The sequence below is a fragment of the Rhyacophila brunnea genome, unplaced genomic scaffold, assembly GCF_057557595.1.
Source record: "Rhyacophila brunnea isolate RB1 unplaced genomic scaffold, BYU_Rbru_1.0 scaffold_90, whole genome shotgun sequence".
Classification (NCBI taxonomy): Eukaryota; Metazoa; Arthropoda; class Insecta; order Trichoptera; family Rhyacophilidae; genus Rhyacophila; species Rhyacophila brunnea.
In genome coordinates, this window is record NW_028233362.1 from 739,902 (window position 1) to 811,990 (window position 72,089).

A 72,089-nucleotide genomic window follows, 5' to 3' on the forward strand; every position below is an offset into this window, starting at 1 on the left:
ATTATAGCTATTCAAATTGACAGAATAAATTATTTTTTTACATTTAGCAACATAATTAAAAAAAAATCTTAAAATAAAATTGAATCCATACTTTTCTGATAATGAAATCAGTTGCAACCTTAATATTTTCTGTATAAATTAAACTTTGTTATTATAAAAAAAGTATTCGTTAAAACCAGCTTAAAGACCGTATTTTTATTCAATAAAAATTTTTTGTGTATTTTATAAATTATATATTATATATCAAATTTTCCAACAACATATATTCATTTATTTTTAATTGTGACTTTTGTTTTGAAATTAAATAATTGGAAATTTATTGGATAATTATAGTCAGATTAATGATAAAAAGTAAGTTTGAAAGAAGCAAAGAGTAAAAAAGATGTATCAGTAATTTTTTTTTAAAAAAATTCAAGATTAAATTATAAATTTATTTAAAGATTCGGGAAAATGATGAACATGTTCTGACAATTTTTTGCATCGCCTTAGTCGTATAAAAAAACTTAAAATTACCTTTCAATTATCAGCATGATGCAAGACCACATTTTATCCATCAAAGCTTCTCATCTATTTTATCAATTCGCTTGGTGATAGGTCTTAAATCTCTGGCCAATCCATCTTGCAGCAGCAGGATATTATTTCACGAATTAGTTTCCTATTTATTAACCTCGACTGGATTTTATATTGTTTTTACGCTAATAAATCTTTTTACAATCTTGTCGTTCATTCTTGAAGGATCGGATTTCAAAAAATACAAATGTTTGTGATAAAGATTTCTAAGAAGCAAACAGCCCCTAATTTAAAATTGCAAACTAATGAAGTAGATAATCATTTTAAGTAATATATTTAAAACATAATGGATAAAATATTTGATGAAATACATGTAATTTTCTGATCGTAGTAAGATTATAAACATATTCAATTACACAAGAAAAATCCAATTGAAAAGGGTGGTCTAGAATTAAATTTAAATATAATGAAATTGGACTTTGAAAATGATTGTATAAAATGTTATGAAAATTACCTAAAACAAAAAATCGAACTGTCTTTTGTTATGATAAAAAAATTAAAGGAGATAGTTTAAATTCAAAGATCTTAAATCTATTCAGAGGATAAAAGAACAAAAAATATATAAAATAAATTTGACTACCAAAAAAGTTTAGATGTAATATATTATTGCATTATCCCTAAATAAAAAAAAACAAATTCTGCAGCCTTTTATGGAAAAATCAAGAGGTACTAAGCTAAAAGAATAATAAAAGACAAATAATGAGCACTTTAAATATTTCAATCGAACTAATAGTAACTTTCATGCCATATCAATATATTCCAAGTCCTAAAAAGGGTATTTATTTTCATTATAATTACTTTATTATTCATTAAAACAATACTATAAAATATATAATAGACATTCTTTAGCAATTTTATATAATTATATATAAAAAAACATTACCCTTATCTATGCACAGAAAGAACCTAGATGATATTAGGTTGACACATAAACTTAGTATATTATAATTTTAATGATAATTTTTTTTAATTATTTTTAAGAATTTAGGTTCACTACACTTTACTGGCTATACAAACGCAATTTCATTTGGGTGTTATATATTCAACAAATAAAATGATCACTTTCAGACCAAATCATGATAATACGTAATTAACGCTTCAGAAAAACATCTAATATCAATCCGTTTTCACATTTATACAAAGAGGAATGACAGATAATATTTAAACGGCCACAATAATCTAATAATCGATTAGAAGAAACTTACCCGGTTACTCGAATTAAATATATAAAAAATGTAGATATTCCAACATAACTATATTACAAAAAACCAAAAAAAAAAATTATCGCAGAATTTTTTTATTCCTGTATAATGTATGTCATCATTGATGATACGAAATATCGCAAGATTTTACATTCGTTGTATGTTTTATAAGAACAATATACCTCTTTTTTATAAGGAAATAAAAAATTTGACGAATATTCTAGATTTTTTTAATCTAAGGATGATATTTATTTTATAAAATTTAACAATTAAAATCATCAAATATTAATATGTTTTTAATGGGCTAAGACTTTAAATATAACAAAAATCACGGAAAAAAGATATTGAATTAAGTATATTAATTATAAAAATTTGCAATAGTATATTAAAAAAGAAATAAATATGGATCTGCAATATTCATCAAGTAACTTATGCATAATAGAATCATTATATCAGACCTTTGTGGATATTTACAATTTTTTTTACGTAGTATCCAAATAGACTGATTGTACTATTGAATTAAAATGCTTCTAATTTTGTGCATATTCAGAAAACATGATTTGATTGTCTTTTTCAGCAATAAATAAGCATTGAGATGTCTCCAATAAGCCTTATAAAATATAAAAATACATTGTGAAAAAATATGCAATCTACCTACTAAAAAACTCTTTGCATGTTTTTTTATGATATAAAGTTGCATTCTTCTCTTTTAAACTTTTATTAGCTAGTATTTCCACAAACCTTTACTTAATAGCTGAAATTGATTATATAATTCATAGAAAAGGATCTATAGAATGTATAACATACTTGTGATACAACTTCTTGCATTTTAGAATAGACGTTACTTCACTAAGTATCTTTATCCCATCAACTCATTTATTTTCCGTCTAAAACAAATTATTCTTTTATCAATAGTATATGTAAATCTCAATGACTTGCTATAGATCTTTTCAAATGTATAACTGTCTGTTTTAAATATTATAAAAATTTTGTATCTGAACTGATACGAGTTTACCATTCATGATCATATTATTCTCGCATATTATTTTCAATTTTACTCTTAAAAAGGTATATCTTCGTATATAAAATTGTATATATGAAAATACGAGATAAATTATTTTTTTATTTATGAATGTATATTATCATAGTTATTGTAGGAGTTAAAAATTCCGGATGAAAAAGCATATATGCAAGCTCTCACACACCGCAAGACACTTGAACATATCTCATTTGAGAAAGTATGAGCAGTTGAAGAAGAAAGATAAAGGGAAGGTGTCAAAAGATGCATCAAGGAGTTGTGAAATATTCTCAACACGCTGACCACGTCTAAATAGATAAAATCGATAAACAGAAAATTAACCCATAAATAAATACCTGTAATCATAGTTATAACAGGTTTAATAAATTTATAATAGAAAAACCAGGAAAAAGAACTAAAGTAGCAAAATCATACAAATTGATTTTATAAGGAACGAAGAGTTCAATAAATGAAGAAATTACTTTATAAAATAAATTTTGATATAAGAACTTGCTCTTTTAGTATATTATCTGTATATTCTCTTTTTAAAATATTTTCTTTTTCTGGATTCTTATAAATCAATCCGATCATGTTTGAGAATATGCCACGCCTTTGTCGCAGAAAATGTGAATTACTATAATAAAAAATTTACAACGCTCTTATATTATAAACAAGTACTGAAGCTAGACAATGAAAATATAATAGACACCAATAATCGTAAGACCCGAACGGAAATTTGATTGCGAACTTCAAAAAAAATAAAAAGCGATTTTATTTTAAACCAAAACAAAATTTTGTCATAGAAAATTTATTTAAAACGTAAATCAATTTAAAATATAAAATGTACTCTGAAGTTAGATATCATTAGATGTGTATCTTTACAAGAACAAAGAAAGTAATATCTCACAAGTAAAAGAGTAAGTGTTGAAATTCTGTATATTTTCGTATAGAGAATTACCAGTGGCAAACTTCCATTATATATAATTAAAGTCTAAGATATTACAGAGCATTCAGTTTACCTCCGATAAACTCACCAAAAAAGAGAATTTTCAGTATAAAAGGAATTTCTATACATGCAAGAATATATAATAAAAACACTGCCATTAAATGAACGTTATTGAGATTTTAATGTCTAAGAATCAACCGCACAAAAAAAAATTATCTACAGCGTTAGATTAAGCGACTTTATTACAAAATCTTGGACCGAAAATTTAATTACTATAAGTTAATAATAGAAAAACTGCATGCAAAATACGTATAAAAAATATAAAAAAGACCGATAAATGTTAAGATGATAATAACAGCAGGCATAAATTAATATGAATATCAAGAAAATAATTTATCCCAAATTTTTATATAAGGAAAAAAAACAATAAACGCAGATAAGAATAATTGAGGGATTTTGCCCGAATAAGTATGAATAAAATAATATAAAAAATATGTTTAATAAGTATCTATTTGAATAAAGAAATTATGTGTTTTTAAGTTGACTTTCAAAATAATTTATAAAATTTTATTATTTTTCGGCCTAATATGAAAAATGCATCGCCTGAGGGGATCTATAAATTTTATATAAAGAAATGACATATTTGTAATATTAAATCTACGATAATATTGTTGAGACGATTTGCAAGAAAATAAGGAAAAGAATAATTATAAAATAAATAATATTTATAGTAACCTGATACAATTGGTTATAAAATTTGAGCCCATAACATACATGAAAATATAATATAACTTAGAAAAATAAATTATGAGGATATTCTAGTACTTTTAAGTGTAAAGGCGTAACCATTTGTCTGAAAATCAACTAGTACTCCATGACTTGTAAAGGATCTGTAGACAAAGCTACTGAACAAGGTAATAAAAACGGAATATAGCGTAAAACAGCTTCTAGCTATTCATTTCTATTTAATTACGCTGATGGCAAAACTCGATCATAAAGAGTGTTTATACAGCTTTACAAGTGTATTAACGAGTATATGGGTATTTTATTATACATCAAGGAAAAAAATAATTCTAAAGAGTAGAAGATTTATTTAATGCTTAGAGCTAGTATATTGCAACTTCTATTTGCCGTGTGTATGGATCCATTGTTTTATGTAATCGACGTTTAAATCACTCGAAAAAAAACCAATAGATGAATTATTCATAACAAATTATTTCGTATTATTATTGTTCTGAAGCTTGCGACCAAATACTAGTAAAACAAAAAAATGACGAAAAAACAGTAAATTTCAGTGATTGCATAGGACTAGAAAAAAATAAAATGAATCTGAAACAAATAATATTAGTTGTGTTCAATATTTGGATTTAATATTTGGTTAGTCAGATATTCATACCTCTTAGTACATGAAAATTGTATATCAGAAGAAAAAGATATAACATTTGCTATATTTTAGAGAAATTATAACATGAATTCCAAATCTAGTTAAAACAAACATTGACAGCAAAAAGTAAATAAAAAATAAATCTAGCACGCAAAATACTAATAAAAAATATATTTAAGCGTTTTTAAATATGAAACAAAAGACTTTGCTACAAGAGTTAATCAAAATTTTTTTTAAACGAGAATGAAAGTATTAACTTACAGTCAGCAAAGGAATGAGATAATATTTTTTAAAAAAGTTAAATTTAAATAGAACAAATTTATTTAGAATCTTCTATACAGAAAATTGCCGTTAATCTTGATAAGACACTTGTCAGCAATCAAAAAATACCATCAATCATAGAACTCATGTACATTATGGAAGCAAGACAAAACATCGATATTTTTTAAACATATTTTTCCATTGAAACTAACACAACAACAATCTATCCATAAAATATATTAAGTTGTAGCAAAAAAATGTTTAATGTTAAAATATATGATAAAAAACGGTACGCAAAATCTTTCAGTATCTACAAAAACTCAATAATCATAATAGCCAGATCTAAAAACTAGATGTTCATCGTGTAGATTAGTTCAAAAAGGAAGAAAGTTTATGTTATATTCAAGATATGAACTATTCAAAGGAGATTAGTCAAAATGTCAACACAATAGGATAAAATATAAAAAGAGTGATCAACTAGCATTTTAATGAGGAGGAATGCTTGGCCTAGACTCTACACGAACGAAAAAGGAAGTTTCTATTTTTATAAACTGTATGCTTTCAAAAAAACCAGTAAAAATCGAAGATAGAAATAAATATTTCAAGTTTAAGAGGTGTACCAAATTCACCGGCACCATCAAAAGGTCGATAGAAAAAAAATATGGATACAAAAAATCACAAAATTTAAGTGACATTTTTGTTGATGGTTAGAAAAAACCTTTGCACGTTAATAGAAATAAGGAAAAGGATTATTGATAAACATATGAATAAAATAAATGTGAAGCTAAAAAAAATTGAAAAGTTAGATAACTTAGTCTCCCTAATTTATAAATGAAGATCAGAATATTAACGAACGATTCACCTTGGGATAGCATGGATACAGAATATCATAACTCGTATATGAAGGAGTTTGGAAGCTAACTATAACGGAAGCAGCCACACAAACTATAAGATCAGAGAAGACACTAAAATAAAAAGCGCTTAGGATTATGTATAGATGAATATATTAAAGATGCAGATATGTGCAGAAGAGTGAGTCAAAAATATTATATAGAGTATTATAAAGTTCTTTTTGTTTAGCGATAAAAACATAGAATCACACCAAACTATAGATTGAAATCGCACATGTATCTAATTAGTTCTGTAAATTTTTTTAATACGAACAAATACTTTGTGAATTTAAGTTCTCAGAAAAGCCAATAAAGATCGAAATACGTGGGTAAAAAAATTCGTAAGAAATATCTCTGTCTTAAATTATGATGTTTACTTATGATTGTTAAAAGGTCTAAAATTACCAAAAAAAACACGACAACTTTTGCTAGTTATAAACATTTGTGATATACTTTTTAAAAACCTTATATAAACTGGCTGTATTTTGTATGTGTTATATTGATTTTTTTTGGTAAAATCCGTAAATTCAGAGAACGGTATCAAACCATTATTAAATACTGAATCCAAATTTATTTCTTACAAAGGTATTTACACTTCGCTAAATTCTACGAATAGATAATTTGTGTGTTCGTGAAATGTCGCAAATAGTATTTCTAATTCATTATTGGTAAAAGGTAGTTCTTAAGTATTTTTATTTACAATATAATAGACACATAGAAATATTTATAAGAGACAAACGGTAATAATTGTAGTTTGGTTTTTTATAATGCTAGAATTGAATTTATCTTATGTTTAATAATTTCAAAACAAAGAACACAACATTATGAATGTTCTATTTTCTTATCGCAATTAAAAATCATAATTAAGTGACTTTTATCTTATTACCGTACATAAGTACGCATCAAAATAAAATATAAAATATAAAAGAATGAAATAAGGAAGAAAAGATATCATTGAATTGGTTTAAATGAATAAAACCATTCTTATCAATATTTTTTATACAATATTGATCGTAGAAAAATTGAACTAATTTTTTTTGTATATCAATTTTCTATCGGTCTATAAAAATATCTGCTTTTTCACTGCAAATTATATTTTTTACGCAATTAAAACTACAACTTATTGTTTTTACATAGTCATAATGTATTTTTTGCATATTTCAGCAAATATAAATTAGGTAATTGTATTGTAGCATATCACCATATTAGAACATATTTGTATGAAAATAAATATAAATATTTCTTTAAGATGTCTAGAACTTAATGGATTTTTTTTTGACCTTACTTTAAATACAGTTACATATTACTACTTTCATACGTATCTAGATTTTAAGTTCGATTGCTTAAAGTAAACCAGGGAATGAATAATTTCGTAAAAAAAAGTGTATAATTATATCTATATTTTGTATTTGCGTAGATTTACATATTCTTTATCTCTTCTCTGTATTTAGAATGAAACGGTTTAAAAATATATTTTTGCAAGATATTCTAGATTAATGAAATCAATTTATACAAAATAAAAAACTTTATTTATTAGAAAATTTAATAAATATCATGTATAAAATTAAAGAATTGGGACGGGTTGGAGCATATTTAATTTTGAAAAAATGAGCCACAAATATTCTGTTAATAGTATCCGATCATATATCATAGAATCATTATTTTTCATGAATTCGATTCTAAAGTTATATATTGATAATATTATGAACCTCTATTCATCCACTCCATATTTTTGAGATACAAAATAAAGTAATTGTATCTAGTGATATGCTTATGGAAGACGCAATGAAATATGTGAAATAGAACCCTATTATATTTCAACACAATATGTATAGTATAGAAATTTATGCATGCAGTAATAACATTTAAAAATTATCATTATACTCGTTGAATATTTTATTACAAACCTGTATTGTTTTACTGCTAATATTATTCAATCCGCCAATCACAAAACACATTTTATAAAATAAATATGACACCTAAAATATATTTTCTGTGGAAACTTTAAAAAAAATCTTTTTTTGCATAGGTAAATTTCTTTAATAATAGCGGAATGCGATTAATGAAATTATTTTTATATAAAATTTTATTTCTGTGCAAAATGACACATATCCTAGTTTAAAGAGTTTTTACTGCATATATGCTATATAAATAGCAATAATAAATCTCATATTAGATCTGGAGATTTATTTTAAAATCATGCCATCTAAATCTTCTTCTTTTAGTATTTGCAACAAAGCAAAATCAATATAAATTTTAAAAAAATATTACATATAGACATCTTAAAGCAAGTTTTATTGATTTCTTTTCATTGAATGAATTTTACATTTTGTTTCGTTATAATTAAGTAATTTTATGATTGCCTAATCATCTATTTCTTTATTATAAATTTATTTTGTTAAAATATAAGTAAAAAATATATACAAACCACTTTATTAAATAATATAAGTGGTATTCAGTGTTAGAAAGTGTTTTTTTATATAGATTTATAAATGATAATGTAACAAATAAAAAATATGTCAATGAATATTCGTTTTTCATATCAAAAATGACTATAGCTGGAGCTTAAATGTTTTTGATTATGAGTTTTTTAAGGTGAAATATCCCCATAAATAGATAATATTTAATGACATGATTTTTTTAATATCTACTAATATAGTTGAGCATAATAAAAACTAGAAAATTTTTTCATCTGGGTTTAGCAGGGGTTTAAAATTCGTTGCTTACATACAGTATTTATAAATTTATTATCAAATATAGGCTTTTAAAGTAATCAATAATTGTTTTTTTACAAAAGCCATCGATATGAAATGTAGAAGCTAAAATATTTTAATTAGTACACGAACAGTTGTTATTCGTCAATGAATCCACGTTGCTTTCAATAGATTTTTCACATCTAATTTAATTAATTTAATTTTAAAGAGTGTATCTATTCTTAGATTCGGGATAATACAACTAATATATAAAAACAATTCTATACTTTCTAAAATACGCAATATAATGTTTTTCTGCAGTTCTGAAAGATATTATTAAGATTATCTTTATATTAGATTGTAAATATGCCAATAGCCATTAATTTATATAATATTTCCATCTAATTTTGCTCTGTAAAACGTATAACAAATTTGTAATTAAATGTAGAATAATTGTGCAAATGTTTATAAATATCAACCATTTATGTTTAAGTAAACATGATTTTATAATTTGTGTACTATCAATACATTTTATTATAAAAATATAATGGTGTAAGATGTATTAAATTGATTTATGGGCTTATATAAATTATGCCATAGAAAAGCGTATAGTAAAAAGTTTATACTGCATTAAAAAGGCTTGCTTACCACAAATTTCAATATCATCTGTTATATGGTATTTGTTAATTTACTAGTTCTTTCGATATACATTACATAAATTGATTAAAGATGATATTTTTTGTAGGTCCGGCTTCAGCTTCATATTTTTAATGCTGTAAATTTGTATCGTTTAATTTTTGATCGCTATGAATATCACCATTTAATCTTGTTGTTAGCTAATGTTATTTCTACTTCTTTTTATTTTATTATTTCATGCTCAAAGCACAAGTTAATAAGTTTTCTAGCATAAAATCTGTTTTTTATATGCAAAAGCGTAAATTTAATATTTATTATGCGTAACTAGCAACCATGAAAAATTTGAGTTATTAGAGAGGTTATTGTTTATCCCTTATCAAACAATAGTTTTTTTTAACACACATTTTCATATTTTGAATTTCTAACCGTAAAAGAACTATTGAAGTTTTACTTTCGCTAAATTAAATACATTTGACTTGCTGATTCCATTGCAAGTCTTATTTTTATAAAAATATCTTTATGCTATAGTTTATAAACAGAAACTTATATTTAAAATGATTACTATATACTTTTTTAAAAATCTTTATCTTAATTAAAATTACACATAAGAATATCGAATTCCTAAAACTATATCGACTTTTATCTAATCGATTATTATCTTGGGATGTTTATGCATTGAAATACACATCATTATATAAATGTTTTACTTTTTACATCCCTTCTGGTCCCATAGTTATACATGGCAACACATATTCGATATCTTATGCTACTGATCAGTTTTAAAGCTTGTTTCTACATCTTATATAGAGAATTTTCAAGGAATTCTCAGTGATTTAGAAATTAAAATAATATACAATAATTTACGCCATAATCTTAGTAGCTAGAATTACAGCACATTTATGGTTATATAAATCTTGGATTTCCTCTTTATTTAAACCTATAGGCATATATATATTTTATACATCTATTTTAAGATTTTCTATATGTTTTATTTTGTGCCAATATATTTTTTGGCTTACAATTACTCTATGCCACATAATGTATTTATGAAGATAAAATATTCATTGCAAACTTCACATTAAAAATTTATAATTCACGAATCCTTACATAATCATTTTTATTATCTGTTAACTATCAAGAAAAAATTGTAAAAACTTATTCTATTTTATATATTTTTTTATAAAATACTTGACATGAAATCATAACATTTGTGATATTTTTTTATAAAAATAAAATTTGAAATATGTATATACTACTAAATTAAATAGCATATAAATTTCAAATATTTTTTAACCATGATTGAAAGTAGTTACACTAATTTTATAATCAGATAGATTTTTAATAAGCTTGTAAATTTATCAAATAATAAACCTTTGTATTGCGCGCATTAGTTATAAAATACTTGCGATCTTGAATATATTTTCGTTACTAAAGACAATAAAAAAATTAAGAGCTTATGCTTCTATGCTGTGCATACAGAATGATAATAAGATGGTGATTATAGAAGTTTTAATTCATATGAGCGTTTTTTTTGTGTTTTATTTTTAGTTTATATCTCATCATATGTGACTGGTTTATAACGAATTCCAATTATAATTTCGTAAATAATAATCGAAAATATATCGTATATATAATTATACTAGATCAATATGATTAGAATATACCTAAACATACTAAGATTTTTTGTTAAATTTATCATGTGCAAAAAAAATATTTTAGAAAAAATTAGATATTTAAATATTCTTACTTGTATTCTTAAATTATAATATTTGAACAATTATCATTCAAAAAAACATTTATTAAATTTATTAAAAATTAGATTGTTTTAAACATATTTTTTATTCCAGTCACATAAGATACTTGACAATATTAAGAAGTGTTTATAGTATAAAAAATGCATTCATAAACATGAATACATGGTTTTACTTGAAATTATTCTTTTTTTCTAATTACAATATAAAAGAACATCTTTGATATAAATGTCTATTACATGTAATTCTTTTGACTATAATACATTACACAATTTATAAGTTTTTAATTTTGAAAAAATTTTTGTGCCATTATTAATAGATCTTTGTCACAGATTAAATTTAATTTTGAAATACGAAGATCTGTAATTATTTCGCTTTATTAGATTTATTTTATTTTAAAAACAGTTAATTTTTTAACGATGCATTTAAAAAACCAAGTATGTCGATTTAAATCCAATTTACAGTTTATAAATCAAATTTTTATGTGTTTTGGGACATTTTTTAGTTGTTTTACCATAAATTCTATGTCTATATAAATACTTTTAAACATATATGGATTAATTATTTTTTATCAATAATATCTATTAAGACGTGGTAAACCTATTGAGAATATTGCATAACTCCATGATGCATCTTTTGCACCTTACCATAACTTATCTTCTGCAACTGCTCTTCTTATCACAAATGAGATGGATTAAGTGTCTTGCGGAGTATTGGAGCTTGCATGTATGTTTCTACTTTGTCCGGGATTTTTAAATTTTATTATAAGTTACATTAATTTTTATAAACAATTTCTAACCTATAACAGAAAATATGAAAATAAATATAATTGGTATTTGTCATTCATAGAATCATAATATTAATTATTTTATTCAAATTAACGTATCATAGTATATAGATGATTCAAGTGTTCATAACATTAGAGAAGTATGAACTACAATGATGGTTTAAATAAAAAATAAATGAAATTCTAGCATATGCGATTTTATAAATTTGTAATTTTATTATACTATTATCTTGATTTCATGTCGTTTTATCTAGTTCTAAAGAATTTCATAATATTAGCTCTATTTTAATTAAAAGCTGTTTTTTACGAGAGCTTCTATTATCATTATTTCCGATTAATTATGAATACACAATCACATTTTTAATATGACTATTTGTTTTGTAACACTGCTTTTTTCTTTTATTATAGTTGGAAGCGGAAAGTTATTAAAAAAATTATAGCTTTTTACTTAAAAAAGATGTGATTAAAAAGCAAAAGAAAATTTTTATTATATAAATCATTGTGAAAACGTATTTTATAGCATTTAAAAAATATATACAAATAAATATTTTATAAACCAGATAGTTTTAGATCGACTAGATGTTTAATAAATGGGATGGTTGTTATTGATATTCTGTGTAAATTTTATATATGAATTGGAAACATGGTAAAAGTATATGTATAAATTGTCAACAAACAAAGAAATTCGAAATTTTAGATGGAAGCATAAAAAGAAGCCTTGAATAAATATTTTAGACATACTATAACATTTTATATCTAAATTCATCCCAGAAACTTAAATATGACGCAAAATTTATATTTTTTATAGGACAAATATTGGATTTTATATGGTAAAAAAAAATATTTTTTAAACCAGTAATACTAATATATAATTTATAGTATATTATAATATGAAACATAAAAAAAATTATTCATTGATATCTTAATTTTGTTCATATAATAATTTTTAGTGTATATGATATAAGATATCGAATTATTTATATCTTAGTAGATAGATTTAGTCAATAAAATGTTGATATGTAAATATTAGTGCGTATCATGATTAATTATCATTTATTGTGTGAAAATGCATTAGGAATATTTTTTTATTGCTGATAAAATCTTAAATTTGGAAAATAAGCTACTAATATTTCTACAAAAAGATATTCATCGAATTACTTTGCTAAAATAATTTATTTTTTTATGCATTGTGATGCGGTATAGTTGAAAATCTGGTATTATAGAAGAATCTCTAAATGTAATATGAATCATTGTACTGCCCCTATTCTTATATAATCGTCATATAATGTGGACATTAAATTTTTTTATTGTAATCTTTACCATTTTATAAAAAAAATGTATTGAGTTTTATGGTCATTGCTGTGTTTTATCTATAAAATTTATACAAAATTTGTGATTTGATGCGGTTTCCAGGTATTACATATTCTGAATTAGGAGCAATTTTGCTGTCAATCTTTACCTTAAAGACTTTTATAATTGAATCAATCAGATTATTCTTATTCATACTTGTTTGCTCAAGCGTGTTTTTTTTTGCATATTACTTAGATTTTTAAATATCGAGATCTGTCAGGATGTAATACACATAAACTTTTGACATTGTAAATGCATCCCGATTTTATTTTTCTATTCTTTATTATATCATTATTAATTCCATGTTATTGATTTGCGTGTGTAATCATTGTTATTACATTATACATTTATAATTTATACCTTTTAAAGTTCAGAATAGAAGATTTTTCTGTCTATAAATAATACAACGATAAAATATATTTTGCGCTATATATAACCCATGGTGTGTTGAACTTTCTTGGAATACTGTAAGTCTATAACAAAGAGTTTTTTGCAAACTTTTTCGTATATATTTAAAATTTTTAATTCAATGGACATTAGATTACAAATAATTTCGACGCATAAAGCCCTTTTTATTTAGCAATATATGACAATGTTCTGTTCAGGATATGTTTACTGTGACTATATATGTATCAAATCGTATATTAAGATATTTTTCAAAATTTCAATTTATTTTGCATAAAATCTCGGATCATCTTGAGAAATTTTAGTTTTTTCTGATCACAACAATTATATACCATCATTTTTTGAAAATCCCAAAAACCTGTATCTTGAAGAGTTTGTCTAAATCCTATATGCGCAGAATATCAACGGTATTGATTTTTATAATCATGTTAACGCTACATGAAACATACTTATAATATAAAACAGAATTCACAGATCCTCGTTCTGGGATTAAACCTGTATCGGCGATACGATCGCGTTGTTTTTTTGTGTAAATCGCTTTTACTGCGATTCTATCTAACACTGTTTGCTCTATAAATTGCTGATAGGCAGCATTTATTACTTGTTTAATAATTTTTCAACGCCTTTGAGTGAAAATTATTTGAACCTCGAACCATTTAAAATATAAATTCTAAGCCAAATATTTACACAACAACATCATTGCCACTGCTTGAATATAGTATATAAAACCTTTTTTAACCATTTCAAAAAAACAGATTTCTATTATTAATTTACGTCTACACAAATTGATTCGAGGATTAAAAGACGATATGGTTTTAGAGGATCTAATTTTTGCTATTTATTTCACCAATACCAAGGGATATTATATATTAATTTTCAATTAGCAAGACACACCTTTTCTTTCAATAGGACATTTCTACCTGGGTTTATTCAATAATATCATTTTTTAAATAAATGTAATTAAATATCGGGAAATTTTTCGAACGTTCAAATTTATAAATTAAGAATTCAATTTTACTGGTGATAGAAGAAAAAATGTTATCTTTGCATTAACTTATTTGATGTAATCATCAGATTTTATTGTGTATAAATCCTATTCTATATTTACGGGTTAAGTTTCTTCCTATTATGATTTTAAATACTGAGTTGTATACAGTCCATTAGGAATATTATACAGCTCCTTTATACATATTTTGACATATTCCCCCGATTTATTTTCGTCAACTGCTCTTAATGGTGAAATGATATTTGTTCAATTGTATTGCGAATTGTTAGGGCTTGCATATATCCTTCTACTTCAGTATTATTTTTAACAACTTTGTACATATATTTATTTAATTTTGTAACCATTCCCATCCCAAGTCATTTTATATGGTATAATATTTGTTATAAAAAGTCTAAACATAAAAGGTTATCGTAAAAATCATAATTATAGATAACATAAAGATAAAAATAAAGATTTTAATACTTGCAGATGCTTCAATGATGTATTACGATTGAAACAAATAAACATTCATTTTTATTTTTACGGTCAAATGAAATATATATTACCTACTATAAATTGATTCAAACTATGTTTCCTGATGAATAATTTTTTGCTAAAGTGCTTATACAAATTATGCTTAATGTTATTTGTAACAATGTTAACCAACAGCACGGCTTGAAATATAATTACTTATCTTTTCTGCAATAATTTGGTAATGATATTTTAGAATGGTCGTTAGTATAATTTTTAATGACCAAATAATAAATTATAAACGAAAAAACCATACAATAAGTCCTTTCTATTAAAATTAATATAAATATTTTTTTTGTATTCTCTAATTCACGTGGAAGTATTTTTCTCAAACCTTATGCTAAAAGTCTCAACCAAATCATATTTATTTTTTCCTTCTTTTGAAATATTCATCTAATATTTTAATTTTTCGATCACTTATAATTATTTATTTAGACACATCTATATATTTATTTAATACAAGAAGAGAGATTATTTTGCAATAATTAAATGTTTTTAAATTGTTTAGTATTTTAACCAAATCTATTCAAGAAAAGTATATTAATGCACAAGTATCAGTAACAGCATTTCAATGTTAAAAAACAACAATAGTTTAACTGAAAATTATTTCAATGTTTTTGTAACGTTCAAACGTTGATCCAATGTATCCGAACAAATTTTATTTCAACTACAGTTTATAATTAGAAAAAATATGTAATTATAAAAAAAGTAAAATAAAAATTCGTCAAAAACAATTTAATTTATAAATCACGATATTTTGGGTTTTTAAATAAGCACATGCTATGAAAAATAAGTAGATAAATTTAGTTGTTTTCTCTAGGATTATATATCTTTTTATCATTATGATTTTTTGGATAAAGATCTTGGATTTACAAAAGACAATAGAATATATGATTTCTCACGCTTTCTGCAATTATTAACTTGTAACTTTATATTCATAAAGCCATAAAAAATAACAGTAAACAATATGCAAGTCATTCTAGTTGAATTTATTTGCTTGATCTTTGATAAATTTCTAATAATTTAAATTCATTTTTTGAAGTATTGTTGTAGCGAAACATTAAAAAAATTTATTCGGAAATATTATTAAATCGTAACACCATGAGCTTACCTAAATTCATTTTCTATTTTAATTATCTTAAAACCTTTTACCCATAATTACCCAAGCAAATGCATACAAAATAGACTTTATATATACGTCATACATTCACATTATTTCACAGCATTCTAGCATACACGATATCCTTTAGGACTTATTGATTCAAGTGTTTTTGGCATCCCTATTGATTTTAGGGTATTTTCTCGCTTCGATTAGTATTCCTGTTTCACAAAGATATTTTTGGGGATAAATATATTTTAAAAACATAAAATGCGAATTTGACATATGAAAGAAAGAGTCTATATAGAGTACCGACAAACTTCGACGATTAGAAAAAATTTAGCTTAAAAGATTTTATTTTGCCAAAGTAAAAAGATATAAAATTTTTGTCAATGAAAATTCATGATATTTATAAGTGGAGACGTATAATAAAAAATGTTGCTAAAACTAAAGTGCGAGATATGTATCGATATAAAACTAGCTTTTAAAATAATTACATAATTTAGGCTGTAAAAATTCTAACGGCATAAAGTACAAACATAAAGCGAAAATGAGTTTGTAATATTGAATATTTAAAAAATACGAACATATACTAGGCTATATATAAATAAGAAAAATAACTATAACCTAATTTGAGAGAACAAAACAAAAATTTAAATCATATTTTTATAGCATTGAAATCTATTTGAAATACTTGACTTTCTATTGCATATAAAAAGTGAATTTGTTTAGAAATAGCATTTATATTATCTTTCGCGAGATAAATAAAATAAGGATTCAAGTTAATTTTGTATGATCCAATAAAAATAATCGATAGAAAATTTCGAGCAATAATTCTGCCTGATGACATACCTTAATTAAAACTTTATAAATAAAATTAAAAGATACAGAATAATTGATAAAGCTAATTTTAATATATTCTAACCGAACTTAGACCTACACACAATCGTCCTTTTTTTCTATAGATTCATTTAAATCAAATATTAAGCATTTAAGTTATTTAGTTATCACTGCTTGGATCCCCAATAAGAAAAAATTTAAAAACAATTAGAATTTTTAATATTTTTAAAAGTTTACGGCAACATTGTCAACCATATGCATTAAAATATCACTTTAAGTATCTATAATCATTGTCCTTCTTGAATTGACATTTGTTATGGGTTCTAATTTATTTATAATTATTTTTTATTTATGGGCCATATTTATAGTCGTAATTTTAGTTTTTGTTCTCAGGCACAGCTTGCTTGATTCCCTGTACGCACAGCGTATTTATTCTTTCGGCTATCTTCTCCTCTCCAAAGTCTTCTTCAATGCTTCTCCCCACTTTCGAGACCTATTAATTCAAGGGATTTCTCTATTCCAAAGTTTGAATATATGCCTCAACCTGGTTCGTGACATCTAGTTCCTTCAGGTACCTTCTATGATATCGTGTCACCACACTGTCACATGTTATAACATATGCGCTAATTACAAACACAAATGATAAGTACATACAAAACTATTATTTTAGAATATAATAAGAAGAAATTATACTATCCTGTTTAATAGGTAATTATAAATGCAAATAAAAGGTTCGGACAAGTTTTTTTCACCAGCAAAAATATTTAAAATTATAAGAACACATTAAAAATATTTAAAACTGTGTCATTAGGATGTATAGTATTAAGTTAATAATAATAAATCTTTATGGATATATATTACGCATAATAGATCTAAAATCATTTTTATAGGTTCATATGTTATAAATCATAAGGTTTTTATAAATTTTTTTAAGCCTAAATATAGAGAAAAGGTAACAAGTACGCTAAATTTAATGCAAGTTGTTGAGCGATTTTAGATTAAAACTTTAATATACAAAAAATGAATCGGTCAAATCTGATTATATTATCTCTTTTGAAATCAAACAAGTAGTTAGACAGAGAAAATTAAGAAAAAAACCACTTAATATAAAAATCAAACAATCTAAAATTTTATCTTTAACGTAATATTGCAAAAAAGACAGCCAAGAAAACACGATAGTTGAAGAAAAAGATATAAATAATTTAAAATTTAATTATTCTATTCCAATTCTATGATAATCAGACAATACGTAGTTTCCGTATAAGAAAAATTAAATTTTAGATTCCCTTTAGATGATGCCAAAAATAACATTGGAGCGATAAAAAAATATAGCTTATATGCTTTATGATTTCATGTATTGAATAAATAAATATTTAGATTGCATCTGGAGCTTTGTTATTCCAGATCACTTAAAATATAAAGGTATTGAAAAAAAATGTTTTTATTCTTGTTGTTTTAAAAATTATTATAAAATTTTATCATGATAGCCATAATAAGTTTTTTTTATCTTATCTTTTAAGAAAAATTAATAGCAAATATAATTCTTGTATTATAAAACATGCTGATATAGTATTTAATTAATATAAATGATCTATTTATGCAGGTTTGTGATTGATTAATTTTGATTTTTTTCAGTTTTTTATATATTTACACAAATAAATTAATCGATATATTTATCTATAGTAAATATGCAAGCCTTTGAAAGATTTACCAAGGTCGAGTGTCAAAAGATGCAATATGGAATTTTCAATTTTCCACACATACTGTCTACATTTTAGTAGATTTAAACATATAAAAAGAAAAACTCTAACCAATAAAAAAAACCATGTAAACTTCTAAAATAAACCTTTGGCCAAGATTTTGTGTATTTTTATTATCAAATATATCCATGTTTTTTTAAATAATTCATTTAACCATTTTGGTCTAAATTAGGAATTATTTAATTAGATGCATTCAATTATCTCTAAAGTCTCATCTATATGTATTTTATAAAATAGTTTAAGATTTGAGAATTTTTTTTCCGTATATACGTCAATGAATTACTGCAAATCATGACTTGACATTTATATTTTGTCTTATCATTTCTTTTTCACCTATAAGATTTCTATTTTATTCCCCAACTTTAAAAACTTATAGTGATTTTAAGAAAAAGATAATATATATCAAAATTGTATCTTTACTTTTTACCTGATTCTATATAGTGACAGTAATGTGTATATGGCTTAAATTTCTGAAGTTTACAAAGACAGCCAAGAAATTATGATATTTTTAGATTATTACTATCGAAAAATTAATATTTTAATAGTAGAAACTATTTTAGCAGTTAAAAGGTAAACTTTACATTTTAGATATAGAATATCGCCGGAAACATTTATAAGAGATCATGAATGCATCATATATTCCTTTGTCTTAGGTTCTATAGACATTTCATGTGAGAGAAGAAAATTAGTTTATTGGTGTTGATATGAGGCATGACATCTAATGAATTATTAAATTCTAAATGTTACCAATGCCTTAACTACGTCACAAATAACCAAATCAACATAAAAAGGTAGCTATAACATCGATAAAAATATAATCACTTGTAGCCTTAATAGAATTAACTCATATATTTTTTTATATATAAAAATGTGAATTATTTTTTAAATCCTTTAAAATAGCAAAGATTTGATTTTATATCTTATATATTGAAGAAAACCAATCGAATTATATTGTATCTTTATTTGTTATTCTCTGGCTTTTTATTATCTCTTCGTGGGGAAACATACTTAAAAACGGTTATTGAATTATATACACGCAATCTGTAAAAAAATATTCGATTTGAATTTTATTCGTTGATTTGATATTTATATAATAAGAAAAGACATATTATTACTCAAAACTACTTATCCATACACGTAAACATAAATTTTAGGTTTCTATTTCTTATTACTCACATGTAAAATTTTCTACATGCAATTTAAAAATATTTCACAGTTTGATTTCATATAATGGGATTAGATTTAAAGCCCGACATTTTTTTACTAATTTTACTCATAATTTATTAAAACACCAACCGTCTAATTAAACATGCTATGCAAGTAACGCCACCATTGATTTATGTGTATTTTCGTTCTTTATATAGACTACTTATATATGTTTAGTTGTTAAAATAAAGTTCCATTTATTTATTTAGATGTTTATGTAATTTTATGCAAATTCATTTGTTCAAGGCAAACATCAAGCTGCTCTATGATCAGAATTTTTTTGCATACATCCTTTATCAGCACATAAAAAATTAGCGTTTTCTTATACAATCTTTGGAGTAGTATATATCGTGTGTTTGTCGTCATTTTGCTACTTTAAGCCGCAACTGCTTCACTTGCGATCAAATCACACTAATTATTGAAATATCTTAAAAAATTAGAACTTCATGTCAGCTAAATTAAACATCTTTTAGGTATAGTATCAAATTAAAATGGTTTTACATCTTTATTAGATCATAATTTCTTAGTTTCATCTTTATAACATAGCTAAAAATCAATATTTATTTTTACTATTTTTTTCAACTTTTTGAAGTCATAATCACTAAAGTAATATATTTGCGATATAAACTATTTTTATACAAAATCATAAATTAGTTTACTTCAATTCAAAACAAGAATAATTTTATCATATGTAATGACTTGGTTTATAATTTTACAATTTTATATAAAAATATGTTATGGAGTTAAAAATCCAGGTATTAGTAGAAGAATACACACAAGACTTCACACTTCACAAGAAAATTCAATACATTTAATTTGTGAGAAGAAGAGCAGTTGATGAAGATAGATCAGGTAAGGTGGTAAAATATGTGTCGCAAAGTTGTGCAATATTTCCAAAGGACTGACCACATATAAAGAGATAAAATTTATAAAAATAAACTAAATCCGAAAATAAAAAGAAAAATAATCTATTATTATATTGATGTTACTATTATAATTTTAGTTTGCTTGAGTGCAGTCATGTACAATAAATACTAATAGTCGATAAATCACAAACAATGATATAGATTATTTATGGAGTATTAAAAATTATATTTAAGATTATCTTTATCTTAAAAAAATCTAAATAATTATTGTAATGATAATGTTGAAAGTTAGGAATGTGAACTAAAATATATTGTAAATTATAATTTTTTCTTTCAAAAATGTTTCCGAACTTCCCATCAGTCATAATATACATTTAACAATCGATATTTGTTATATCCCTTTTTCTATATTCTGAACCACATTTTATCTTCCACAAAAATAGTAAATTACGACATGGTATATATAATCTAAAAAGACAAAAATAAAAATATGGAATGGTTTATAAAAATACTCTATGGCTTTAGATTATATGCACTAAAAGATATTTCTACTGTGAAAATACAACCTTGTGTTTTATATATTTCCATAAACTAATCATAAAAAAATATGGATTCCATTCTCAACCACCAGTACAAAAAAGAAATACTTAGCTCATATATTTATGATTATTGCACCTTTTTTGTTGAAGCTGCATCATGTATGCAGAAAAAATAATTTATTGTTTATGTCGACAATCTTCCTAGTATAAGAAGTTTTTCCAATTAGCATTTTATGCATAGTTTATTGCACTAAAAAGTAAAGAATACGCTTGAAGTTCTTTGTATTACATATTATATAAAATTTTCAAAGTATGTACGATCTATTTCGATAAGTGTAATTGCCTTTTCTATTTGAGTTATATAGGTTCGTCTAGTTAATTATATTAGTTTCAGGCTGGTTTTTTTTTCAATATTATAATATCAAGGTTATTAATATCTAATATACTAACCAATAACGATCATCAACCCTCGAATATGTTTTTGATCATGCATTTTATTGCTATATTATATACAATATATGTATATTTCAAGAATATTCTACGTGAAAAAGAGTTTATGTTTATGATGATCAAAAATATTGCCTTCCAATGTGAGTAAATTTTTTTTCGTAACTAATGATTATAATATAACATGATTTAAGTATTTCGGTTTATGTATAAATTAAAAAAATAGATAAATTAAATCATAAATTTTTACCGAATTCAGAGTGTATTGTTATATAATCGGCAAAATATATATTTGAAATTCAAAAGAGTATGAATTACATGCAATGAAGATACTTCTCAAGCAAGCAAATACTCATTCTAAAGACTATGCATAGCTAATTTAAGAATGCATTTTATATAAATCAAATTGCATGTTCTTTTAACTTTTCAAAAGATTTACAGTATTTATATTTTCAAGTTATAAAAATAAAATGTCGAATCAAAATTTATATTCAATTAAGACACAATAAATCTAGTTCGCATAAATATAAACAAAAATATTTAAAGGATAAATACTCCAGAGACAACACATAAAAAATATTCTTCCAGTCCTTATTTTCGATATAGGTTTAAAAAACATACCGTTACTTTTATCTATAAAATTTGAAGAATGAATTAGTAATAATACGAGCAACAAAACACTTGATTGTATGTAATATTATTTTCTCTTCGCAAATGAATATACAAATATCAGTAATTAAAGCATAAAGCTTAGTTTTAAAGCGCATTTTGATTGGATTTTCATTGAAGCGTTCAAATATGTATGTTGAACTGTTTAATAGATTATTAATCATTGTATATGCTCAATGTAATATGCTAAACTTGAATCATTGTGTTATTACAAATATAATATATAGCGTTTTAAACAGCAAAACACTTTTAAATAATCCTCTATAGAAATTTATTATGAAATCTGATGATATTTTATATATGTAAATTAGATAGAAATATAATTGCGGATTGAAAATCCCATTTGTTTCTTTAACATTTAGATACAATAATACCAAGATGCACAAAAGTAATTTAAAAATATGACTAAAACTCAATATAATTAGAAATATAATGTTTATTCCAGAATATGTAAATATTTATATTTAATATAAGATTTTATTAAAACTATATACAAAACATTAAATAGCGTAGATGTATAGCAAACAGATAAAGGTTTTTTATTCTATTTTGTGGCACACCATAAGATAATCCAAAATTTTTATTTTTGATTGGTGTGATTAAAAAATTAGCATAAGATTTCTATCATCAAAAAATATAATTTTTACGTCTATACAGCCATTAGTTTTTTATAAAAAAAGAAACCTTGATTTTTTCGGATCTACGGATTCGAGTTTTTTATATTTTTTTCCAAGAGATATATATCAATTATAAATGCTAATATTTTACCCAATGAAATTCATCTTATGTATTTCAGATAGCTTTAGTATACATATTAACATTTAAAGCTGCTGATAGTTAAAGAAGGATTGCAATTTTTAGATGACACATATAATAATTATCGTGTATCTGTTATATTTAATCACAGAAATATGCTTTTCAGGGGGTTGAAATTTTTTAGCAGCATAAATTTTTATAAAAATTATGAAATTTGTTCTTATAATGCAATGTATAATTTTAAATAATATTATGTAAAGGAATACTAGAATATTATTATATTGTTTATATATATTATTTTTGTAAATACGATATTTTTATGTTTTTTATGTAAAAAAAGACACAGCCTCGATGCAGAACAAATATTTAATTATTCTACACTACAAATAGACAGATTAAAGGGTTAAATTAATATTGAATTCTAATCATGATCACACTAAAAAATATCATCCGCTTGGGTGTTGTATTATTATAAAACCACGAGTAGAAATATAATAAATTTAAGCATAAGCATAAAATTTTTGTGCATCAAACAATTCGATTTTAGACAGGAGCTAAGATATACGTGATTTTTTTTTGCATATTTTTTAATTAAGGTAAATATGAATATATTAAATTAAACATATTCAAAAATTTTTAGTAAAGAGAATATGAAATGTTTACTAACATATTTCAAAATGGATTAATTCAATTTAATGATAGCTATATTTGTTTCTACTATATAGAACGAGTATGGTTTTTATAATTAATATAATTTATAAAACATATTTATAATAATCTTTGTTATATCACGGTTTATTTAATTTTATAAAGTACTATAGAATTAAAATTTTCATTAATATCATTATTGACTTTTATATATTCATTGCCAAAACTCGAGATGAGGTGGCACAAAATACTATACGTTGTATGATATGGAATTGGAAATCAAAACTGAAGCGGCATATCACGCACAAACAAAGGGATCAAGAAATACACTTGTTCTATTGATTTTATAGTAAAGAAGTGAATCTAGGATGATTTTAAAAGATAGAATGGTGGAAAGCAGTTTTAATCAAATTTCTTAAATAGAGCAATCAAAAGTTTTGCAAAAACAACATGCGAATCTGTAAAGTATATTACCCCAAAAAAAATCAATAGGTTTTAGATTTCGTTAAAAATTCAACTCGCTCGATAAGATCAAAATTCTTATGATAAATATCAATAACTCTAGGCTTTATTGATCGTAAACCAGTTATTTTCCATATACTCATCTGTTTTTTATCAACACAAAAATATCATCAGATTATCACACTTTACCAATAAAAGGAAGTTACTATTTTATATAGTGACTTCTTCGTAATTATTAATTTGATACATAGCGAATTTTTTTATGAACATGACTATTACAGCTGCTGATCGATGTAGTTATATTGACATTGTGTATCGTATTTTTTTATGACCATAGTTTATGTTTTTTCTTTTAAATTTTGTGCTCTGTTTTGTGTTTTGTATGTGATATTTTTATTTGTTTTTAGATGTGGTGCACAAGAATCTATTAATAAAGCATCAATGATGTTTAAGATGTTAGAGATTTATAAATTTTTATTAAACAGAATAAAATCTCAATGGTTTCTTTTGTCCTAATAATTAGCAAATTAGAATATATAATCATGCTAAAATTAGACTTTTTCAAATTTTATTGTAATTTAGTGTATTTTTTTTTTATGCTTTTGATAAGAAATATTTTGCGTAATTGACCACAGTAAAAATTGATAAAAATTAAATATTTTACTTTAAAATTGAATGACGATTTTTTCTAAATTTATACTTCCTAATATAGATTTTTTTATGATTCCAAAATGAGATATGTTGAACAAAAATAAAATTTAAATAGGCAACGCTCGAGACTTTTTATCATAGACGCTTTGTATAGGTCCTAAATAAAAAAATTAATTTTTATTGGTTTTTTCATTTTTAAAATTTTTTTAAAACAATATGTATAGCTGGAACGCAATATTTTTTTAAATGAATCATAATCTTACATTCCCACTTATATGATAAAAAAAATATAAAGCTTGATTCTAATTTTCTATATATAATAAACTATAGATTATATTAGTATGACGGCTATAAAATCTTAATCTCCCACATAGGTTGTAATTTTGTGTCTATTACCAATGCATAAAAATTTTATTATTTCTACTGCTCAAAATCCAATATAGTACAATAAAAATTTTAAGATTTTATTCCAAACAGAAAAAAAACACTAAATCACATAATAGAACGTTCTAATAGATCAAATAATTTCTTTATTTTTAGCTTATTACTGCCAATTCTTCATCATCAATTTTCAATTAAGGCAAAGCTAAGCGATTCACTCTTTAACAAGTTTTTATAATCCCGTCACCACAATAAACAGATTAAAATATAAAATAAATACATTTTTATTAGAACCAAATAATGAAACACTAAATGACGACTTCTAAGAATTTTTTTTGAAATGAAATTCAATTTCTTAATATTAAACTACATATCCACATTCTCTTTCTTGATATAATTTATAATTTAAGGTTGTGTTTTTTACATATTACAGTTTCTATGCTTTTTTATCGCAATTTCTATTTTTATGAAATAAGAATGTTCGGAGGTCAGATTGATAACGATTAAAAATTTTCAAATGGATTAAAATATAGAAATATCCCAAAATAAATTTAGATAAGCATTAGAATGTTTGTAAATCGCATTAAACGTATAACTAATATGCAAAACCTAGTGTGTTTATAGATATAAACTTAAACCCTTAAATTTGTGTTAGTAAACATGCAATATGGAATAAGAAATCTATAAAAAATCAAAATACTAGTTTTTTGAACAAATTTTCTTTTCTGACTCAGCAGAAATCACTGTAAGTGTGTTTAAAAAACAATTTTATGCTTTATGTGTGCACTTTAGGTTTTCAAGTTTATAATTACATAGGATTAAATCATTTACAAGGCAGATTATAATTAAAATCATATATCTTAGTTATAAAACAACACAAACTCATTGGTAAATTTATATTTTTAAAATAAATGCTGCTTCGGTCAATTGATATAATTTTACGAATTTTTATTATAATATAAATACTAAATAGTTTTCTACATATCAAAATATATGTTAAGGTTTAGAAAATAGATAAGTGTTAGATAATCTTACTCGCTTTTGTGTTTTTACTCACTCATTATAAATTATTATCAGTAAGACCTGTGTACTGCTTAATTTAAAATGCTGCGATTTTCTGTATATTATGAATTCGTAAACTAATCAACACTGTAAAAATCTTTTTTTATCTATTATAAGTTTATGTATATTCGTTTATTCTGCAAAATTTATCATATTTCAGACAACATCTATTATATGATTTTTAAAATATTGATGCAAAGGAAGAACTCTTATAATGTACTTAATTTTATATTTAAATTTATAATTATGTATGCTTTTAGAGATTTAAGTACGCGAAACTGAAAAAATCAAGAGTTTTGCCCATAATAGTCGTTACTTATAATATAATATGGATAAAATTGTAAAATGACCAGCCTACACTTAAGAAAACAGATCAGATTTAAACATAATAAAACGTACTATTTTTCTGTAGTTAGACTTGTGATGTGTTTTCATTCGAGCAAATCACTGATATCCTAATACCGTATGCATAGCAATCTTTGATTTGCAAAAACTATAAATTGATACAAATAATACTAGAAATTGCATTTTATATTTTACTTGCGATTACTGTGTCGCTTAACATTAAAAATTATGCTAAAAACCAATTAGAAATAGAAAATAATTAAGGGTACATTTTATCATAATGAATCCATTAATTATTTTTGATAATCTAAATCAATTATATTAGAATAAGTTTAAATAAATCTTATAAAAATACCACTTGAATTATGAGCAGATGTCTAAAAGCTATAGCGAGCATAGTATATCATTAAGATTTTATAGAGTTTTATATAATCTGGTACATAGTATCAAGAATTTATATAAAAAAATACGGTGATCTATGTAACCATAAAAAAAATCGTATAATTCTTAAAAAGGTTTGTAAATCGTATTATATATTAACAGTAAGATTAAATGGTGTTCTAAAAAAATATATACAGCGAAAGCAATAAAATACCTTTAATGACTTAGAAATTATAAACTTCTAAATTAGTTTCTAGATATTGTATATTTTTAGTCGTGAGAATATTTTATATATTTCTTCCTATAATACAACACATTTGCTTATAAAAAATTTTGTAATGAGCATATTTTTATGATTATAATGTGTTACTAAATTACAAGGCTAAAATGTATTCTAATTTACATAAAAAATTGCTTAGAATATCAATGAAAAAAATCGCCTGTAAGTTTTGTTTATAATAGTAATATACATATTTTATTTGATAATGTATTGAATCATTTAAAGATAATTAAATTTCATTTAATTTTAATGATAGTAAATAAAATCACAGGTTTTTAAGTTAACATACAACTTATAAATGACATCATAGTTTTTGATAGTACTAGTAAACAAATTGTCTGAATAGAAAATATGTCAAATAGATCATTAGAAAATATATATAATCCATAGTATTCGATTAATAAAAACTACAATCTTTTATATTATTAGAAACACAAACAAGCCAATATGATCAATAAAGTATGCAGAAAATACATCTAAGGATATCGCTATAAGAATCTATCCTTGTTTTTTTCATTGTTTTAAAGTAATTTATTTTAAAAAAACTAAGATTCTTTATGTTTAAAAAAATGTTTTACATAGATGCACAGAAAAACAGATTACAAATTTTTATATTTGAAAATGTGCAGGTATTTGCTAAACATAGTATTCACCTACTAATCGGATAAGTCTTTTCTAAATCCAGAAAAAATATAAAATTGCAAATAAATTCTTTTCATTAGTTATTTTCGTCATATCCTTATAAAAAAGGCTAAATATAGTTAAGCTAAGAGTACAAAAAAGACGTTTCTAAATTTTTGAATGATATATTTACATTTGGCTTGTAAAATTTTATAAATCATAGCTATTTTTTTTATTTTTTGTATCAGAAAACGATTATAATTTTGTCGAGGTTTTTATTATACGATAATAGATAATTTTTGATGCAAAAAGTATAAAAGGTGGAAAAATCAAAGAATATAAATATAAATTTCACATAATAATTCCACAATTTAGCAACTATAATTTGAATTTTACAATTTTACTGCACATAAATTGCTTAGGGATCCAATTCTCAAGAATTCTATAACACCAACGACAGATAAATTTATTCGTAAATTAAAATCATCTTCATTTTACAGACTTTTTATTTTATCGATATAGTGGCAAAAAATAAATATAATTTTTTTTTGTGAATCAATCTTACCATTTCTAAAAGTAAATTGAAAAAAAATTATCTATGCAAATATGATTTGTATAACGATGCTAAAATATAGTTTTATTTTGTTTTCAGTAACAAAAAATGTAGTTTTTAGTGCCTATTTAAGCGAATAACAGTTAAATAACTATGCTGTTGCATTGCACAGTAGCGATGAATATTGCATAACAAGCGATCTTGAAAATTTTTTGTTAGATAAATAACACTTGATACATTTCAAATATTTTTCAAATCTCTAGTGTATTTTTGCAATGCTAATATCATATGAATCTAGATTATAGTAATTCGATTGCCTAAAGTAAATAAGGAAGCTTAAAATGTATAAAAAAAAATTATTATTGATCAATCCATTTTTAATCTTTTCTGTAAAAATCTGCATATTCCAAGTCACATAAATGCACTTTCAATCATATTAAATATCGTATGATAGAAATTATGGGTTGAAAGTATTTTTTGATCTATAAAATTGTTATTATATCAAAAAATATGCACAAAAAACTACTTCGCGTCAATAAATACGTTAATATGGTGTTCCGTCTACAATAAACACAGAAAAAACATAAGTTATATATTCTCAAGAAAATTCTACCAATATCTTACCAATCCACAGCCTGTTTATTTAAAAATCTTGTCTCAGTTTTTACTTTAACAATATAAAAAGGCGTTATTTTTATTACAATGAGATTAAGCAACACCATATGTACTAAAAACATAAAAAAGCTGATCAAGGCTATATGATATCATATGGTAGTAAGATAGAATGTTATATATTATATAATTTATAAAATATTTAAAACACAATTTGCATTGAATATGCATATAAGTATAAATTAAACACGTAATAAAAAATCTTATGCTTTGCACAAAAATTCCTTCTGTAATTTAAAACTTGTGCTTTTACTGCTTATATGTGATTTATATGCTATTTCAATCTCAAATATCGTTTTTTATTTGATATTGACATCATTTTTATTAAAAATTTGTAGTAGCTATAGAATTAAAAATAACACATAACATCTTTAAAATTGCTTATAAGATCGTTTTATATATTTTAAATTTACTAAGTTATATGCATTTATTTTTAAACCAAAAAAATTATTTTATATACATAACTTTGACACCATACCTAAGTTTAAAATACATTTCGCGCATGTGTATATAAAAGGTGCAAGAAAATAGCCATATATTTTATTTTCTAAAATCAAGTTTTATAACTTTGTCATCTTAAACAAACAAATTTTCACATTTGCTGCTAGATCCAATTGTACTGAATCTAAATTGTTTGTAACAAAAGACAAAAATAAGAGCTTTTAGTACTTATTTTCAATTGGAGTTTCAAAAATCTTGGTTTAATCTGCTATTTCTATCTTTTTAATTGTGAAATCATCGATAAATTTACACATACGGATTAAAATTAGCATACAAAGAAATCCATTTACATAATATCATCGTAATTAATATACTTTTTAGGTTACTTTTATAATAAAGGTTTAATTACTCATACAATTTTCCTATTATACGCTGCAGTTTATTTTCCTTTATTTTCTTTCCGACGATGGTATAAATATATTTCGTGATTTTATATATTTGTAAAACCAATTTTTATAAACTGTGTCTTTTTTATAGTTGTACTACATGCAATTTAAAAATTTTTGAGAAAAATGACTTTTTTTACTTGAACATGGTTTTTATATACATGATTAGACTTTTCAGGCACTAAAAGTTGAAGCCACAAAAAAGATCAAAAAAGTTTACGTTTTTTTCAAATATAATTTTCATTATAAGAATTTATACATGAAATAGAGCGGATTTTTGCTTACACATTCATTTTATTTATCAAACTTTACATCTAAGATTTTATTTATCATAAATTTATGTTTTTAATTTTCCCATAATTTTTGTATAAAAGAAATTTCTGTCATTTCCATGCATAATGTGCATTAGAAATGGTATAACTAATTTTAAAAACATATTCGGAATCGATCTATATGTTTCAGATTGCGTATTTATGTACATCCCTTAGTTTAATTTCAAAAAATAGTAAAAGATCAACGGGTAAAATTAAGATTGATTTATAAATTTAAAGTTAATTTTTTCCGATCATAAATAATATTTTTTAATACATATAAATGATATAAATTGATAAAAGCTAAAAATTCACATAAAAAACCCGGTTTATTACATTTAATATACTTATATTTGAAAGATTATTTTTAGCAATAAAAGAAAAATAGGATCTATTTTTTTACATTATGGTAGATGTATCCGAAAAATACACAGATGAACTTTTAAAACTTATCCTAATTAGAAAATTTGTCAGACATAAAATTAAACCAGAAGTAAAAACTAATTTTTGTCAATGTTTTATATTGAAGAATCATATTTTTATTTTCTCTTTTTTAAAATAGTATGTATTTTAATATTCACTATTTAGATTTAATAAGAGGCTCATACATAAGTACAATTTTGATTTTTATAGAAAAATTATATATTCACACACCATCAATTTTTTTGAATTTAAATTTTAAACTTGAATAAATTCAAAATGGTATATTATATAGTGCAATGAAACATTATAGCTATTGTATTTTTGAGGTTAAAAAACGTTCGGAAATTTACGATCGAAACACATTTAATAAGTTTGTATATATAAAATACTTCTAAAACATTAATTATACAAGTTTTAAACCACACTAGTATATATAAATTATAAAAAAACATTCCAATATAAGTTTGTACAAATTATTACGCATACGAACTAATAAGTAATATTTATCTCATAAATGTTTCTAAGATGCTATTGCCAGTATAAATTCTAATATAATTACAAAATTTGTTATATGCGATGTTTAGACCACCATAACAGGTGGTAATTGATTTCTAAATAAGATCATGTAGAAAAAAAATATATATCTCACGTATAAAACCTCAAAAAAATGACAATATAATTATATTTTGTACATTTTTCAATGAAGTAATAGCATTTTTATTGTGAAATTATTATATGGTTCAATTATTTAGGTAATTAAATAGGGTGTTAGGGAAAAAAGGATATATACTTATTTTAAGCATTTAAGTGAATTATATAAATATAAACTTATTCCAAGCATTTAATTTAATTATATAACAATAATTGAACTGGATTTAAAGACGTAATTTAGTCAATCTAGCTGTTGCCGTATAATTTGACGTAATTTGTAGCATGTTAATGCTTTGAAAGTAAGATTTTTATTGATTTTTAATGTGTGAAATAGAGACTCTATTTATTTTTGTAATTTATGAGTGTATGTTTATATTTCATCTTATATCAATTTTTTGTTCACAAATATAATTTAATGGGCATCTAAACGTATGTATTGCTACAATATTATGACTTTTTTATATTTTCGATTTTTTTTGTAATATAAATCTATCAAGATCATGATCTGTTAACAAAAAAAATATTTAACTTACCAGATCATCGATTAATTTTCAAAAAAAATATTTAATATTTGTTAAAATATAAAAATATATATAAATAAATCAAATTTAAAGTGTTAATTGAACTAAGATGTTCATTTCATATAAAAATATAGATACGAAAGAATTTAGACTATGTATTACCATACAAATAAAGATCTTCTAAAAGACTTAAACCTTTTTATTGATTTTCAGTGTTGCATATGCACAAAAAACATAGATATAAGTTTTTGAATCTATAGTACCTTATGCTTCTTTTTAGATTGAGCTGTGCAATATAAAAATATCAAATATATAAATCAACAGCTTTTAGGTATCACTCACACATGAACAGAATTAATCAACATTTGAAACCTCGAATTATGTTTCTCTAAGACCACATAAATTAGAACAATATATATAATCTAGAAATATAAAACATTTCTTGTTTATTTCAAAAAGAGATAAAATAAACATTTTTAGCATATTATTTAGAAAATATATAACTAAAGGCAAAAATAGATGTTAAAATGAATTAAAATTATTTTACGTTAAAATCATACTTATTAATTTGTACCATAGTATCGCTTAGTATCATAAATAAAGTATTCTGACGAAAAACGTGCCGTAATTTATTTTGTGTTTCAAAATTATAACAAAATCTATTAATATATATAAGACTGAAAATAAAATACAACAAAATTTTTATATAGCATTATAAATTTTTTTTAATAGGCTAGAAATCATAAAATTTCGGTTCTATAAATTTTTTTGATTAGAAGTTTTTCATAATGAATATTCGAGTTAATTAATATTTTGGTACTGGTTTTTTTTTGTTACTATATATATTTAATTGTATAGAAATACTGAAGAATATTTCATAATTTGTTTTTTTTATTGGTTCTTTACCCATTAGGACTAAGCAGAGGTCAATAAAACTCGGTACTTACGATCCAATTTTCATACATTTATTATCTGAAATATACCGTTAAGGTAATGTATAATTATTTTATACGAAAACTATAAGAATTAAATATACAGGCCGATAAATTCCAAACTTATCAATAACAGTAGTAATTCGTAAAATGGATTTCCCGTTAGTTTCAAAAACTTATTCACTTTAGTTTTGATTTAGCTGATGTTTAATATTTAAACTACATGAAAATTCGGATTTTATGACTAATGAATAAAAGTAATTATTTACTTTATTAAATTATAAAATGCTTAATATACTATTTTTCAGTGGCCAGTGAAATTTTATTCAAAGTATTTTTATCCGGATTGATAATTAATCAAGAGCTAAGATTTAAATTTTCATGTTTTTTTGCTCTGAAAACGTAAATTAAAATAAAATAAATTGTGTAATAAATCTAAATTTATCATTAAAAATGATATCAATTTTAATAAATTTCATCTTAAATTACATTCAATATTTTATTAGCCACAATTAAAAATCTATCATTTAAAAATTATATCAATAAGGTAAATCAATTTTATTTATTGGTTTGTTTGATCTTTGGTCATACAAAAGCGTCGAATGTGATCGTTATATTTCTTTTTAAATAGTTTCCACACCAAAAGTTCGGAATCACTAAATTTATAGTTCTTTTCAATATACATGTTCTTTCAAGATACATCAAATTAACTTTTTTCTAAATCCTATTTTTATTCGTTATAACTTATATTCAGCTTGTATTTTTAACTTTGGAGCTTAATACTTGTATTAATTATGTTTTAGATTAATATAAAAGCCACCCTTAATATTTTTTGATTGTCTTTGTTCTCTCATTTTTTGTTATTTTATATATTCATGCTATAAACCCACGTTAATGCTTTTTTTAGCACAGAATTTGTAATATATATATAAAACGCTATAATTTATTTATCATGCGTAACTTGCACCCATGAAAATTTCAGATCCACATTCTATTGTTTACCCTAAATATAAACAATAATTTTAACATGAAGAATTCAATATTTATGGAATTCATGGCCGTAAAAGAATTATTTTTCGAATATGCTTTGATACATCAATTAATTTGAATTATTGATGCGTTTGTAATTTGTATTATCATATGGATTTCTTTAAGCTAAATTTCACAGTATAACTTGTATTTATTTTGATAAATGTTTATATGATTTCTATTTAACATACAAAATATTATGATATTGTGTTAAAAAATTACTTATAATTATATCGATTATTATCTTGGGGTATGTATACGTTAGTGTACATATAATTTAATTTGAATTTTACATTTAACAGCCTTTCTTGGTCTCAATAGTTGTATAATGTAACATATATTCGATATATTAAGCTGTTGTTTGATTTCAAATTTTATCTATAGAGCGCTTATGGCAGTTTTAGTGATTAATGAAACAAAATAATATTCAAAAATTTACGCCTAAATATGTGTTTTTTCAAATGACACTACATACTGGTTATAAAAAACATGTAATTTTTCTTTTATTCTGTCGTATTTACATAGATAAGTTATTCATTAATTTTATGAAATCCGATGTGTTCCATTTTAAGCCAATATATTTTTCTTCTAGAAATCACTCTGTGTGCTAAATGTCCTTAAATCACATTTCAATATAAATTTGTTACTTCATATCAAAAATGATATTTCACGAGACTTAAGCAATTTTAAATAATTAAAAATTTAATTTAAGTTTTAGAAAAGATAAAAATTTTATTCTTTTGTTTTCATTTTTTATATTAAAATTAACATTAAATAAAAACATTGCAACGGCTTAAATTTCATTTGAATTATATAATGTTTAAAAAAAAATCTGAATACAAATGAGCTTCAATATTGCTTCAAATAATGATAAAAGTGTATAGAAACCTGCAAAAAATATATAGCGTAAACAAATTTTAGATATACTCAACAATTACAAAAATCGAAAATCCCTAACTTTATTATCTAATAAATTTTTATTATACTTACCTATATAAAAAAGAAATATACTTTTAGATTAGAACTTTAAAAATAGAGCTTTTTATATTGAGTATACATTTGATCATATATATCATTTAAGGCAATAGAGGAAAATAAATAATTGAAAGTATGCTTCTAGATAGTGTGTTGATTTTTAGATTCTGAACTACATATAAATAAAATATTGTGAATTTGCTTTTTTCCCACAGACATACTTATTATACGATAGATAGAAGTAATACTATGATAAAATAAATTTGAGTATAATTGTTAGGCTATGCTTAAGGATTCCAAAATTATATGCCTAATGTCGGATAATAATATGATCATCTCATGCATAACTTTTGATAAATGATGTTTTAAGTAATGTCAAAATAATTTAATTGTATAATGCATAATTCTTATTAGGTAAATCTATAATAACATAGTCAGTATTTCAAAAATAAGTATGATAAATATTCGTTTACAATTTATGAAGTAAAAAACAAAAAAGATAATATTTATTAAATCGAAAAACAATATTTTATGCTATACTATTAAGTTTATAAAAAAAAAATTAATAGTTCATATTTCTTTTTAGAAATTATTCAAAAATATAAGCTAAATATTATTCGGAACTTATTTAAATTTTACATTGTATTTATAAAAAAAACCAATCGTAAAAACTTTTGTAAATACAAATTATATATCACCAACAATATTTTGTTTTGCATTCCAATTAAATATTATATAACTGCTTTATAAACACTATTTATTTCTTCTTAACATAAATCCTACGCATTTATACGTAAATAAAGATTTTTGGGGTGATGCAAGACACTCGAACTCATCTCATTTGAGAGAAGAAGAGCAGCTGGCAGAGATAGGTCAGTATAAGTGTCGAAAGATCTTCCAATAAATTGTGAATATTTAAAATTCACTGACTACGTTTCAATAGATGGAATTGATAGCAAGAAATTATACATATTTATAAAAAAAATTATTGGCTATTATTTTCAAATTAATTATAAAAATTGAAGTGCGAAAAAAACTTAGATTACAAGAAATATAGATCAAAATTTATTTTAAAAAAATTTATTATCATATAATATCATATCTACAAATCCAATCAAATGTCTAGCTCGTATAGAGAAAAAATGGTTTGGACTTTAACCTATTTCTCAATAACCGAATTTTTTTATTCTATCGAACCAGCAGCCACGATTTTGAATCTAAAAGCCTTTATCTTTTTTTATATCTACTGGTTAGAGGAGATAAAGTAAAGTTATTGCAGTCTTTAAAATTGAATGGAAAAGGTTTCGATTTACTCGCCTATTGTTTTACCATGACAAGATTTATTTTTTTTACTTGTGCGAACTACATACATTTTCTCTACACATTAATAACAACATAACATTTTTTTAAGAAAATAAATTTAAAAGGAATTATGTCAGCAAATATCCACATATTGCGATGGAAAATGGAAAATTGATTGATATAATATATACAATCTATTAAGATAATTTATTTATAATTAATTAATGCTAATCAAATTAAAAGCGCAGGGCAATATACTTAATATAAAATAAGATATAATAAGATATTTATTGTTTAATTACCTTAGGGTTATGATTGCTTTCATACATAAAAATTTTAAATAAAAATCATAAAAAAACTTATATATCTAAGAAAACAAGCACATATGGAGCTAGACAAAGATCGAATAATCCAATATTTAAAATTCAATTGCAATTTAAAATCTTTCTTTTCTAGAAAAAAAATTGGGCATGCATGATTTTTATATATAAATAACAATAAAAAATATCTAGTAGTCTCTGTTACACTAAATTCGCATTTATGGGCTAATTTTTCTATTTTAATTAATTCTAAGTACTTAGATGTTGACGGCTCATTTAAAATATTGCAAAACGCTTTAAGACACCTTTTGACACCATTCCGCATTCTAGCTTCTTCAGCGCTTATTCTTCTGTAAATAATATGAGTAGAATTGCCTTACGAAGTGTTTGATCTTGCATGTATGCTTAGAATTCATATGTGATTTTTAATTCCTTAGCAGATTTATTATATAATTCTGTGACCAAATCTTTCCCATTAATATCGTAATTTATTTTTTTATTTAAAATTTTATATTAAACAAAGTTTACCTGCGATTCTAACTTTTGATTCTAATAAAAATAACGGCTCAAAATATAAATCCACTAGATAATATTATACATAAATGAATCAATATTTCAACACAATAGTGATCTAGATAGAAGACAAACAGGATTCGGAATAATATTATAAATTGAAATTATTATCAGTTAAAATGTAAAAAAAATATACCAAAAGAATTTTTATTCGTAAAATACCTTTAATTTATTTTATTTGAAATATAACCAAAAATTTTTTTACGAAATTATCTGTGTAGTAATAAAAAGCTCGAATTCAGTAAGTATGATCACTATCTACTTTAAAAATCAACTTTACTAAATATAGTGTATATTATGTATAAATATTTCAAGTATAATACATTACCTGCATGTTGTGTTTTCTAATAGACTGTTATTTTATGTTTATAAATCAAAGATAATCTTCCTTCACACATGAATTAAAACGAAAATAAAATACATGTTTAATTTTATATTTTTAGTTCTTGATCACCAGTACGTTTAGATTTCATAATCGTTTTTTATATAATCTATTACCCCTTTACATTTCTATATATTTTAATAGAATTAATAACATACAATTACTACGATAATTGTTCAACCCAAAGAAAGAACCGGATTAGGGAGTATATACAACCATAATATTAGGACGGACAGTTGAATGAAAGGTATCGTCAGAGTGAGAGGTAGTGAAGAAGCAAGCCAAAAGTATCAATACGAGAAATGTAGAAGACATCGAGAAAGTTGTGATGTGGAACAAAAGTCTATTATATAACTATGAATTATATCCTATAAAAATCCAGAAATTCACGATACTCTTTAAAATGTAAAAAATATGGTATTGAATTGAATAACAGAATTTCAAAAGCGTTTTTTAAATATTTTGTACAGCTTGTAATTTTATGAGGTTTAAAACCTTTTTAAAGATCTTTTAATTGTTCTTTAATGTCCATGATAGTAAAGGTCTCATAATTTTTATCAACAGAATTTGCTGCAAATCAATTTTTAGTGTTTTATGTATGGTATAATATTAATTTTTACATGATATAATACAATTTTCTAAGTATTTCTGGACAAATTTTTTCAAGACAAATTATAGTAATTTACTGTATTATTTCGAATCGATTTGCTTTATGCGATATTAATTGTTTTTTAACTCGTTTGGTGCATGTTAAAATATTAGATAACTCTTTATATCATTCTTTTACATATTCACTTTCCTTCTAATATACTTCTCTCCTCACATAACATATGGTTATAAGAAGTTTATAAAGCGTCGAATATATAAAAAAGATTTTTATATAAATTTTCAAAATTAGTATTTTAATGGCTTAATTTATCAAATATTAACCAGAATTTTTATTTATTTATAGTAGTTCGTGAAAAATGTGTGCGCTCATCTAATCATCTTTTTGTTGTTTTATGATAAATTTATAATTTTACTCTTTTATTACTATTTTAAAAATGTAAAATATGGTGTTTATAATCTATAATGTAGATATAAAAGTGTATTTGATTTTTAACACATGTATAACTTTAACTTTATATCGCTTGATTATATGAAAAATTGAAAATTTGAGAAAGAATAAATAACATAAAGTACATCATCAATTGTGATAGTCAAATTAGTTCAATGTTGCATTATTTTATGACTAGTTTCATTTCAAGAGCACATTTGCTACGCTAAAACGCCACTTGAAGTTCAACAAACTTATCGGTAACATTAAACGCCATATAAAATAGAAAACGGTTAGAAAGATATAAATTTTTTTTTATAGACCACTATTTAGTATAATATTATTGCATATTCTTTTCAATGTTTTCTATGCAACATTTTTTATATCTGTTATGTTTACATTCAAGTAGTCACCATTTATATACAACACTAATTTTATTGTTTTATGGGTGTTAATATATTTTAAATTTTAATCTTTTCAATTGCCTCATATGAATATAAATATCGCGTATTATTTTTTACATTACTTATAAAATGAAATACTTCATTTCAAGTATTTATTCATATGATTTTACCGCATCTATCTTGCCTTTGTTAGTATAATGAACACTTATATAATCCATTTCTCAAAAATATTATATAAATAGTTAGTTGGTGTTTTCAATAAGTTTTATATATTAAAAATGGTTTTTGAAATAAGTTGAATCCTTTAAAAAAAACGGTTTGTTGCTCATATCTAATACTCTTTAATACTATTTTAATTTTAACTAACAAAAAATACGAAAAATAACTAAAATGTTTTTTAATCCATTACATGACACAATAAATATAAAGTAAAATTATTGTTTAAAACAAAATTTGGAGAGCAAAATGAAACTATGCGTAATTTCATAAAATGCATAAGACTAATATATAAATATGTCATTAAAGATTTTAGCTTTTCCTAGAGACAAAATAATTATTCTAAAATTAAAATATTTTGTATTCTATGCCAAAATTTTCACTATTAAATCATATTTTCAATTGTAAAATTAAAAAAATTTCATTTCTTGCAACTATTCGTTGAAAAATTCTTATAAAGCAGCAAATTTAAATTTAAAAAACACATTTAGATTAAAAACGTGTGCACTTTACGGCTGATTTGATTTCTAATCATCTATTCACACAGCATGATTCTTGTGAAAAAAATTATGAGATTTAATAAGTTAAATTAACATGATCAAATTACTTTTATTAAATCTAAAGGGTGTAAACTCACGTTTAGGAAAAAAAGATGTATAAGCGGGCTGTGTTCTAGTATCAACTATTTCCTATTTCGAGTATAATAAGCAAAAAATAAATAATTATGTGAGCAGAACTTCTAAAACTAAAAATCGGAAACATAAAAAGACATAAGCTAAGAAAATATAAAATATTTGCTGCGAAATAATGTTTGAACTCCACGCAAATTTTTTTCACCTATTCCAGTAAGCAAAGCTGATTCAGAGTGTAGATTGGTGGATGTATCGCCAACCAGCGATATAACCTAGATTATTATGAATTCCAAACCTCAAATTACAATCTAGTAGAAAAGGTCTAAACCAAGACGATAAAACTGTTTACAGAAAATGTGAAGGACCACATATGGGGGTTCATCAGATAGCTAAAAATTACATATAGTCATATTTGAATTTCTACAAAAATTATAACACGACAAAATATATGATTCATTTACTAAATAATTCTATACTTTTTTTTTGTTTTTATTTATTGAAAATTAAGAAAATAACAAAAATAAAATAAATAGAAAATTCCATACATAGCATCATTGATTATAAAAATAGACGAAATCACCCTTAACAACCTATAAAATATAATTTTTTATTTTTCGCTAATAAAGAGATAATCTTTGTGTAAACTTGTAATTTTTTGGGTATAATATAAGTTTATTTTTTGAAAAGATTTAGTGTCAAATGTTTTTTTTTGGCACGAAAATGTTTTTAAATTACGTTGCAGATTATTTTAAATATTCTAAAATACGAATTCACAAGATTATATATATTATACAAACCATAAAATTTGTTAGACGATTACGAAATTTTCTAAAAATTAAATCATTTTTATGCTATTTTTATATGCTTTAGGCACAAAAATTGAATATTTTGTATATAATCGCGCAACTATTTTTTAGACCCGATATTTATGTTCTCGTTAATTTACGTGATTTACATAAATCTATTTATAAAATGTAATAATAACTCATTTTAGATATCTTTTCTTTTGATTATATATATTTTTTACATAAAATTATGTATGGTCCTTAAAAATTGCATTTAGTTTTTATATACATCTATAAACATTTTTTTTGCACGAAAATCATGTTTGATCAAATACTATTATTTTGTACTTAATTTGATATATATAAATTTTTTGCTGGATGTTTTGTATTTATTTAACTAAACAGCCATATTTAATATATAAGATAACTAATTTATCATATTTTTTTTGTTTAAAATTTAGCGATAAACAATACACATAAGTTTTTAGAAATTTTAAATTATAATAAGATTTGATATTTCGCTTGAATTTTGCATATCAATCAGCTTTTTGCATATTAACAGACTTACATAAGTTTATTATATGGAAAATTAATTTATTTTAGCATTTTATCTTTGTATAATATTTATTTTTTATTTAATATCCAATATAATATAATGATACCCATAAAATTATTTTTAGTGTATAAAATCTATAATCTATAAACATAAAAATTTTAAAATATCCAAAATGAAATGTTTATAGTTATTTTACTCAATTTAGCAACTTATACAAGATTGTTAAAAGCAGTCTTGCATTCAATTTTATATTTAATTCTAGTTTGATATAAGACTAATATAATAAATAATGAAAATATCATGAAAAAATTATAAACAAAATGCAAATCCCAGATTTTGGAAAAAAAATCATTCTACACTATAAATATGATTGCGTGAATATGCTTTGATATAAGTATTTTCAATATTAAAGATTTTGTATGTGTTAAAAAATTTTAATGCTGATATACATGTATATTTTTTTGCTAGAAAACAAATTTTAGCTTTTTCTATTGCGCTTATAAATTTAATTTCGGTATTCTAGATTGAATATTTCCTTCAGATTTACTCGATTGATTTCTTGCGCACATAAATATATAACTCTTGAACATATCATCTTCGATACCTCTCCTCTGGGAATATGCAATTAGTTCAGATTGTATATAATCCTATAATTTAAATATATATCTCGATTTGGTTTTTGACTTCAGCTCTATATTATTTGCCTTTTATGATATTTTGCTACCACTCCATTCCATCTTAAGACATATGATATAATTTGTTATGGCATAATATCGAGAACAATAAAAACAAATAAAGATCAAATGATATATAACATGATAGTAAGAAACAGACAGATGTTTATACTTATATAGACTAAGATAAAGGTTATTTAATTCGTGTTAGCAATAAAGAGTTTTTATATTGAATATGAATAGTAAAAATTATCCCTAGCCTCAGAAACTTTTATGTGAATAAGGTTTTTTTAGTGTAATATTATGAACAGTGAAGCTAACAGAAAAAATAAACCTGTAAATAGGATTTTTATTAGAGTCCTAATAATATTATTCTCGTATTTTACAAGTGTGTATTTCTATGTACTAAAAATAATATTTATATCATCTGTGCAAATTTCAGTCCATGATAATTTAAAAAATCAGTTCTATACCACAATTTTTCTTGGATCTGTCAACATATTTTTTAAAAAATATCTTTACCATCATAGCGAACCAGTGTTTTGGATAGTTAACTCTACTTGTCAACTTAATTTTGGCTTAGTTTCCGATTTCAGGATAATCCGATATTTTTCAACTTCAATTCTTGCGTGTGATATAAAATTTAAATAACAAACTAAACATCTTTATAATTAAGGGGCTAAATTAAAAATCAACTTAATTCGTGATTTATAGAATGACTATGATGACATTATATATTAATCTCTAGTATAAATAGAATAAATAAGTCTACAATATAAAAAGAGAGCCGTTAAAAAAATAAAAATCGGAAAGTAATTAAAATACATAAATTTTTCACTATGCATGTGTAAAAATATTAAATATTGTATTAGTACGCATATAAATGATTTTAATCTATATTCTAACCTATATCAATGTGCTGTCATTATACCTTTCTATAAATACAAAATTAAATTATAATGTTACCATAAATAGCTAAAAATAATAGAATAAACTGCAAATTCCATATATTATAATTTCTAGTGCTTATATTCTAGACATAACATATATTCAGTTGTTTTTTTGTCCATCTATCTCATCGCAAAAATTCAATCTAATATGAAGACAACTATTAACAAGCAAAAAAAGATTTTTTTACATAAGGGAAAATCATAATTCAATAAGTATCAAAGGTTGCAAATTTTTAAGGTAATAGAATACAAATTATATAATTAAATTATGTAAACAGGTTCTTTATAAATGAATTATTGTTTAGCGTATAAGTGATCCATCAAGATTTTTATGAATTTACTTCTAATGTGTCATATAAGAATCAGCAGATTCTGGTTGTATATTAGTATCTGACAAGTTAATATTGGCAAAGCCGTTTTAATAGAAAATTATAGTTATACAGTCAAAAAGATCCGCAATAATTATTGTATGATTCATGACTAATTTACAAAAAAAAATGTATTTATAAGTATATAAAACATATTAAGCACGCAAAAAAATAGTTAAATCTTTTAAAAGCTTATTTTATATTATATATTTCCTGTTATCATTTATTATTATTTCACATAGCAAAATTTGATACATACTATGATGTAGATATATAAATCATCGTTATTTCGCATGAGTTTGGTTTTATAATATTATTGTTCAATTGTAGTTTTTTATTCCTTGAAAACTATTTCGATACCTAATAAAAAAGAATTTCTGGTCACTTGAATTAAAAAATACAAATAAAAAGACTATTCGTTACTTTAATCTAGTTATTAGATGTTTACTGGTGCTTATAAGCTGTATTTACTTGATTTTTAGCCGAAATTATTTTCGAATACATTTTTGTAATCATTTCGGTATACATATATGACACAAATAAAATCCGTCTTTTTAGGATACAAAAACTACATTTGATGCATTTTTGTTTATATAAATCTTTATATGTATATGTTTAAAAATATAAAAATGTTTTTTTATTGTATATGCTCGAAATTATAATAAACTTGATTCTAATACTAAATCGTGCTAATAACCTTTTTGGTATCTAATAAATAATATCCCAAATACGCCACTGAAAAAATCCACGTAAAATAAGCTTTATACTTAATCAAAGTGAACTAGCATCCTATTTTATAAATTTTTTTTTCGTCTTTTTTATGTTGATTTATAAAATTACACATATTTTTGCCACACGCTTGTTAAATGCTGTTATAAACATTGGCCGGTGAAAGACTTTTTTCAAGCTTGATTAGGCGTCATAAATTAACGCTGAATATTTTTTAAACTAGACAAAAAAGCAATTCGATATTAAAATTAGCCATTAAAAATAATTATGAGGCTTCAAAAAGTCTGATTCGGAATATGCTGATATTGTAACGTTCTATTAAATACTAAGATAATTAAAATATTTTATAAATACCATTATCTTACTTATCGATGTGTTTATTTTTGATTAGCTGGCAATATTCATATATTTAATTATATAATTCCGCTTTATAAAGTTATAAAATGATCTTAACAAACAAAGAGCTGTACTTTTCTAATCGGTTTGCTGTTTTATCTTATCTAAATGATAACATTTTTTCAAATTCTGAGAGTCGAATATGTACTGATAAAAAGATTGTTTCTTTGAATGCTGCAAACACAAAAAATTTATTCAAGTCATGTGTAATACATTTTAAAATATATTGTAAGAAAATTTTATTAACAAATCAGCTTACAAATTTATAAGATCTATAACTGAAGGGTAAAAATGTATAGAATTTATGAGAAACTTATATCCAAAGTCTTCACACGAATAGATTTTCCTTTTTTCAATTTTTGTGCTATAAATTATATCTATGTTATAAATTAAACAATATTAAACTACCGTAAATAACATTATGTATTATAGAAATTATATTTAGAATGTTTGTTCATATAATAAATATTATCATTCGTCGAAATATAATCAGAACATTTATAAATAAAAATAAATTTCAATATTTTTTTCTATGCATATTACAGATTTTAGCAGAATTATTAAATTTTGCTACAAAAGTATTGTAATGTGTGTTCTTCTTCGTATTTATATTCGAGACTAGTTTATCATCTTCAAATAAAATAAGCAGATTTATATCTTGAAAAATTTAAGTTTCTGGTTGAAGCATGTGGAATATCTACAAGTGTTTTTAAAACCACAAAAATCATTTTAAAATTTATTATCATTAAAAAAGATATAAAAAGGATATAAAAAAGATTACTGGAAACAAAAAAATACGATAAAAGATACGTTTGCAATAATGCCTGATTACAACCATCCGACATTAATGATGATAAAATTTGCTATTTTTTTATATTGAAAACTTTCTAATATTATATTTATAAGCATGTGTTAGCATTCACAAAATAATTACAGTTAAAATATTTTTTTTTAAAGATTAATTTTAAAATATATCTGCATAGGCAAATTTTATCTTGAAACTATAAAGTGAATTAAACAGTTACTAAAAGAAAAAAAACACTAGCAACTTTTATTTTAGATCAAAAAAATGCATTCACGTAGAAAATATAAATTATCTGACAAAGATTTTTCTTATATATTATACCGTTTAATTTCATCTTTTTCTGCTTATTTTCTGTTCTAAAAAACAGGAACTATAGATATTCCGAGTATAGACATTTCTACAATCGTATATCTACATTGTTTGAATAAAAGAAATAATGTTAAAAATATTTGGATCTTGCAAAATAAGAGTATATATTACAATAAAGAACATGAAAGAAAAAATATTTTCTACCAAATAATATATGATAATTATTGTAAAGGTGCTGTTAGAATATTATTAATATATTCGCATTGTAACTTTGTATAAATTTGGTTTCTACTGTTTTTTTTTGCTAAATACGCAACAAAAATAATAAAATTAGCATCACTACCATCTTAAATATAGAATTGCCTAAAAAGGATTTCTTTATGGAATAAATCTGTCTGCTTATAGATTACGTAGAAATCTATAGTGCTTTTCTACCATTTAAATGTTTTTAAAATTACAGAATGAAAATAAGAAATGAATAGTTTTTTTATCTGTACATTGTATACATTTTGAATTCAAACCAAACATTTAACTCTGCAGTTTTGAAGTGAAGTATATTTCTTACTCTTAATTTTATAAATTTCGTATTTTATCTGGATGTATTCCGCATACAATATTTTATAATATTTTAAGGTCCGGATTTCGTCAAATAAACATCAAATTAATTGATTAATGTTTTTTCTCAATTGATATAGAAATTCTATATTATATGAAAGTATCTGTAAAAAGATATATGGAACATCTATCTAAATTAGCTTTATCGGTTGATTGTTAATTCACAGTTTACCATATTTCAATACTTATTTAGATCATTTGTTTTTTATGTGTTAATCGATACTAAAAAATTTGTGTATCCGATAATAAAGCATAACGAAACGATATACAGGAGTTCATATATCATCTAGCTATTCACAATCATATGTATTTAATTTTATTTTTTTGCTACTAGTTGAAGCGCCAATAATAAAATAATTCTTGCAAAAAAAAATGATTATGTTTTCGGTATATTCGAATTGATTAAATGAAACTTTTTTTTTACCCATAAAAGACAATACGTTTCATTCAATATGACGTTAAAACTGTATTTGTATGTCTATTTTTTTCTTTGATATATTTCAATTGTGATGTATAAAAAAGAAGTTCTTATGTTTAAACGTCATGATATGATTCGTTGGTAATACAATAATTAAGTAAAACTACTCGTGCAGTTTACATAATTCGGAAATATTTAGTTTATATATACGCTATATATTAAATTTTCCTTAAATTAAAAATATACCAAAAAAAGTTGTTTGAACTACATTTCACAACTGTTTTAGTAGAAATCGCTCGCGAACAGAAAATATTTGCTATCAAAATATACATATTGAAGAGGTATATTTTTCTGTATGTTTTTTTATCAGTCTACGAAAAATACCCTTTTAATATCTGTTTGAAGCCTTCAAGGATACAATTAATATTAATAAGAAAGACTTTGAAATTTTTTTCTTTATTAGAGATAACACCATAAAATTTGCTTAAAATGTGTGAAATTGTAAATCTGTCTTCAAAGAAAACTATTCATATTTCCTTGCAGGCTCATGTATTATATTTTGTTAATATTTGAATCATATGATTGACGTAAATTAAGTATTTGTTTTGTATAGCTACGCCAGTTAGTCTAAAATAAGATTTATAGCCATATTCTCTTATTTTTTCGACATAGACGCGACTTTAAAGAAATTATACGAGATAACCCTCAGAATAGCAAAACAAAATTATATTAAAATGCAAAAATAATTTGCTTCTACTTATATAGGCGCTTGTAAAATAGAACTAACGACTTTGTTTTTTTATATAATCATAATTTTATTATAGCTATTTCTAAATAAATAGAATTTTATGTAAGTCTTTATAAGCCTTTTTTTGACTTTTTTCAAAGTAATAAATGAAATTTCGGAAACATGATATTGGCAAAAGTGCAAACTTGGATTTTAATCTTTCTCTGCTATAAAAAGCAAGGTTTAGGTATAGAAACGCACCAAGACAAAACTATAATTTGTTTAAAGATATAAAAATAATTTTATTACTGTTAATAATCTATTTTAGAGCAATTATATAACAGTTTGATTTCATCTATTTTATAATTATAAAAATCTCTGAAAAATTTAAATTCTATAAAGATGGATTTTATTCTAAAAATCTACAATGGAATAAAAATTTTCTGCATATAAAGCATATTAAAATTGTTCTTATGTGCGAAAAATCATTGATAAAATGTTTCATGAATTCTCATATAATATGTACTTTGATTTGTTCTATTTTTTGTACTATTTATAATAAAAAAATGTCCAGAATATCATATAAACCAATAATATTAAAAATAATAATGATATATAGAATTAAAAAATTGTCACATTTACTTATTGTGCGTAATTTATAACAATACAGTTGCTTATAAAGAACGAGTTAAAATGGTGTGATGGTGAATTAATTTCCATATCCATTTTTAGACAGATTTTATATATATATAAGAAATCTGTTTACATGTCAAACATATTTGGATCTAGTTTCCATTTTTATAATTAGTAATCTAAATTAAATCTCTTTTTACTAAATATAATTTAAAAAAATATACTTCATCTTTCTTTTGAAATAAAAGATTTAATATAGTTGCCTATTTGTATATGAAAAAAAATTAGTAGGTATAATTCTATCATTTTATTAAATAATATGGCATTATCGGAATTTTACTGTAAGCAAATAAATATTTGATTATAGTTGTGAAATACAATACTATTATAGGAACCCGAACTAGCACATTTCATATACACAGACAGCTCAACCGAATCACATGAACTAGAGATATGTTTTTTGGTTGTAAAAATAAAGATGAATTTATAGTAAACAATTATGAATGTAGTTTTTATGATTCCATAGAAAAATTCAAGAAATTAATAGTATAATAAATAAAGAATTTTCAATATGAAATATTTTAAAAGAAGAGAAGAAACACAAAAAAACAAGTCAATATATCGACATTTTTTTCTAAAAATCAATTATGCAGTGAATATCATAAAATATATAAATTTTCAGAAAGTTTAAAGAATATTTAAAAACAAGATGATCGGAAAATAAAATATTTATCATCTACAAATTGATTCTGTAGAGCATTAACATCAACCAATTTTTTTAGTAAAAATCATCATATAAAAACAAAAAATACTTTATCTATAAAAACAACCTACATGTTCAATAATATTATTTTCATCGATAAACTGCATATATACAAAAATTTGCATAACCCTTTCAAATCCAAGATTGAATGAAATACATATTTAATCAGTCAGATTGGTGTCAATATCCATTGTCATTAATAAAGCATTATGTTCACGTAACATATATTCAGTGGATTTAAGTTCTATTAATAAATAAAAAAGAAATTTGTTTATCAGAAATGAGGCAGACCAATCAGAAAAACGTAATAGATTTAAAATACACATTTTAACGAGTGTTATGGCTTTTATGGCTAAATATGTTTTTTAACAATTTTTATTGAATTTTTAAATAGTATCGAATTTATTAAGATTATGATTGCGATATATTCAATTATAAATCTCTACATAAAATTTTGATGAAAAACTCCATACAGCTCCGTAAATTTTTTAAAACTTTGTACTGCGTGCAAATTATATATAATGATAAAAATCCAAAGATATTAAAATAATTATTTATTTTTAAAGCAATACGTATAAGTTCAATATTTTTTTGTGTTTATTAATTCAAAATATTTAAACCAGCGATTTTAATAAACAAATTTATTTGAAAGTAAACATTATAGCTTGTTATATTAACTAAATTGTTTGATCTTGTCAGATATAATGGTCATAAAAACTCTATTATTAATTTTCTAATATTTCGAATACCGCGTCTCGGTTTTTTCAATTCACCCCTTTAAACAGCAATAAGACCGCCAGGATTTCATAATAAATACGCAAATTTTTTTTTATGCAATTCATACGATATAAACCAAATTATTCAATCTGTCATATTTTTGGTATTTTTTAGGATGCTTCTTTTAAATTAAGTATATTAAAATTTGCAATGAAATCTGTTTAGTGAAAATTATAAAATTTACCACTATACTTTTAATTATAAGAATTTAATTTATTTTATTTTATTTGTATCCTTTTGCTTTTTCGAATAAATCTATAACAGCAAATTAAAATTTCCAAATTAATATCAAAATAGCCATAAACATCTATTTATCTGCTTAATTAGATATATTTGCTGTCTGTTTCTTGTTATTTATACCCTTTTCCTTTTTTTATGTTTTAATTTATAAATTTATCTTCGAAATACTGTATAATTCTTATCATTGTGCTTAATTAAATACTAAAAAGATTCGTATATTCATATAAGAATTAAACCCTAGCTGTTTCATCTACGTATCATTCTTAATACATGTACTAACGATACAGTAACGACTTATCAAAAAAAGGTTGTAATATATATAATAAATTATAATACAATACTTATTTCGCTGTATATTTAATGCATAATTTTACTCTACATTTTCAGTTATCAATGATATATTTGAATTTGCAATTTAATAAGATTGGCATATTGACAATTTAATTGCGACCATCTTATATAACTTACCTTATAATTCTTATAAACATATATTCTTTACTATAAATTAACTATCTCTTTAGCATTTTCTTCATAATTGCAAGTAAATTATTAATTTTGGCAGTATGTATTGAACAAATTCACAACTTTACATAAATAATTATCGTTTAATCACATCAACGTACTTTACCCCATTAGAATAAATTAAAAAAAATATCACGTTTAGTTAATTAAGGTTTCTAGTAATCAAAAAGCCGATGTACAAATAAAATACTCACAAATAGTTTATGCCATAAAATTTGCAAGAAAACCGAATTGAAAATCAAATATTAACAATTAAAAATGATGAAATCAAAATAAATGCTAAATATATCTTAATAGACATGATTCTTGATATTATAAACATTTTTATAACAGAAAAACATTTACTATATGCATTCAAAACTAAAAGAATAATGAATCACACATTTTAATGTGTTAGTCATTTTATTAAAAACCTATAATGTGTAATAACAGAAATAAAACCCAAAAAGCTTATATGATATGAAAATTTGATTCCAATTTGATGGGAAAATTTATGTGGTTTATTTTTATGCTTTTTTCATTAATTTGTAATTAATAGTGTACGAAATTTAGGAGGTGCTGAAACCATGTTTTTTAAGATAGAAATCGCAATCTAAATTTAGAAATTTAAAGGTAAAAATTTTACTCTATTCACATATAAATAACTACATTCAGATGCACAAATATGTAAATCTAAAGGAGGTGAAATAAAGAAAAAGATATATATGAAATTTATTTAAGTGTAATATAAAGGAAATATAATAAAACAGGATAATAAATATTTTTATTTGTAAATTTTTTATATATACAGATTATGTTTCCAAAAAAATATTTGCGTAATAATACTTAAAAATTAAAAATAAAAAAAATATTTATAGAAAGCATATCAAAAAATATCGTTTTTTATACACTAGTATCAATTTATTATTATATTCAAATTTTAAAAAACATAGCATGTATTAAAGAATATATTAAGGTACTATAAACATATTTACATCTAATATTAATGGCTGGAACTTAAGATAATCCGATATATTAAAGACACATGAATAGATGTATATGTAAGTTTTTAACGAAGAAAAATTATTTTCACGGATTTTTTTTAGACAAAGGAAAATCTAGATAATTTTGCATTTGATTTTAGTTTTTATTAGTTTCAATACAATTTAAAAAATAATTTATTGTATAAAACATTATAACACCCAAAATTTCACGTAAATTTCAGAGAAAGGTGTCTTAAATTTAGAATATAGACAGTTATGCTCTTCTCATAATATTTTATTTTTATCATTATTTGCAAGAAATATTTAAACGGCATATCTCTTATACTTAAAAGGTTTAAGAAAGCCAGAAATGTATATTAAAGTAAAGTTTACACTTTATTTAAATAAATTGAGAAGAGCTTATATGTCCTTTAAGCCTAGAAAAAAATTCATGGGGAGCTGTAGCAGCATTTTTAATATACAAATCAAGCATGCTCTTTGAACATTGTTTTTGGCATTGATTTTAGCTATAAAGAATTAATGCTCAATCTGAATTAGATAGAATTTTAGAAATAATTATTTTGTCTTCTGTTTACTAAATTACGCTATAAAATCTTTCCTAGAGTTCTACTTTCATGTATACATTTACATGTTTTTATATATTTAAAATATTGCCGATAATATATATTGTATTTTTTATTTATGGGCTAAATTTATTGTTGCAATTTTTATTTTTGTTCACTGGCACAGCTTGCTTGATTATTTTTTCCAACAGTGTATTTATACTTAAAGGTATTTTAAATTCTTCAATACCACAACTTCTTCCGTAAACTATGAATAGATGGGTTAATCTAAATCTCTGCCTTAAATATATGGCTCAACCTGGTTGGTGACATCTAGTTCCTTCATGAAACTTTATGATATCGTGTCATCACACCGCTCTGTGGTTAAGAAATGTTATAATTTTGTCGTGCACTTGTATATTAATGTCAGTAAAGACGCTAGCAGGTCATATATATAACTTTCTTGTTTTCAATTATGTTTAAATTGTAATGCCTGTCAATCATATTTTGATAAGAGTGATGCAGTTCTTCTTTTTGTCGGATACGTAAATATTAGGTCTGTAATTCGTAAAATTTATGTCTTTTTCTATTCTTGTATCACTTAGATCTCCGCGAATTCGTTTTTCATTATTTCTTGTACAGAGTGTCTGCGCATTTTCTTGGTATTTTTGAAATTATATTTTCTTCCCAACATAACTTGAAGACATCTTACAATCACGTTGTGTCTTTTTTTATAGTCATGACCAAGCTTTTTTTATATCTGCTTGCTAAGTGGTCAACGTTTTTAGAAAAGTCGTTACAGTGCTGACATCTTTATCGTTCTCCATTGAATATGTTTATATACTATAAAAAGAACCAGATTCTTCTGATGTTCTGATATTTTCATATTGTATCACTTTGCTATCCAGATATTTCAAGCGTCAAATTTTAATGAACATAAGAATTATTGAACTAGTGTTTTTTGTTGCATTTTTAACAATAAACACCTTTTTTATTTATATTCAAGCCAATGAAAATCGTGTTTTTTTTTAAGGAATATATTTATTATGGATAGGTAATGCATTTCATTTTCTAATTTTAATTTGCAGATTTTTGGGGTGATTGTCTTTTTTCTTGGCTCTGAGTTTTATATAGTTTGTAGTGTATTCTTTCGGATTTAAACTTCACATTAAACAATATAAGTTCTAGTTTATTTCTTTAAAATAAAATTTTTCTTGCGTAGATGGTTGCAAGTGTATTCCATTTTCTCTTAGTATATGCATAATTTGAATTTATAAGCAGATAAAGTCTTCTGGTTCTAGCTTTAATATACCCAAGTAGTATTTTATGTGTGATTTTGCATATTCATTTATGGCTTTAACTATGTTTTAACCATTTAGTTTTTTTTTACATATGCTATAAACTCTTATGTAAATTTCTTTTCTAATTTTATCCATTGTTTCGCGTTTAGTTCTCGATTTGGAATCTTCCAATATCCCAAGATATTTATATCTATCTTTTCTTTCTATTACTTTGGCAATATCTTTGCAATTGATATTTCTAGTGGCTGATTTGGCCACGCGTATTTCCATTCCGATACATCTAAAGAATTGTGTTGCTTCATTGGAAATTAGTTTTCAGTTAATTTCTTCTTTTGCTATAATCTTTAAAACGTCAACGAAAAGGAAATCATTAATTGTAAATGGGTTTAATAAGATAAATAAATATTGATATGAACTTTCCATTTAATTGTTGGCTTAGCGGATCCATACAAAGAACAAACAATAGTGGAGATAGAATATCCACTTGTATAACCTCTTTTTCAATTTTTTTCTTCAAAATTTCTTCATTGTCCAATCTTAGAGATAACTGGCAGTTTTTTGTTAGTTTAGATATAAAGGCAATCATCCATTCTTGTATGTTAAGATTTTTTTAAGCTTACACAGAAAATACTCGTGGTCGATCGAGTCAAATGCTTTTTTTATGTCGAAAAATGTTACATGTAATTTATTTTTATGATAACTGTTCATTTCAACGTAAATCATTGCCTGTCCTTAGCTCCCTGTACTCTTCTGACCGGCTATATATTAATATTAAAATATATTATCGCAACCTTTTTTTGAAGACGCAAGAGGCCTTTTTGGATGTTTATATGAATATAGACACGAATTATATCATATAATATTCTTTATGCACACATAAAATTTGTTCTTGCAAAATTATCATAGTTTTGTCCTCACAAAATATTGGCCCATTGATTCATTAAATAAAACTAAAAAAAGCATTAAATATCCAATCGCATATTTCAAAATGTATGTTTAACCTGTATATTAACAAATTTAATTTTTTTTGGCATTTAAATTTACTTTTGATATATATTTGACTTTTTAAAAGTTTCTCGAAGCAATATTAAGATTGTAAAATTTTATTTAAAAAAAATATTTTCATACATTGATTTCATCATCTTCAAGTAAACTACATATTATAAAAGTAAAAGAGCTAAATATATGGGTAATTCTAGTATATAGAAAGATATTATAATCAAGTCTTATTATTTTTTTGTGTAGGATTTACAGATCTAGATAAAATAAATCAAAGTGTAAATTTTATTTTTACGATTAATATATAAAAAACTTTCTATGAATTGACTTTGACAACCTAAATCACACCACCATCACAAGGAAACATCCCCATCATACCGATAATAGCTTTTATTACTGACCCTCGCATTCGGGAATTGAGTCAAGTTCTTTAGCGCTTAATTCAAGTGCATGATTAATGCTGAAATATGAATTTACAATAGTTTTGCCGTGCGTGTTTTCTGCATTTACAGCTGCTATGCGGCATTAATTACCACTTGGATAATTCATCAATGTCCTTGCAGATGTTCAATTTGAGCTTTAATTATTTAAATAAAAGATTTTAAAACATATTTAACATGAAATCATGAAAATATTCTTATAGACAATTTTTGTATTCACAGCTTTTATGATATAAGTTTTGAATACAGTTAATGGAACATAAATTTATTTAAAATGAAAATCACTAGTTACGTATAAAATATAAATATGTCTAGCTTTGCATAAAAAATATGTGCAGGAGTAAAAAATCCCTGGAGAAGTAGAAGCATATGTGCAAGCTCGTACACTTCGTAAGACACTTGAACTTATATCATTTGATAGAAGAAGAGTATCTATGAAGATGAATCAGGAGAATTTGTCAAAATATGCACCAAGGAGTTGTGTAATATTCGTAATTGACTTTATACATCACAAAAGATAAATTGATAAAAATAAAAAGAACGCATAAATAAAAAAACTCTAGCTTTTTATGCTGAATATAATTCATTACATAGCTATTGATTTGCAATAAAGACGAAAAATAATATTAAAACCCAATAAGGTAAATTATATTTTTTTGCGCATTCGGTAATAAATATTTTAAAAGCTATTTGTAGTGAAACATTTTGGTAACTCATACAGAGCTTTCTTTAATTAGAACTAAAAAAATGATATTACATACAATCAAAGTTTTTTTTTTCTGGGATATTTTTTTTTCAATATATTAATAATCAATTATATTCACCACGGTATCTTTAAAGAGATAAATATTATATCTTTGTCCGAGCGCGACTCTAATTATTAGAAAAACCAATGCTTCGAAGTATATATAACGTATGGATTACTTGTTATCTTATATGCTAAGAATGTTATATTGTAATTGGAGGATTTCAAAGACGTTGTGTAATTCAATTAAAAACCCCAATTAATATAAAAAACCACAAGAAAATATTGAGAAGAAGATAAAATACAAACACGCACAATGAAGCAGTAAATGCTCTAAATTAGCCATATATAGAAAAATAAAAACAATCTAGAAAATTTTATATTTTTAAAAGGTTTTTTCTGATAAAATAATCATGAAAAAATTATAATCCGAAAACCAAGATCAATAAAATATGGTTTTTCTTTATTATTTTTTTCTAAAAAGAGATTAATGAAAGATATTACGTCGTTAAATAAAGAACGAACGAACTACACATACCTAATTTGATAATTAATACTAATAATATCATTTAAAATGGGAGATGAAAAGAAAAATAATATCATCCAAGCCTATAGGCTGCAATAAAAGTCTTAATATAATATAAAATGTATATTTTTTTATCAATAAGAAAAAATGCAGAATTATGATCGTTTATAAAATAATATTATAATGAGGAGAAACATATTTTTTGATGATATTTAGAATGTCGACAGACTATGGATTTACTTTATATATATACCATAAAAACATTGACTTTAAGCTATAATATGAATAAATATTCGTGAACCATAAGTCATTATGAAAATAAACAGGTTTTTAAAAATGCATCAATATAATTTATAATGATATTATTATTTATAAAAACAGTAAAAGTATAAGTATTGAGCGTAAAAGATGTATTAAGAAAAATGGAAGGATGATATGCTCGAAAAAAGACACAGAAAATCTATAATAATGAACAATCTAAAGTTTTGGGCTAGCAAACTTGAAAGTTAATAGAATATTAGCCCTTACTTAAATAACCATTTAATATAACATATCTAGAAATGCAGAACAAAAAAAGTACCATACGTCATAAATATGGCTTCTGCGGTTACAATTGCCATAAGTCGTATCTTAAGTAGTTAGAAATGCAAATTAAGCCGAAGATTAGGATCGAGGAAGAAAGCAGAATTAATAAGTCTGAAAAGGAAAAGATTGATAGAGAATGATTGTAAAGATGACAATTTAGAAAGATAAAACTGCCGAATAAGTCCTAAATACAATTGCGAATTTTTTCTTGATTAAGATTAAATAGCTAAAAACCAAATCAACCTATAATAAAAAAATTGTGAAAAATAAATTATGCGATAATCATAATATTTCCCCATGTTATCCATGTCATAACTATAAAATCTATTCCTAATGCACAAAAATATATGCTTTCTTCATCAAAAGACAAAAATCATTGTAAATCAGTCAAAATGGCTTATATCATTTTTATTAGATCATTAATTTGTCCCAATGAACATCATTTTCAGCATATTTTGTTAACACGACAACAAAAATTATGATACTAGTGTACTGGAAAGGATTATTGAGATACGTATCAATATTATACCATATATAATCCATTTATAATACATCTGCATGCTGCTTTAAATATGTATGCATCGATTGTATTCTAGTTACCGTTGCAAAATGTCATTTTTCAGAATACAGTATTAATTAAAAAAATTCAGAACTATAAAATAATATGCTTCAAAATCAATATTTTTTGATCGATAATAACTACAATAGACCCACTATATTTGGTATTTTAAAATAAAATATAGAAAACAAGGCCATTTGTGCATCTATTTGTTTTATATCATTATATTTAACACAATATTGACTTTTTAGGGGAATCATACCAGAAAAAATTCACGTAAAATAAACTTAATAGATTCTATAGTTCAAAATACTTCAGGAAAAAAAAATAGCTTAAAAATCAGAATCTTACAAAGAATAAAATTTAAATCTACAAAAATATAAATTTTTTAATAATAGTGTATTGATCGAAATTTCAACATTTTTCATATCACATTCAATAAGTGTAAATAATCTAATCTTATTATAATGTATAATTAAATATGTAATTCACTTCTTCCACACATAAAGTATAAGGTCTTTATATGATACATTATTAAAAACCTTTATCTTAAATAACTTTTGCATATAAGATTACAGAATTGTAATATATAAACAAGATCACTTTTATTTCTTTTTATATTATAGTATCCTATTTTTTTAGGTGCTTTTGTATGGCTTTAAATTTCTTATATTTTATTAAATGAGTTTAATGCTTAAATTTAATATTTTTTCATCCGAAATGAAAAAATTTAAAAATAAATTAAGATATAAAATAAAACCAAAAAGTTCATAATTTTTTGCAGAATTTTGTTTACACATTCTTCAATAAAAAAAATGAAAATTAAAAAAAATACTTATGTAATTCTGTGCAAGAAAAAATCTTTGATTATTAATGATTTTACAAATAGTAGAAAAAATCAAAGGCTATCCTTGTTACATAATGTAAATCTATATAAATAACCATTACTTTTTTAATTTTTACGATCAAAAAGGAATTATAAAAAGCATATATTGTTATGAATTTTTTATATTCTATCATATAATGTCGTATATTAAAGCTCGAGTAAAATTCATTGCAGATCTCTCCTCAAATACTATAAATACAAAAAAGCGCATGGTTTTTATACCACTGTTATTGACATAGCCCACTTAAAAATAAAATAAGGATTTCTAACATTTTAAATTGTAATGAGGAAATTTTAAACAAACTAATATATATTTTAATATAAATTTTACATTAACAGAATTGTAAATTAAGCATCATTTACGCCCTGTACTATAGCAACAAATTTAAAGAATAAAACGGCGAATTGATGGAATAATACTAATTCTTTTTATACATTTCCAGTATTATTATTCGAATGAATATAAAAAAATGAATACGAGTAGTTTTTTCCCATTTGAATATTATGATTTGCATCTAGAAAATTACAGCACATTAAAATATTTGTAAAATTTTGGTACAACAAAAATATTCATTATATTGCATTTATTGGTTAATTTTGTATTGGAATTTAAAATTTCTCAATCAAGCATTTATGATTGATTTTCCATGGGCAGATAATATCTTTATCCTGAGATATATCCTCTTCGATACCACCTCTTGTTCAATACTTATTATTTCAAGGATTTTTTTATCCTATATATATTAGATGTATGCCTCGTATAGGTTTGTGACTTCGAGTTTTTTATGGTATTTTTATTTTAATTATGCTGCCACTTCATCACATTTTACGACGTGTGAGAAGAACAAGAGCAAATAAAACTAAAAATTGATATGCGATTTTTTGTAGAATCTTATGAACTACATATTTGAAGATTGGATTCACCAAAAAACTTATATTATTTATTTCAAACAATAAAAATATAATAATATTTATTCTTTTATTATCCATTTATTCTAAATCATCATATACCGATTTATTTATATGCTGGGAATATTCAGCGGTTATTTTTTTTGTAATTTTTTTATTTTAATATATCTTTCGAGGATAAAAATATTATAAATAACTCCCTATTATATGTGACATAAATATTTTCAAAAATAGATTTTTTCTGTTTTAAAATATTTAATCAAAATAAATTATGTCATTTTGGTGACATAATAATTTTACAATATTATGGTATACGACACGAAAAAGTAAGTTTCTTCGAGCACACTAATGCTATAGATTAATAATTTTGATTTATGCTGATGATTAACATGGTTTTATATCAAACTCAAAATTAAGATTAACTCGATATATTATTTTATTTGAAAAAATATCGTTATCATGTGCTTCTAATTTGATAAAAATTTTTAAATGCATGATTTTAGCGCATTTAGATTAATAAAGAAAATATACACAACATATTATAATTAAATTTATATAAATTGTGATTTTAGCTAAAATACCTTAAAACCATTAAAAAAAATATAATTATTTATAAAAAAATACTTGATGCATAAATGTAAGACAGAAAAACGTAAATTATTTAAAAATCTGATCAAATTTAATTTTATATGCGTAATGTTTCTAAGAAATAAATATTGATGTCACTAGATTATTATTTGACCGAAAGATTTAATTTGTCTCTATAGGACCATTAAGGAAAGAATAAAATGTTATAAGTTAAATTTATCACTTTAAAAAATAATTATCAAAAATATTTTATTTGGGAATAGACGTAAAAACAAAAAAGTAAACACAAAATGCATTTTACAAGAAAACCAGTACATTTGAAAATATATTTATTTTTTATTTATAACATAAATTTATCTTTATCATGTATATCTATTAGGACGCATTCAGCCCATTGGAAATATTGCATAACTCCTTGATGCATCCTTTGAAACCTTAAACTGATCTATCTTCATGAACTGCTCTTCTTCTCTCAAATGAGATGAGTTCGAGTGTCTTGCGTTTGAAAATATAATAGTATTTTTTATATATATTTTAGCCAAAGAATTAATTTTTTCAAATATAGTTTATTAAAAAAAGTATCTAGCCGAAAAAATTCAGAAATAGCCATTTCTGGATTTAAAGGTTTATTAAACACAAATTTTTTAGCTAATATTTTTCGATATTGAAATCAGATATAAATATTTGTATGCCATATATTATAATAAAATTTTTCTAGCCATGATATTTCAATATGATGGACCCATAAATATTTACATAATCAATCATCTAATCACTCTTCTATGGACTGAATCCAAAATATATTCAATCCCAGCATTGAATTTAAAAAATTTTGGCGGAAGAAAAGATATCCGAATGGAAAAAGGAGGAATTAGACAAGATATCAAGAAGTTTAGAGAAAAAACCATGGCCACAATATATTTCTTACAGACAAGGATACGGCAACATGAAACTTTCATATGTGGAAGGCTGGCTTATAATGAGTCTTGCAAACCAAATATTCGGATTCAATGGATGGTCAACAGAAATCAAATCGACCACAATAGATTACTTTGAAATAAAACAGAGAAGAAATCCTTTTCTGTGGGCGTCAGTGTAAGTGCAAGAATTATTTTAAAAGATGGTACTTTTAGAGAGGATATAGGATTTGGATCCGCCGAAAATTCGCGTAGAAAATCAGATGCGTATGAAAAGGCTAAAAAAGAAGCAGCCACTGATGCTTTTAAAAGAGCACTTAGGCAATTTGGAAACGCACTTGGAAATTGTTGCTACGATAAAGATTATTTGAAGGATATTATGTCAGTCGAAAAAAAGAAGAAAATTGAACTTGATGTTAATAACCTCTATAGAAAGGATTCAAAGAAGGATAAATTTCTTGAAGATAGTTTCGATATAGATAATTACGATTTGATACTCAGTAACGATAATAAAAAACATGAAACGAAAAATTAAAGGGAACCGAGTGAAATTTTAAATTCAAAGAAAAAAAATTAAAGAAATACACATTTAAATTATATTAATTCTTATGGATATAATCATAAAAAATCATAGGACTATTCTGCAAGTATACTAGTATTAAATCAGAAATTAAACCTAAGGCAATCTTATCGTTTTTTTTTGAAATTTTCTAAATTGTATAATAAATAAATATCACAAAAATACGAATGAAGCAATTTATAAATAATAAAAAAAAAAGTTTAGCATTAAAAAGTCCCATTATTAGATGAATATAAAAGATTTAAAAATTAAAATAGAGAAGCCGACCATAGGGTATATGTCCAAATATATAGAAAATTTAAAATCAAGTTAGGAATATAATTCCAAAAATAATAAAAATCGTAGACTATTTCACGTGTTATAGATCCTATGTTAAGATCTTGTGCGCATGTATGGAATAAAGTAAAGGTTTTGTTTAAATCAATTGCAATGTAATTAAATTATGAATATTTATCGCATTAACACCTTTCTACAGATGTTAATTTTTATTAAGGCATTTCTATAAAATTAGAGTTTTTTTTTATTTAAATATGATTAATTAAGCATTGAGATTATACATTCACCATATATTTTGGAATTTTAATTAGAATAAAATACCTTTTAACTTGCAATATTATAGCCATAAAATAACATCGGCACACTAAGTGGATTTTTGTAAAACCAAGAAAAAAAATATAGGATTAGCACGAATTGTGTATGTATGAAAAAGAATGAGAAAAAATGCAAATAAATAATGTTTTCTTTGCGAAATCTACACATAGAATATGAAAAAAACCCCATAAGTTTTTTTATTTGTTCAATTAAAGAAGTCATAATATATTTTATTATATTTAAAGGTACTGAGGTAAGTAAGTTCTGGTCGTAAACATGTTTAAACAAAAAAAAGATTAACTATAGCTGTAATATAAGCAGCTTATTTTTAAAGTAAAATTATTTTTTTATAAAAATCATAATTTTGGAGTATAATAATTTTTAGGCAAAAAATTATGATAACATACATAAGTATACTGAGATTGTATTGAAACGCTAATATGGTACAAAATGCCATTTAAAAACCTTACTCACAATTTTCACATATATAAAGTTGATTTCCTAAATAATTTTACTATATAAGACCGAGATTAATATTCTCACACAAGTTATTATTGAAAGCCGTTGAAAAGCTATAGAATTGTTTTCTTTTCATTCAGAAGATCAACTACATGACAATTTCAGCAAAAAAAAATTTAGTGGATTAAATTGCAGGTGCTATTTTAAGTGTAAAATCTGCATATAATATCAGATATAATTGATTCTGAATACTAAAAGGACAGCTATTAAAAAAAAATTTGAAATAAGAGTTCAAGACACAATTCAAAAATTGAAATAAATAGCTTTAATTGTTATTTAAAAATAAAATTAATAGAGATATCCTAAATTTTTTTAAAATATCAAACAGATGCACATAAATGTACGCTAATAAAAGGCAAACTGTCCAATAAATTTTTTATTTATGGGCTAAGTTTTTTCTTTTGTGAATTCTATCTACTGAAATTGTCAGTCTATTAGAAATCATGACAACTTATTAATATATTTTTTGACACTTTTTCTTATTGTGCATTCGACAACAGCTCTTATTTAATCAATTGATATGAGTTCAAGTGTCTTGCGCAACCACTAAATATAATATTAATTATTAAAATAATGATAGTTTCACATATTTCCCCTGAAATTTAATTATGAGCTAACCAAAATGATTTTTACTACAATAATTGCAAAAACTAATAATATATACAAAATGCAGATATAATCTACGCCATAAAATTAGAACCTGAATTATAAAAAGACATCTTATTTGTGTATGGAAAGAAGCCAAAATGACAAAAAGGTCTACTTTTTGCATAAAAATGATCTAAAATTAGGTTCATAATGTAATGAAAGATAAATTTCGTGTACATATGTGTTGCATTTGATCTTTAGAAAGTTTTATAAATTTCATAATATCATCTGTGTTTTTAAATTCATATAATTTTTGGATTTCTCAAAAGATTATCAATATTTTAAAGTATCACAATCTTTCAAATATCTCACAAATAATAGGATTAATTTTAGGCACATGATTTAATTTTCTTCGAGCACTTATATCTATATATTATATTATATAAACATTAGACTAAAAAACTCATTTTATTGTCTTATATTTGGCATTTACTAATTTTTAGACAGCAAAAAATGAACATTTAACAGAAGGAAGCTAAAAATTATAGAGAAAAAATTTTCATAAGATTTATTGATATTTTTATAGGCATTTCTCATTTCCAATAAAAAAAATTACTTTTAAATTTTCTAATAATATATTAATTGGTTTTTAAGTTATTATATTTTTATAGCTTAAATTTTGGTTGCTCTATAAAACAATTTTTTTTTTGGTGCTTTTTCAGTCAAAAAATATTAAATTCCCCTTTAACGCAATCTTTTCTTCAAGACTTAGGAACTAGTATGTTTTACTAGATTATATTTCTTGTGTGGTGCTCCTTCTTCAGTTATACTGCCAACTTATTTTACACGAATTATGGGATTTCGGAAAACGAAAATATTTCTGAACCAAATTTGAAAAAAAGATATTTATGTAGTATTCTTAATAAAGACTCAATATAAGTTTTTATTGTTTCCATTATTCAGATCAGGTTTCCTTTTATAATACACAAGGGTATCTATTTCTTCTTTTGGAGTATGATGTTCATTTATTTCTAATTTTCAATTTATAAAAAAATAAATATTTTTTATTGAGATAGTTTCTTTCGATTTTCTTTGTATTATAGAGTCGAATTTTCTTACGAACACACTGAATTCTTATCTTGAAACTTCGTTATGTGCCTGTATGAACAAACGACAGAATTTTCTTTCACATCTAATTTCCAAGTAAATCATTTTTATCTGCCTTATCACAATATTTATACTTCATTTTTTTCCAGAAAAACTTATTCCTATCCATAAAGAATCACAATAATACTCATCACTTATATTTTTATTGCCCGCTTCTACGTACCTACAAGATACAACCATCTAAATGATCAAGTCGTTGGGAATGATAATGAGTTTGCGATGCAATTGTTTATTTTTTATTTTGCCCATAAAACATTCATTCTAGTCCACCATAATTAATCTAATGCATAGAATACATACGTAATGGTTGATAAAAAGGTATATATTATGCTGAAGGTGTGTTCTTTCTCCATTTATTATATATACATTAAAATGCTTGCTTTGTGATTATATTTTTCAGGGTTTAATTTATATTTTAGCCTTAAAAACGTATTTTTGTGATAGAAATATAATAAAGATATTATAGTTTAAAAAGATCGTTCCCGATTATAACATTTCTTATTTTGATAGCTGTAAATGCACTTATTGTTTTATTAAAACCTTCCTTGTACATTATCTATGAAGCAAAACCCTATATTTTTAGTTTAAAAACAATTATATAGTTGTATACAAAAAATATTGCATAGTTTTAAATAATTGAATGTACTTTATCAGTTAATATAAGTTTTTACTAGATTAAAAATTCCTGGAATAATTTAAACTCAAATTTAGCTAAATATTTTGTCTTTTTTGTATATACACTATCATACGGTTTATATAAAAATAATTTGCAGTCAAATAATAAAAAACCAGAACGTAACAGTGAAAGTCTTTTCATCAAAAGTGAAAACTTCCTAGGGAAGAATTGTAAATCTTAATTTAATTTATTATTTTTTCAGTTATTTAAATTTATATAACTTACGGATTATATTTTATTAAAAACAATTATACTACTTTTCAAAAATAAAAATACATTTTGCACAATTATATCTAAATAAGAAAAAATCTGATTTCAGAAAAAAATTTCGTTTAATCAGACTATTAAAACGAATTCAAAAATATAATTATTACAAAAACAAGTTAAAAATTTTTCATCACATACTTAATACAAAATATATATTTTAAATAAAATTAATCTTATTAAAGCATTATAATATTACGCTAATGGCTTTTAAAAGCCTGAATAATTAATTACAATAAAATAAAACTACACAAAGAAAATAAAAATATAAGATATAGTGATAGTACCAAAGTCTATATAACTTTTAACCTGTCATTTCACCACTTTTCTTATATAAGCAGATTGTGTATTTTATAAATTTTATAAATATAACTATTAAATTTGGTCAAATATATGCACCTTAACTTGTTTTTCTAAGTGTGCTTGGTTGCAATTATTTGTATCGTAGATTTTAGAATGTGTTTTATGATTTAAAAGACTAATAAATTTTATTATAAATATATTATTTTTCATGTGTTGTACTTTCTTTATCTTAGGTTTTATTTGCTCAAGGCAACTTTCCGCGTAGTTTCTACTAAATTCTTGATTTTATGAATAACACACAGTTTTTTTATTCATTATCAATCTTATGTTCCAAAAGGATTCTAAGTTTACATCAGCTCAATTAATTCATCTTAAAATCGTTTATTCATAGTTTTATAGCCTAAAATCAAAATTTATATTAAAATCCACGGAATCTTTTTTTATTTTAGTATGACATATGATTGTATGCTTCTAGCTGTTTAATTCCCTGTTATTCATATGAAATGCGAATTTTATATTTACGATTATATAAAATATTTTTGCAAAAATAGGATTAACAGGATTCTTATGTATTAGGAGGTATGTTTTTGAACTGTTTATCTTTTTTTTAAAACCTATATTCTATCATATTTTATCTTTATAAGTGCGACCACATAGTATGCAATTAAATCATGTAGATAGAATAATCTCCAATTTTTAATTTTTTTATCAAAGATTCCGTTTTTAAAAATATTATAATAGTAAACTCGGCTTCCCTAGCTATTAGAACCTTTCTAAGGTACTGAGCTGTCAAATGTACAATTTATTAAAAGCTAGTGAACTAAAACGCAGTTTATAAGTTTGTTTCTAAATTAGTAACAGATATTATATAAGATTTTATATTAATCTGATACTCAATTATTCAAATCATAAAGACAGCATCTTAGTAATTGTCTATATATACCATACACAACATAATAGATCAAGTTTTAAAACTTCTTTCTCGCATTGCTTTTTTAAATATACATGAAAATTATAGCAAAGCGATACATTTCTTTTGCCGCAAATAGGTAAACAAGCGATAACCACTGAATATTACGCAATGTTTCATTAGACTAATTTAGAGTTGTATAAAATTTTAAGCACAAATACGTATTTTTATGCTATTAGAAATATGGTTCGAATTTTTTTTTGTTTTTATTTATAGCAAAAAAAAATTCTTTTGCCTTTTCACATTTTTAGGTATTAATAAGCCTTGAATTGAACGCAAAAAAATTAGAAACTCTAGTTTTCTAAAATTATTTCTTTTATATAAAAAAATTTTATTCTGAGCTATAATTTTTCTAATATATAAAATCCAAAAAAAAAATCGTAAGATACTCACCCATGTTAAAAATATCTTTCTATTGCATATATTATCTTTTGAGCAAAAAATCAACTCCTATAGAAACTATAGATATAAACGTATATTTTAAAATTCAGAGTTGATTTTCTGTTTATAAATAATCTATATTTAATGCTAAAAAATGTTTTGTTGCAAATTGGGTTTACTGTGATATTTACATCACAGAACGCTTTGTATTATAATGCAGATTCATCCTTTTTACAATAGCTTCTTGTCGAATTCGGATTAAAACAGATGCAATTCTAAAATACACTAAATGCTTCGAAAACCAAATATTATGTTATTTTTTGCATATCATTTATATCATAGGAGAATGTACATTAGTCTATAGACAGCAAATTACAACTAAAATTGGGGTGGAATGAATTAAAGACTTCAAATTGAGCTTAAATCTTCTTAACAGTAAGAATAAAGTAAATTCAGTTTACTTTTAGATATATGCGCTTATAAACTCTTATATTATTGCTCAAAAACAAGATTATTAGCTTAGATGCATAATATATAAAAAAGTCATATTAGGAAAGAAATCTTTTTTATATCCAGCAATTAAATAAAAAACTGTAATATAAAGAAGAAAAGTTGGAAAGAATGCAATGTAGCATTAGTTCTGATAGAATAAATGACCATTAGATAAATAAATTATTTACCATTTTAAATGAATATCAAAAAGAAAAATAGCTATAAATAAAATAGAGGTGGGGAAAAAACACGTATTAGACAAACTATCGAGCATAATAATATCTCGATTGGATAATAAAAATATGATTTATATGTAATTAGAAATAAAATACATAAATTTACGTTTCAAAAAGGCAAATCAATTGTATTCGCACCATATATAATCAATACGAAATTCATGATTTTAATAACAGAAAGAATTTATTTATAATTATAAAGAATCGCCAAGCCAAATTGAATCTAAAATTTGGTTTATATTTTATAACAATATGTTTTTAGAAAAATAGAAGCAAAAAAATTGAAGAATACATAAAAACATCATACTAGCCAGAACTTCTGCATGAATAATCTTATAACGGCTCAAACGAAGAAAAATCAGGAAAAATTTTTATAAATCTTTTTTTAAACACGTTGATTTCATATTTGCATCTTGATTAATCAGAAGGCTAACTTTCAAAAAATTACAAAAAAGAATATAGCAGAAAAATTTAATTTCTGTAATTCAAAAAGAATCAGATTATCCTATGAAAGACTGGTAATTTGTGTTTATGATGAAAATAAAAACTTTATAGCATCAAAGGAAGGGGAGTCATTAGCATATATAATTTAATCCTGTTAGAAATTGTAAGCTAAAAAAATTATAATTCTCACAAAAGAATTTTCTATATTAATTAGTTTATGCGCTTATGTATCAAGTTTCATAGTATGGGATAATATGCTCATCTTATATAAAATACAATTTTTTTTAGCTCGAAATAAATGCTAAATCATAAGTGTATATAAAACACAAAATTTTTGAAAACACGTATATTTATAAGATCTCAATATAAATATCACAAATTTAGACGAATGAGATAGTAGGGCTGTGAGTATACTTAATTAACTTTTCTATAAGCAATATTAAAGTTCCATCACAAATTATATTAGTTGTAATTCAAATTAGCTAATACTAAATAATACAATAAAAAGCTTTTAAAAGAGATAGGCCTCAAAAATATAAAATTTACACAATAATATTAAAAATATATATGATTTATATTGTTTATCTACCTTGAGGATGACATACAGAGCATACACCAGAATGTATTTTTTTTTAGGTCCAAAAAAATAGTTATTAACGTTTTTTTATTCAGAGCACAACTTGTTTGATTTTCTGTGCATATAGCGTATTTAACTTTCATCTTGTTATGTCCTACTGGACACTCTATATTGAATGTGTCATTTTCATTGCAAAGTTTTGTAAGTATGCAACGACAGCATTCGTAGCTTTTAATTCTTATGGTATTATTTATCGATATTGTATCACCGCATATCCCAAGTTATAAAATATGGATTTGTATTTGCCTTGTAATGTACATCTATAGCGGTCTATATACTAGGAAATCATAATTTCCATATTTTTCTTCCTCAATATGTTTATATTATCAATTCTAGTTACACCAATTTAGATAAGAAAGATAGGTTCTTTTTTTATTATATGCAAAAATATTTAGCCTTTTATATATAAATTTGAGTTTTGTTGTATTCTTGTATCTATGTTAATTTCCACGAATTCTTTTTCTATTATTTCTAATACGGGTTGTTACGTATTTTTTTTTTGTACTAACATTATTTAAGTGATTTATAGTCGTTGTTTCTTCTTGTATACTCATGACTAAGCCTTTTCTTAATCTACTATGTAGTTGGTTGACGGTTTTTAAAGAAGTTTTAGGGTGGGAATCTTATTCTTAAACAAAAGAAAATATTTCAGTTCAGTATAAAACTTAAGCTATACTTTCTGAAGGTACTTTCGATCTATATTATACTTGAAATGAAGATGCTAGTATTTCAAGCGATCTATTTTATGGGTCGTTGAAGTGTTTTTGTGTAGCGTTTTAAAATAAATTAGACAGTCTAAACACTTTTTACTACTATTAGAGATCTGGTAGATAAGGTTTTTTAATTTTGCATTTCTTCATCAAAAATTCATTTTAAATGCCAGGAGTGCCGCGTTTTTTTTTTAAATTTTAGCATTTTTAATTTTCTGGAAATATACCTCTTTTTCTTTATAGCTAATTTTAGTAGCCGGCAGAGAATCTATTAGATTTTTTTTCTATACTTCCAAGTCCGTGACCTAGTTCATTTCTTAAATGATGTGGTTTTTTTTGGATGATTGCGCATATAATCTGTTTTTATATTAGAATGCGTCTAATGACAACAATAGCTCAAAATGCAGCAGTTTAAATTATTAATAAACAAACGCAGTAGTTTATTGGTGATTTTATGTTCATTTCTTCTAAAGAAAGCAATAATATGAAATATTTACAAAATTGTGCAATTAAACATCATATTATTTTCCGTGAATTAATTAATATTATTATCCTTTTTTATAAATATTTAATATAGTAATACTAAAAAGATCAGAACTCACTCAGTACAAGAGATCTGCGAAAACGAAAATGCAGAAATAAAAGTTGATACCCGAATTAAAACAGATATTTTAATCAAACAAAATAGACCTGATATTTTTCTATACGATAAAAAAGAAAATATGATTACGCTGATCGAAATAGGTATAACGAGCCTTGATAACTTGACTGAAGTTGAGAATGAAAAATATAGGAAATATGACATCTTAGCAAATGAAATTGGTTTAATTTACAAATGTAAAACAAGAATAATACCATATGTGATGACTTGGGATCGGGTGGTCACAAAATATCATAAAAAATATGTTAAGGAGTCAAAAATCCCGGACGAAGCTGAAGCATACATGCAAGCTCACACACTCCGCAAGACACTTGAACTCATCTCATTTGAAAGAAGAAGAGCAGTTGATGAAGATAGATCAGGGGAAGTTATCAAAAGATGCATCAAGGAGTTGTGAAATATTCCCAACACGCTGAACACGTCTAAATATATAAAATCGATAAAAAGAAAATTAACCCATAAAATAATAAGAATAGTTTATATACCCTTATAATAATATAAAATCACGCAGTAGCCGACAAAAGAATTTTCTATAAAATCATGCTGTATTTGAGATTTTAGTTGAATTATATATTTACGTGACGAACAGTGATAATAAACGAAAGTAGTATCTTCAATTTAGGTTGCTTGAGCGATCGTTTTCAAATATGAAAATATGTTCTTCTAGAAAAGTTTATAATTTCAAACAAATAAGACAATTATATTTATGATGTATTTTCAGGGGTAATGGATATAATTGCGCAAGAATTTATTGAATAGAGTTTCTATCAAATCAAATTACCAACTGTTATATTTCCATTATTTTGCACAAATATTACATCAATATTCCTTAAAAGCGTTTTACGTTTTAGCATCATACTAAATTAACTAAGAAATACATCGAATTTGAATTTAAATTTCAGATATAAGTTACCCTTTGTAGTATAAATTAGCCTGATTAGCTTAGCAAAAGATCTGGAAATATGTTATATCCCACAGTATCAATATATAATGTTGTTATTTAGTGTTAACAATTTATATTATGGTTTAAATAGATTTCATAATTTGTGCTTACATTGAATTCATAATTTGGTCTGATATCCAATAATTAGTGGGAAATAGCAACCACGCATTTAGAATATCATAAACACAGTAAACGAATATTATCTGCAACTTTTGCGCTAACTGATGAATAATGACTAAATCAAGAAACTTAAAAACCGATTCAATCGTGGCTTCAATGAATTTCAGTCTGATACATGTATAATCTATATAAATGGTATAAGAGATAATATAAAGACAATTTATGGTAAAAGCGAAGGCACATTTTATATGCTTATCTGGGTTTCATATTCAGTGCAAAATAGACAGAAGAATCCATATTTATAAATATAGGGCATATTATTGTAAACCTACATTTTGATATGTGTGTATGACGGTGTTTAGATGCATATATGCATTGGATTAGAAAACAATCATTAATGAAAATGTTTTTAACAAATAATAAATTATTCTTTTACCGTTACTAGTTGACATAAGTACCAATCTATCTGAAAATTCCATACTGAAAACAATTTAGTGTCATAGATTGTTATTTAAAAATGTAATTTCAAAATAATTTTTGAAGTAATATAATATTTAGAATTAAATCCGGACTCGTAGAGTGGCCAGGAGTCGCAAATATAATCAAAAAAGGCTATACATATTTTAGAATTTATTACACAGTAAGTTATTTTTTATATGGTAAAATCCGACATTTTTTTATATTAAGGTCACATAAATATCTTTACAAACAAATTTACCAATTATAAGTTATTTATATATAATTTATTTAATCCTTAATTTTATTTAAATAATTGGTTTGTTTTTTTTATAGAATGCAGATCTTGCATTGTTTTACCAGTTTATATTAATTGCCATTGTATACTATTCTACTAAAATTCCATTCATTTTTTAGTTTAAAGCAACTCGCAAAAAGTTCTTTTATTTTTTTTATGCTAAATTAATCAATTTATCGATTTTTTTTTAGAAAATATTCTATATCACAAGCCATAAACAAAAAAATATTTGATACATACTAAAATAATAATAATCACAAATATATATAGCATTTTAATATTTTTTTATATCACCGACCCGTTTAATTTGTTTTGGTACATAAAAAAATTAATACTATAAATATCCAAAAAAACCTTATTGCACACGTCTAAGGTTAATAATATTTCATATATAGAAAAAAATTATAACGAAAAATAAGTAATTATGTATTAACCTTCACAAATATAGGCAAAAATCTAATGCTTTGATAAATTTTGTACGAAAAGATCATATATTTATCTGTTTGTTATAGTTTTAAAATATAGTGTTTTGTTATTTTGTGCACTTATTTCAAATTAATATATA